The following is a 71,398-nucleotide window of genomic DNA, read 5'->3' on the forward strand; positions in this document are numbered from 1 at the left end:
GAGAAGTTCGATTTTCGAGGAGATCTTCCAGATCTGCTGTGGATTACTACTTCTATAAGCCGTAGTGCTGTCGGATCGTCTTCTGATCAAGTGAGTGTGTAGTTATTTCTTCTAATACAATAACACGAAGTATTTTATATAAAAATACGTGCTATGTGTAAATATTTGGTTGTGTTACGTGTGAATGAGTATTCACTCTCTTCTATCTTATAGATCTGCTTATTTCTTTATGAGATATGTGTTATGTGTGTGTGTGCCTCATCTGTTATGTGATATATGTGTTGATTCAAGCATGCTATACAGGTTTTCTTTGAACTATGTATACAAATGTATATTTTTATCTACTAATATGTTGGGTAGAACATGGGTAGATAGTTGGTGTGTAATAAACAGATGAGAGGCCTCGTTGTTGTTGTTGTTGTTGATCTAGTTATTCAGCGGAGTATGGATAACGACCACGGACTCTTTCTAGACAGTCCAGTGGAACGCTAGCAGGTTCATAACCTGTAGGTGTTGTGAACGATGTGTTCACCGGTGTACTCTATCCCCCTCATGGTTGCCTTTAGGATATCTATTGTTGAGGAAACCCCTTCGCAGTGATGTCCGTCCCGATGAAAATCCTAGATTAGGTCCCTTGAGATAGTTGTTTTAGGGACGTAAAGTGAGGATAACGGGAATGGGTAATCGGGATAGTGTTTGGTTGGTGAAATTAAATATAACTTATTTATTGTGGGTTGAAAACCCTATATGCTCACCAGGCTCCCAAGCCTGACCCACTCAGTTTTATTTGTATTACAGGAAGTGGCACAAGGGCGTAAGATGGATGGATCATCTTGTTGTTTTGTTTACAAGTCTGTATATGTATATATTTGTTGAATGACTTGTAATGTTTATCGTTTATGCTTTATGGTCTGTATCGGAACATGACATCCTGAGTTTTGATTATATAATGAAATGCATCTCTTGATGAAATGCTTTGATAAATATTATTTTATCATGTTTTGTTTTGGGAACAAATTCCGCAACTCTTTCAAATCAAAAGGATTTACTCTGAAAATATTTAAAAGCATAAATGAAAATCGGTCTTTTCTGGCCGAGATTTTGGGGATGTCACAGTTGGTATCAGAGCATTAGTTTAAGCGAACTAGGAATTTGTAGGATTTCTAGACTTAAACTTAGAATGCTAAGTGGAATTTTGAGATGTGTGTCTGTTGGATTTTAGACACGAGCACTAGTTTATTTTAGGAAAGTTGCCTAAAATGCTTTTATGTGCTAAATGATATATGTTGCCATATATGATATTATTTGTTCAGATCTACGGTTTGTTGCCAACCGGATCTGAAGGTTTATGTGTTTAGGATTCTAAGCGTATGCCTACGTTATTAGAACTAGCATGTAATCGTTTGGAGTAATAAGGTGAAATTATTCGGTGTAGATCAAAAATGGTGAGAACAAGGAGTGGCGTTGGAAACGCAGATGAAAACAGGAATCAACCGCCAGTGATTGAGCAAATGCCTGTTGTAGCAGCAGCACCAGAACCAATAACAATGGCTGCGGTGCAAGCCATGATTCGGGCTATGCTAGCCGAACAAAGGGAGGAGATGCGACAAATGTTGCACAATAATAGGGATGAACCTATCATACCTATTGAGGAACCGGAATTGATTCCCGAGCAATCGGAGGAAGGTAACAATAGTCGCATGGTGAGTCAAGTTGGGACTCAAGAGGAACGAAGGAACGATCCAGAAAGGAGAAACAACAAGGATGGGCGTATGTACAAGAATTTCTTGGGCGCCAAACCGCCAAGTCTTTCTGGGAGCCCAAAGCCTGTTGAGATAATGGATTGGATCTCCGAAATGGAGATGGTATTTGAAAGTTGCGACTGTAGCAACAAACAGAAGACCGTCTTTGCGGTTAGACAACTGAAGACTGGGGTCTTGAGTTGGTGGAAGTTGTTGGCAGATACTATGCCACGAGGAGAAGCTCTGAAAATGTCATGGGAGGAGTTCTTGGAACAGTTAAGGGTGCAGTATTGTTCGGAGATAGATCTGATTGATCTGAACAATGAGTTTCAAAACTTGAAGAAAGGGAAGATGAGCATAGATGACTATGCTACTGCATTTACTGAGAAGATGAAGTTGTTTCCGTACCTAGTGCCGACGGAACTCTCCAAGATTGAGAGGTTTGCTAACGGACTGCCTGCTGACTTTGGTCCGACAGTCAAAATGGCAACCACTCTGAAAACGGCTGTTCGTGCAGCTAAGAATGTGGAGGCCCAGCAGAAGGAAAAGGGTCTGGAAAGAATAGATGTTGGAGAAAAGAGGAAGTTCGATGGAACTTCAGGGTCCAACAAGAAAAACAAGTTCTCGAAGTCTGGTTCGAGGGGAGGTGGAGGTGAGGCGAAATGGTGCGACAAATGTAAGAAGAAGCATCATGGAAGATGTGAGGTGGCGAACACATGCTACAAGTGTGGAAAGCCAGGGCACTATGCCAATGAGTGTACCCTCACAAAGAAAGTTTGCTATGGTTGTGGTGAGGAGGGTCATATGTCGAGGGACTGCCCGAAGAAGAAGGAGGCAGCTAGACCCAACATTCCGCCAAAGCCAAAGGCGAGAGCATTCCAGATGACACTGGAAGCTGCTAAAGATGAAGCTGATGTCGCTTCAGGTACCTTTCTCGTTAACGAATTGCCTGCCCAAATTTTATTTGATTCTGGAGCCAACTACTCCTTTATATCGCATGAATTTGGTAGAAAGCTAGCTTTGCCTGTTGTTAGACTAGATAATGCGTTATTAGTCGAAGTTGCTAGTGGCAAGTTTGTACCTGTTAGCTATCGCATGAAAAACATCTTAATTGATCTAAATGGGAATAAGTTCCACGAGGAATTATTGCCTATCGAACTTAATGGTTTCGACATCGTATTGGGAATGGATTGGCTTAGCGTCAATGATGCCGAAATTTTATGCAAGAAGAAAATAGTCAAAGTAAACCCGCCTGGGAAAGATTCGTTTATGGTGTATGGAGATAAACGCAGAGTGAATTCTGGAATCATTTCATTGATGAAAGCCAGAAAATGTTTGACCAAGGGGTGTACATCGTTTTTAGCATTCGTGATTGATGCTAAGAAGGAAAAGAAGGTGATGCAGAATATTCCAGTGGTGTGTGATTATCCGGAAGTATTTCCCGAAGATCTTCCTGGATTACCGCCTGATCGACAAGTGGAATTCCGTATTGACTTGTTGCCAGGAACAACGCCAATTGCGAAAGCACCTTATCGATTAGCACCGACGGAGATGAAGGAGCTAATGATGCAACTTCAGGAGTTATTGGACAACGGTTTCATTAGACCTAGTTCATCGCCCTGGGGAGCTCCGGTGTTATTTGTAAAGAAGAAAGATGGAAGTATGAGAATGTGCATCGATTACAGAGAGCTGAACAAGGCAACAATAAAGAATAGATATCCGTTGCCGAGGATTGATGACCTGTTTGATCAATTGCAAGGTTCGAGCTATTTCTCGAAGATCGATCTTAGGTCAGGATATCATCAGCTAAAAGTAAGAGAGCAAGATATCGAGAAGACTGCATTCAGAACTAGATATGGACACTACGAGTTCTTGGTTATGTCGTTTGGACTAACCAATGCTCCAGCAGCGTTCATGGATTTGATGAATAGGGTTTGTAACCCGTTCCTTGATAAATCCGTGATAGTGTTCATAGACGACATTCTGATTTACTCGAAAAGCCAAGAGGAGTCAGAGATCTTCTGATGGAAGAAGCTCACAAGACCATGTACTCGATTCATCCGGGTAGCACTAAAATGTATAGGGACCTGAAACCCTACTACTGGTGGCCGACGATGAAGCTTGATGTTGCAAAGTATGTGGCCGAGTGTGTGACTTGTGCGAGAGTCAAGACACAACATCAGAAACCGTACGGGAGTTTAGAACCTTTGTCTGTGCCTATGGGTAAGTGGGAAGACATTGCTATGGATTTTGTCACTAAACTGCCCAGAACAAAGAATGGTCACGACATGATTTGGGTGGTCGTTGATCGATTCACTAAGAGTGCGCATTTCATAGCGGCCAGGGAGAAATGGTCTATGGAGAAACTTGCGAATTCTTACGTGAAGGAAATTGTGAGGCTTCACGGTGTTCCGTTAACGATTGTGTCGGATCGTGATAGCCGTTTCACATCGAGGTTTTGGAAAAGTCTACAAGAGGAATTGGGTACCAAGTTGTGTTTAAGTACAGCTTACCATCCGCAGACTGATGGTCAGAGCGAACGAACGATACAAACACTTGAAGATATGCTGAGAGCATGTACTCTGGAATTCCTAGGTAATTGGGATGAACATTTACCGTTGGTAGAATTTTCCTATAATAATAGTTTCCACTCGAGCATTAAGATGGCACCTTACCAAGCTTTGTATGGACAGAAGTGTCGTACGCCGTCTTGTTGGCTTGAGGCTGGGGAAAAGCAGTTTATGGGACCGGAGTTGGTTCACCAAACTGCTGAAAAGTTGAAAATAATTAGGGAAAGAATGTTAGCAGCTCAGGATCGTCAAAAGAGCTATGCTGACAAAAAGCGAAGACCGATAACTTTTGAGGTTGGGGATTCGGTTTTGCTTAAAGTCTCGCCGTGGAAGGGACTTATAAGATTTGGTAAAAGGGGAAAGTTGAGTCCAAGGTTTATTGGACCGTTTAAAGTTCTTCAGAGGATTGGGAACCAAGCTTACAAGCTCGAACTACCAGAAGAACTGAATGGAATTCATAACACTTTTCATGTGTGTTATTTGAGGAAGTTCACGGGAGAAGTTCCCGACATAATTCCAATTTCTGAATTGAGAATTGATGAGAACAAAAGGTTGATTGAAGAACCAGAGGCAATTGTTGACCGAAAGACTAAGAAATTGCGACGCAAGATGGTTGGGTTAGTGCTTGTCCGATGGAAACACACGAATGGGCCGAATCTCACCTGGGAGACGGAGAGTGACATGATGGGTCGCTATCCACATTTGTTTGTTGATGTGTGATTCCGGGGACGGAATCATTCTAAGGTGGAGAGAATTGTAACGCCTGTGTTTCCGGGCTTGCCATATTTAGCAATATAATAGTCTAGGTTAACCTTTGTAACCCGTTTTGAAATAATAAGAACGTATTATTTGAGTGTTATGTGTTTTGTGCTTAATTGCTTAATTATGTGGTCTGATTAATTAAGAATAAAAATAAGCGTCGAAATATAAGTTTAAAATAAACTTGATATCATTGGATAAAGTTGTAGTGGTCGAAACAAGGATTCCGAAGATATAAAGAATGCCGAAATCCGAGTGATAACGAAGAAGTTATGACCTGTCGAAGTTTTACGGCAAAACCGGCACGGCACCGGGAAGCGTAAATAGTGAATTTACGATAGAGCGAGATTTAGCCTTATCAATCTAAACAAAAGTTGTAGAATATGTTAAGATAAGAGCGTCAATAAAAAGAACGCCCAAATCTGACTTCGTATGAGGAAGTTATGATTTTTCTAAGATTCGGCTTAGCAGTGCACGACCCGAAACTCGAATTTTAGTTCGAGCGGTTTTTGGCTTACGTGACCTAAATGAGAGTTGAAGGTCTCATTAATAGGAACTCAACGGTAAAAATATGGACGAAAACGGAGTTCGTATGAAGGAGTTACGAATTCTTCGCGGTCATTTAACAGTCTAAACGCCTCCTACTGTTAAATTTGAGATCGGTCAAGATTTAGCCGACGGAGTCTAAACGAAAGTTGTAGATCTTGATTTTACCTACGCGTGGATATAAAGAACGTCAAAAACGGAGCTCGTATGCGAAAGTTATGATTTTTCTAAGTTCGAAGGCTAACACGCGATAGGGGTGACGTGGCACCACCCAGAGTTTGACACGTGGCACCACCAGAAAGCCGCCACATGGGCCAACTCGGCGAGTAGGTGTTCCCTACTCGGCGAGTATGGGCCAACTCGGCGAGTAGGTGTCCCCTACTCGGCGAGTACATCAGATATTTTCACTATAAATAGGATGCGAGGGTTCAGGGTTTATTTGCTCATTTCTTCTCGTCTTTGCGCCGAAGCTCTGCATTTTTACCCCCGAAGCTACCCCGAAGCCCCGGTATCATACTCTAGCCCCGAGGCAAGTCCCGAGATCCCGAGAAGCGCGGTTCCCGAGTTGAAGCTCTGCCCGCGAGAAGTTCGATTTTCGAGGAGATCTTCCAGATCTGCTGTGGATTACTACTTCTATAAGCCGTAGTGCTGTCGGATCGTCTTCTGATCAAGTGAGTGTGTAGTTATTTCTTCTAATACAATAACACGAAGTATTTTATATAAAAATACGTGCTATGTGTAAATATTTGGTTGTGTTACGTGTGAATGAGTATTCACTCTCTTCTATCTTATAGATCTGCTTATTTCTTTATGAGATATGTGTTATGTGTGTGTGTGCCTCATCTGTTATGTGATATATGTGTTGATTCAAGCATGCTATACAGGTTTTCTTTGAACTATGTATACAAATGTATATTTTTATCTACTAATATGTTGGGTAGAACATGGGTAGATAGTTGGTGTGTAATAAACAGATGAGAGGCCTCGTTGTTGTTGTTGTTGTTGATCTAGTTATTCAGCGGAGTATGGATAACGACCACGGACTCTTTCTAGACAGTCCAGTGGAACGCTAGCAGGTTCATAACCTGTAGGTGTTGTGAACGATGTGTTCACCGGTGTACTCTATCCCCCTCATGGTTGCCTTTAGGATATCTATTGTTGAGGAAACCCCTTCGCAGTGATGTCCGTCCCGATGAAAATCCTAGATTAGGTCCCTTGAGATAGTTGTTTTAGGGACGTAAAGTGAGGATAACGGGAATGGGTAATCGGGATAGTGTTTGGTTGGTGAAATTAAATATAACTTATTTATTGTGGGTTGAAAACCCTATATGCTCACCAGGCTCCCAAGCCTGACCCACTCAGTTTTATTTGTATTACAGGAAGTGGCACAAGGGCGTAAGATGGATGGATCATCTTGTTGTTTTGTTTACAAGTCTGTATATGTATATATTTGTTGAATGACTTGTAATGTTTATCGTTTATGCTTTATGGTCTGTATCGGAACATGACATCCTGAGTTTTGATTATATAATGAAATGCATCTCTTGATGAAATGCTTTGATAAATATTATTTTATCATGTTTTGTTTTGGGAACAAATTCCGCAACTCTTTCAAATCAAAAGGATTTACTCTGAAAATATTTAAAAGCATAAATGAAAATCGGTCTTTTCTGGCCGAGATTTTGGGGATGTCACAGACTAGGAGATCGAGCACACAAAGTTGCGTGTTGATCAAGTCCATCATAAGAGTAACAAAGATATTCGTCATGTTTTACTAAAAGTTTAGTAAATGTGATTCTACTTACAAGATTAAGTGTAATTATGAATTGATTGAAAAAGGTTTAAATCAATAGCAAAACAAATAAGAAGAATCATGTAGGCAAAAAGATAAAAGTTTTTCCATTCTAAGAAGAAGGGAGAGTAGCTTTTATGCTTTATGATAGGACTTAACGATTAAGAACCATATCTCAATTGATCCTCTAAGTGAGTCTTAGTACAATTGTATGTATAAGAAGAGGAATCAAGAATTGAAGAAATGGTTAAATCAAGAAGTCAATCACACTTCGTTCCAAAACAACTCTTAGAGTTAAGATTGTGACATTGAGTGGAAAAGTATTAAGAAGGTTTATAACATTCATCAAATGTGGAAAGTTGTGATGTCTTGGATAAGACAAAGACCAACTAGGACCAATTTATGAAGAGTTTTGATAAAAGCTACACTAATTATTGAATATTTGTTTGTCAAGAAATGTTTTGACAAGAGAATATTATATGTCAAGGAGCCAGTGGGAGTATTAAGGGTCTTGAAAGGTTTCAAGAACAAATCAAAATAAACCTTATCGATCATCACTAGCACACGAGTTGAGGTTTACAACCTATCGTGTTGACATTATTTTGTTTCTGTGCCGCTCCGATTAAGTTAATTATGCATGTGAGTTATATAAGTTCTCATTTGAATGCATAAAAGGCAAGGACCTTAATCAATGAAAGGTACATTGATAGGAAAGGGTGAGCTGCTTAACTACTTGGAAGACATGGTGGGCAACTGTGCTACCATAAGGCAAGAAATCAAGATTAAGAAAGTTCGATCCATATGAGTTTGAATTTGTCGTAAACTTTGGTTTTGACAAATTCAAATGGATAGGAACAAATACACCGTTTAAATCTAAGTGTCATAAGATTTCCTCCTTCATGAAAATGATTGTGAGGAAATGCTTTCACTAAGAAAGATTTTAAGAAGATAATGATTGTAAAATTGCATTCTCGAATTCGATTATGGTTACGGTATCCCTTTCCATAATTTGAAATTGTGAGGTTTGACAATTAGTCTTAATTGTTTAGACATGCATATGAACTATCTAAGGCAAAGGTGTATAAGTTCAAGAAGCCTTGACAAAAGATTATCAAAGCATTAAGTATTAGAAACATGGACTTAAGAAATTCAATAGGTATTGTTTTTCTGAAAGTTAAGATGTTTATGAATACATGTTGAAGCTAGTGGGAGCATAAGTGTTATGTTTTATAGTAATCATCATGATAGTGGGAGCATAAAAGTTATGATTGTATGATTATTATGGAAAGTATTGCAAGTTGGCAATATTAATTATAGAAAACAAGAGTTATACCTTGCAAAGTCATAAGGGTTGTAAAGTTGTTTTGCTATAATTAAGGGAGAGAATATTATTCTTCATTTCAAATCTAAAGGATTAGGTTGAGAAATGTTAATAAATTTAGTCAAGGGTACATAGTGTGTTCTTAAAATTTCGATTATGATTACGGCATTCCTCTTCACAATTCGAATTTTGAGAACATAGCAAATAAAACATTATGCGTCGTGTCCCATACGCTTCGAGTATAGGATCGATTGCAAATGCTTTAATATTTGACCATTCTAAAATTTTCCAAATGTCTAGCGCATTTAGAGGGAAAAGGGAATAGAATTGGTTTTGACTAAAATAATTAAACAACTATCAAAGGACAATCCAAAGTTCGACGATGATTGGTTGCTTGTGAGTAGTTGGAAGCATGGTATTGAATGGACCATATCGACATTATTATGAATAGAAAAGATTCTATTAAGAATGAGTTGTCATATGGAAAATATAGAAATGTTTCCATATTGGATGGACCATATCGACATCATTACGAATAGATGAGATTCTATTAAGAATGAGTTGTCATATGGAAAATATGGAAATGTATCCATATTGGGAATTGAATATTGAAAATCTATGACTAGATTAGAAACTTTTATGCAAAAGGATGTTCAAAGGAATGTACTTTGAGTGAGAGACATCATATCTAAGGAATTGTCTTGTAACAATCTCCGATAGAGGACTTTGTAATATCATTGGCTATAGTCTTTGTGACTTTGGTGCAGTGACATTACGAAAGTATCATTGCATAGAATGTTAGAATCTAGCATATTATATAAGTAGCAAGAATTTGATATTCTTTCACTTATGAAAAAGGATTTGGATTTGTGAAATGAGAATGATTGGAAATGTGTTCAATTTGATCTATTTCATAAAGTAAGAACCATAGGTAAACATTGTGTGCATGCTAAGAGCATGGGACAAGTGTAATAATTCAAGTAAGAATTTGATTACCCGAAACGACAAATAATGAGTAATCGATATGGTGATAAATAAAAGGTGTTTTATTTATGCTCAAAGGTTTGAGGCCATATGGGATTAGTATTATTCTTGTGTTTCACTTTGCATGTTTTGACTTCTAGAATAATTGAGTTTATTAAGAATAATCGAATTATTCAAATGGGCCACAGTCATTCATACGTTGGAAGTAGGTATGAATAAAGACTGTCGTGAATTGGTGTGTGGATTGTCTAAAAGAGTATTAGACATATGCAAATGTTTGCTGCAACGTTCATGAGTGCTTATGAATATGATTTGAGCATTGGATTAAACCCACGCTCACTTGGATCACTCCATGAATTGTATCACGAGTGATTGGTGAGACGATACCATCTTATATTCTTGAAACCGAGATGTGTGAGTTGTATCTTGCGAATCGGTTGCACATTGATAATATGTAAACGCACTAGTAACTTGGTGTTATAAAACATATTGTTGTGTGTGATTCGGTGAGTGAGTGCGAGCAAGCATTGTATCAAAGTTTATCCGTTCCTTTTATCCAAAGTAGGATAAAAGCGATATCTTTGGGCCCCTCGATGGTTTAGTGATGACAAACGTAAATGCTCGGCCGAGCTAGGGCTAATTTGATTTGTTCAATTGGTCAGTCGTCATAAATCGGGAATCGAGATATAGTACAAAGAGAATGATTTGAAATCATATCTCATATGATATCTAGAATGGAGGAATATATGATCCCTTATCTTAAGGACACGCGTATCTGATAAGATCAGAGTTGACAACGGCTTTGGAAAGCTACGATTGCAGATCAGGATCTAAAGTCATACGCATAATAGTTATTAGACTTATCCAAGTGGGAGACTGTTGGATTAGTGTCTAAGTCCATAACTATTTTGGTATTTACTTGACCCGATGGTGCATGGTCCTTTTGGGTTGCCTTCACCAAAGCAACTTGATTGGAGAAATAAATAGAGAGAGAGGTTATTATGATTTATTAATATGTTATAAGAATAATATATTAAAGGAGAAATCATATTTGTTTAATTAATATTGGTCAATAATTAATTAAGAATTAATTTTGTGATCAAATGTAATTAATTAAACTAGAGGGGCTGAATTGTAATTATGTGATAGTTACAAAAAATAAGGTAAGGATTATCTTAAGGATAGGTTGGACGAATTTTAGGTGTCAAGGACCTTAGAATTCGACTATGATAAGGATCCAAGGCTTATCTTATGGGTTGCTTGGTAAGCAAGCAACTAGATAAGGATAAGGACTGAAACCCTATCTCTACACCTATATAAACCCCCTTTGGCTCTTGATTTCATCTAGACCTTCCCAAGGCTTCTTAGGGACGAAATCTTATACCTCTCCTCTCTCTTTATACCTTCTCCATTTGCTCTTGGCGTTTGTAAGCCATTAGAGGAGTGACACTTGTGACTCTAAGCCTTCCAAAGTCAATTCAAGGAAGAATTGGGATTGTTATTGCAACATAACAATCAAGGTAACATCTTAAACATAATTATATGTTAATATCGATTCCCATATGCTAGAATTAGGGTTTATAGTCTTGGATAACTTGCATGTACAATAGAGAAACCTAGATCCAAGCATTAGGGTTTGTATGAGCACATAGGATGTTCTTAGGACCAAAACCCTTCAGTTTTATCCACGAGGATCATGTTAGTCAGAATGACCAGGTGGAAGACCAGCGAAGGTAGGCAGCTGGTGTTGGGAGAATTGGTGGGTTTTGGAAGCAGATCGCAGGCGGTGGACCATGGCAAACTTCGAGGACGAAGTTTAGTTTAAGTGGGGGAGAGTTGTAACACCCAAAGTTTTGAAGGCCAAGAAAGGAAAGAAACCCCTAACTTTAAGGGGGGACTCGGCGAGTCCAAGCGGGATCCGGGTCGAGGAGTAAGTGACCGACTCGGCGAGTCAGCCAAGGAGACTCGGCGAGTCAGGTCTGTTCGAGGAAAACCCTAAATCCGGGACTTTGGGCGCTATTAAAGCTCCTTATTCTCTCCATTAGGGTTCCTTAGAGCCTCCCTCATACAGAAAACAAACCCCAAGCCCCCATTGTTGTGCATTCAAGCTTCCAAGTCATTTTTTTGGGTGAATTGAAGGAAGAAGAAAGAGGGAAATCATTGAAGCCTCAAGGATTGGCTGGAGTTTGTGGAACCTCTCTGAGTTATTGAAGGTATTAAGTCGTTTCTTTCCTTTAGATCTTCTATGGTTGTGAGATTTGGGGCTTTTTAAGCCATGGATAGTCATCCATTTGAGTTAGAAACCGGATCTGGAGTTGCTACTTCAGATCCAAGCATATTATGGTCTTGAGAAGCATAAAGTTTCAGCCCTTGAGTTGATTATGGAGCCTCCTTGCCTTATACCCTAGTTTATGGTGTATTTTGCCTAGGTCTCCTTCTCTACACGTAAAGTTTGCAACTTTACGTGAGGAATAGGCCTGGGAAGGGTGGATCTACAGTTTGGAGTCCATGCATGACTCAAAAGTCCTCTGCATGTATAGAGATCTGAATGGACTCGGCGAGTCCTTTGAGTGGACTCAGCGAGTAGCATGAAGATGAGGAGGAACTCGACGAGTGGGATGAACAGCTCGTCAAGTCAGATGAAGTTGGGTAGGAACTCGGCGAGTTGGATGAACAACTCGGCGAGTCTGTTGAAGGTTGTCTTGGACTCGGCGAGTCTATTCTTGGACTCGGCGAGTCAGGTCGCGAAACCCCCAAACCCTTCGAGTTGAGACTCGAATCAGTGAGTCGAGTGGACACTCGGTGAGTTGGACAGGTCAGGACTCGGAAATCGGTAGACTCGGCGAGTCATGGACTGGCTCGGCGAGTCGAGACGCGAATGGAAGAACTCTGAACATATGAACTCGGCGAGTCAATAGGGTGACTCGGCGAGTAGGGTTGACCTGAAAGGTTGACTTTGACCAGGACTTTGACTTTGACCAGAGTTGACTTGGTTGTCTTTCGGGGGTCAGTTAGACTCAGTGTTGCATTGATTAGTGAGTTGTTGCCTAACCTTGGTCACTGAACTTGATCATTGAAAGATTTTTTCGAGTCAAACTAATAAAATAACTGCTTATCCTTCTTAAAAGGATCCATCTTCTTATGCTCCTTAATCAAGAAAAAGACTCTAAGGCTAAGAAAAGCTTAAACAATAAAAAAAAAAAAAAAAGAGGGGGGGGGGGGGGGGGGGGTGCATGACATAACAAATCATTCCGTGTGTATGACAAAGAAGTAGGAGATGTGAGGCAAAAAGGAGATGTGGCAGACAAAAGGAAGTGGCAAAGATGACACCACTCTTCCAAATGTATGTACGGAAAAACATGGTTTTATGAGCATGTGGGTATGCGTATGCGTATGAGTGTTGGTATAGGTGTATGTGTGGGGTAGGGTGGGTGTTGGTATTGGTATGAGTGTAGGTATGAGGGTGGGGGTAGGATGGGTATTTGTGGATATATGGGATGAGGGCGGGTGGGTGGTGTGGGGGTTGGGGTTAGGGTTGGGATGGGTAGGAGTGGGCATTGGCATGTAGGTGTCGATGTGGTTGTGGGTTAGTGTGTATGTGGGTTGGGTGGGATGTGGAAGAGATGATTATAATTTGTTTTATTTGTTGAATTATAACTTGAATAAATAGTAGTTGGAAGGGATTTTTTTTCATTTTAATAAAATCTAAAATCTTTCCTTCAAGCGCATAATTTAATGGAATTTAAAAAATTCAAATTCTTTTGATTTTGTCAACCAAACACAATTTTTACTGGAATTTACATTCCAATTCTTTCAAATTCCTTTAAAACCCATGAACCAAACGCGCCTTTAAATCCAACACAGTTCGAGCGGGCACCAAACCGAAACAAAGTGTTTGACTAATGCTGTTCACAAGCAGTAGGAAACAAGTTGTAGATTTTTTTACTTAACCTGTATGAATAGTTGAATACCAATGTACAAATTAGGCTTGCCTTAAACAATCTGTACTAAATTCAGGAAGAAATGAAACAAGAAACAAAATCTTGGGACATCAAGATTTTACTTCTTTTTTCCACCTCCTCCTTCCACCCTATAAATTTTACACAAAATCTCCAACAGTCCACATCAAGAAAATCTACAAAAGGTTCACATTCATCTATGGAAAGAATGATACAAAAAATGCAGCCATTTCCAACAGGGGTATTAAAAGTTCTCTTTAAACCAACTCCATTAATAAAGGGTCACCTGCTGCCATTATTCTGATGAGCTTTATAAATTCTTGCTCACTTGACACACTCCATGGATGAACAGCAGCTGCTTCAGGAGAATAATAACTCAAAGAAGTGTTTGAAGGTACTTCTTGCTTATACACCATTGTGCTAAACACAGAGTCAAAATTCTCAGTGGAATCCATTGCTAAAAAGAACATGGGAATAGCAACCTTCTGATGAATATCAAGATTTCCCACAAGATTTACAAGATCTTTGAAGTCATTGACTAGTCTTCGGGGAACATAAAACACCTCAGAGCTGCAAATTGTGAGGCTTGAATCATGGCTACTCATATGTTTCTTGTAACTAACTTGGAAATGAACAGGCATCGAGCTCACAACTTTCTTCACCATTTCTCCTTGTTTTCCATACCAATCTTGGTTACCATTGAATGAAACAGTGCTCCAAGATTTTGAAACCTAAAAAGGTGTAATAAAAGAGAAATGGAAGTAAGATACTATAATAAACAAATAAATAAAAGTATGCTTTGTTATGAAGAAACATGACACTTTAAAGTTTAAATCATACCTTGTCTGTTATCCAGAGCTTAGTCTTATCTGCTTGGAGTAAGTTCCAGTAATTAAGAACCGTATTATCCTGGAGAAACAAAAATCCTTCTGCACTTGAAAACCTATCAAACAATTTTGGAAGATGCCTGCGATAAAAAAAAGAAAATTTTAGAAAAAAGGAAATTTATTATTATCATATTTAATATGTTTATTATTTATGAAATTAAAGAAAGGGTGGTGGGCCAACCTGCCTGTAGGAAGTTTTAATTAAAGAAAAGGAATATGAACAGTCACATCAATAAGTTACAGAAAAGATGGTCCAACAAATGTTCAATTATCTATGAATGCATCAAGGCAACCACTTTGAATACAGTGGATGATTGAAATTGAGATCACACCTACCGATATCACCAATAATTGAATACTTGAAAACAAATTCTTTTTTATGATTTTTGTCATTCTACACAAAGTTATGATTTCTATTTTCCAATAAAAATGAAAATACAATTTGGTGAATGTTTTATTTTTTGAATAAAAATAAAAGATGAATAGTTAAGAAGAATTCGTACTTGTATTGGTGATCTAAGTGGCCTTGTTCAACAGCAAGTTGAGGGTTCTTGTTTTCTGACAAGATAACCACAGCCTTGAATATCCTTCCATACAGCAATCTCCATTCAAGTGCAGTTCTTTCAACAGGTCCATTACAGAACATAATAAGAACAACATTTCCAAAATTCTTTCTCCATTTAATCAGATTCCCTATTTCATAATTCACTGTTCCAGTTTCCTCAACTCCAAGATGAACAGATGGCAGCTTTTGAGGTACAAAATCCTTTCGATCTCCATGACCAATGGATGCTCTTGGCCTATGCAGTTCAAGTGTCATTAACCGTGGCTGCAAATACCCTACACCAATCAAATCTTGAATCCAAGCAGCTGTGAACTTTAAATCTTTTTCAGTCCAAAATCCTTCTTCAGCCATGGCGTAACTCAATTCCATTATCTTTTCAAACAATCTGTGTTTATCTGATTTCCAGGATACTAAGAACTTAATCAAACGACCCACGTTTACATGAAGATCTTTCTCTTCTGCAAATGGGTATGCTTCAATTCTATCGTATCTATGTACAGTTGGAGGGTAGACAACAACATACCCACCAATTTCCCATAATAGTCTCTGTGCCCAGTAACCTCTTAACACATCAGAAGCCATTGAACTTATGGAAACAGGGAGCATTAACCCCCAAAAGGCTGAATAATGGTGTAAAGTGTTGAAAGAATTCATGGGTACCATTGTTCCTTGAGGGAATGCGACCTTTGGGGCATGCTCATCGAATCGAATATCAAAAGGCTCAAGATTGGGTTTCCTAGTAAAGTAGAAAACTGAATCAACATCAGGTAAGCCATTGGAAATACCTTGTTGGATAAACTGCTTCCCACCAAAGACTTCAGTGTAATACTCTTCACGTTCAATTTCACCTACATTCTCTAATGGCAATCCCCTAGGCCAAACAGATCTTTGACCGAAATGAATGTAAGGATTGACAACAGTTCTATTCGGGTTTTCATGAGTGTATTGTAAGATAACCTCTTGTCTAGCACTCTCACCCACTAATTCGACATCAAAATGCTTACCAATGTCGTCATCAATCACTTCCCCTCTATCATCAGCATCAAATATCTTCTTTGCACCATGTTGGATCGCGAACAAATAGCCAACATTTTTTCTAACATATGAATCGTAAGGCAAAAAATCAACAATTCTAAACCCTAATTTAGCTTGATCTTCAAGTGACAAATAAATAGCACCTTTAAGATTCCAATCACTTGGAGTCTTGGAGTTTCCCACAGCCAGAACTTGCCATCCTTTGATCTTCAACAGCTTCTTAAACGAATCCGTGGGATAATCCGATACCGAAACAACAATCCATTGCTCTGATCTGAAGTTTGAGTAAGGGGTAGTCTTATCAGGGATGGGTGAAATTGAATTGTAATTGATTTGAGGGAAATGGATGGTTTCGAGTTGTTGAGTTTGTGACTGGAAGCAGAGGAGAGCGGCGGAGTCCCCGACGTTACGGAGGAAGAAGAGAGCAGCGACGGTTGAGATTAGGAGGCCAATTGTGACGATTTTGTAAAGATTTTCGGAGAACCATGTGGAGAAATCAAGGGATTTGGATGGAGAGAATCGATTTGGGCGAATGGTTGTTGGTAGTGAAGATGATTTGGGGTTTTGGGGTTTGGAGTCGCGCTCTTTCTGGACCAACATTGGATCAAATCCGACGCCCATACACTCGCCAAGTCGAATTGAAAGATGAGAGTTGAATTCAGAAGTGTCTCATTTATGATTTGGGAATCACACAGCAGTGTGTGTATATGAGCAAAAGAGGGAGGGAGGAAGGAGCAGGTGAGCTAGGCTAGTTGCAACCGACAGCTGATGTTTGATTTCTTTACTAAAATTCTTCAATGTAACTTCAAGTTAACGGCTGCTATTTTGGTGGATTTGGTGACAGTGGGGTCAAAATTACTAGCAATAACACGTGGAAACTCTAAATATCATAAAAAAAATCTTTTTGAATCTGAATCATTTTTGGTCCCAAATGATTTCATAAGGTTTTGGTTCCAAATGGATTTTGGTTATATATAGAAATAAATTTAAATAGTATTTCCATCGAAATAAAAGGTAACAGCCAAAAAGTTGGGTGGTTAACTTTATTTAAAAAAAAAAAACAAAAAACCTTTATTAAAACTAGAAAACCCTAAATTAATTTTATTAGACTGATCGGTACGGGCCCGTTAAGTGCGTTTTAGCCGATGTGGAGACACCTTAACAGTGTTGTAACGCCCCTCGACACCGCCCTCGACCCGTCTAACGATGATGATGATGATGATATTTTCGTCACTATGATGTACGAGTATTGCACGTGCTACTACAACCAAATCCAAATCATCTACTAACAAGACGTGCGATGTTAAACATAAATCGCGAAGAACACCAACATCTAGTTCGGGATTATTTTGTGGATAACTGTGTCTACCAGCCAAACGATTTCAAAAGAATGTTTCGTTTGCGAAAAAATGTGTTTGTACGGATAGTCAACACCTTGGAAAGCAGATATCGTTTTTTTTTTTCATTTTTTGTATTTTTTAAATGTAGGTTTTAGATAAAATAAATAAATTTTTTTACCTATTAAATATATGTTTAGGTATGATGTTTTTCAAATGAGATATGATCCTAGAGGTAGACGTTGATTCACATGGTTGCAGAAATGTGTTGCGGCAATTAAGTTGATGGCTATGAGGGAGTTGTCTGATTCTATTGACGATTATATGAGAATGTCTAATATAACTACAAAAGAAAGTTTGTATAGATTGGCAAGATGTGTTGTTGAAACATTTGGTGACATTTATTTGCAGAAACATTCGTTGAATGGTATGCAACAACTATATGCGATATTTAAGGATATACCTTGATATCATTGCCTTATCTTACTCTCCTTGATTATTGGATTCATTGATTCATCTATTCAATGCATTCCATATTTCCATGTATGCCTTCTAGATTGGTGCATATTCCTGGGTATATATCAAGTATTTATATGCCGACTTGTAACTCTAATACACAATAAGAATTGTTACATTTATATGGTATTAGAGCCCCCACTCTAACGAGTCCCTTTGAGTTCCATGTATGCCTTTTTCAGGTTAGTTTACTAAATTGGATTGGAGTTGAGTATGCTACTAGAACTCTTCAGGTCTGAATTTCCTTCTTTTTCCTGTTGATTTATATTTTGAACTTAAAAACCTACGATGCGATGAACGTTTCTACTAATATATCGACTAATTAGGAATTACTCATGTCTGATAATCCATGTCAAGTATCTAAAGTGTCCAATCCAATTTTGCACACCAAGTGTTTGATAGAATGCGTAGGGGTGTTATGAGTTCATTTTTCACCAAGATTTGACTAAATGACATGAAAGCAGGTTGATGGAAAGACAGTAAAGGCACAAATTTGGGACACGGCAGGGCAAGAAAGTTACAGAGCGATAACCAATGCATACTTCAGAGGTGCAGTTGGAGCTCTTCTGGTGTATGACATAACCAAGAGCCAAACCTTTGATAACATTCAAAGATGGTTGCATGAGTTAAGAGACCACGTAGACTCCAACATTGTGATAATGATGGCCGAAAACAAATCTGATCTGAATCATCTCTAAGCCACTAGCAGTGGCTGAACAAGATGACCAATCTCTCACTGAAAAAGAAGGGCTTTCATTTCTTGAAACATCAGCACTTGAAGCACATAATGTTGAGAAAGCATTTCAAACTGTTTTGACAGATATATTCATATCGTTAGCAAGAAAGCATTAGCAGCTTAAGAAGCATCAGGTCATACTCCTTTACCTGGTCAAGGAACCACCATTAATGTTATGTTACTGATTCATCTGGGAATAATAATACAAAGAGAGGTTGCTATTCAACTTGAGTTGAAACATATTTGACGAGGTAAAGCTAAAGATTTTTTTTTGTTTTCTTTTTGTAATCAAGAAACACCTTATTTTGACCTTGTAGAATACTATCAGATTGCCCAAGGGTAAAAAGGTAATCGGAATCATTTGAGTGGACTGGGAATATGTGATCTTGGCTTGCTTTCTGAAGTTGTGGTTTTTGATAATTGGCATCATTTAGTTTTTAATCTTTCTTTTATTCCTCCTAAAATCTTATTTTTTATAATTATTTTGTTTGTGATGAAATATTGCAGTGTCATCTTATATGCGGGCATTATTTGCTTCACTCCAATAAAGTTTTATGATATGGTTGTGCTTTTTTTTAATCATATGTATATGCTCATTTAATTGAAAAAGGAAGATAAAATGTTGGCTTCCAAGGTTAATTTAACTTAACCTACTGATAGGTGCATTTTATGCACCTATTTTGCATGTTTATTTCTGTCTTTTTATAACATTCTACTTCATAATTCTTGCATTTAGTTGATTATTAGGGTAGTTGCATATTTCGTTAAGAATGTCTGGTACTTCACTATTTTTGATTTATTTTGCAGGCATTATGGAGCATGGAACGTGGAGCTTGGACGCATGGATGCATGGAGCTTGGATTCTTGGAGCTTTGGAGCATGCAGAGAAGATGAACCGGTCATTCCATGGAGGAAAGCATGAAGACATAACCCGAGTCGTTGTTGCATTATCATCATAGCGAAGGATTACGTTTGAAACGCGGTTCTTGTCACTTTGACACGGGTCGTGTTTGTCATTTATCATCTCATATTTGAGCAACATGACGCATGGTGAAGTTGGACTGAAGATGGAGCCAACACTGAAGACTTTTTGGAATTTTAACAAAAAGCATGGGCCATGCCAAAAACACATGGTCAAGACAAATGGCCATGCCAAAAACACATGGGCAAAAGGCATGGTGTGACATCCCCAAAATATCGGCCAGAAAAGACCGATTTTCATTTATGCTTTTAAATATTTTCAGAGTAAATCCTTTTGATTTGAAAGAGTTGCGGAATTTGTTCCCAAAAACAAAACATGATAAAACAATGTTTACCGAAGCATTTCATAAAAGAAATGTATTTTCATTATAATCAAAACTCGGGGTGTCATGTTCCGATACAGACCAATAAGCATAAACGAATACATTACAAGTCATATAACAAATATAAACATATGCAGACTTGTAAACAAAACAACTTGATGGTTCATCCATCTCATGCCCTTCCGCCACTTCCTGTAATACAATTTAAAACTGAGTGGGTCAGGCTTGGGAGCCTGGTGAGCATATAGAGTTTTCAACCCACAATAAATATCATATTTAATTTTCACCAACCAACAATAACCCAATTACACATTCCCGTTATTCTCACTTTAATGTCCCTAAAACAACTAACATAAGGGACCTAGTCTAAGAATATTTCATCGGGGCGACAACACATGCTTCGGGGGTACCTCAGCAATATAAGTCAAATAAGGCAACCATGAGGGGGATGGAGTACAACGAATGAACACCCAAGTTCATTAACACCTACAGGTGGCGAACCTGCTAATGTTTCCACAAGACTATCTAGAAAAGTATGTGGTCGTCATCTAAACTCCGCTAGATGACTAGATCAAACAACAACGAGGCCTCTCATCTATTTACTACACACCAACTATCTACCCATGTTCTACCCAACATATTAGTAGATAAAAATATACATTTTTATACATAGTTAAAAACCTGTATAGCATGCTTTAATCAACACATATTTCACATAACAGATGAGGCACACACACACATAACACATATCTCATAGAGAATAAATCATATCTATGAGTTAGAAGAAAGTGAATACACATTCACACACATAACCACAAAATTATACACATAATACGTATTCCGTATAAAATACTTCATAATTATGCATTAGAAGAAAGTAACTACACACTCACTTGATCAGAAGATGATCAGACAACACTACGACTTGCAGAAGTAGTAATCCTCAGCAGATCTGGAAGATCTCTTCAAAAATCGAACTTCTCGTGGGCAGAGCTTCGGCTCGGGAACCGCATTTCTCGGGATCTTCGGGATCTCGGGACTTGCCTCGGGGCTCGGGAATATTACCGGGGCTTCGGGATATTTCTGGCACGCAAAACGATGCAAAACGGGAGAGAGAAGAGAGAAAATAGCAACCCTAAACGGCTGGCCCTTCAAATCTATTTATAGGGCAAATTTGGCCCTTGCCACGTCATGGCAACCTTTTTCCACGTCGTGGGCTTGGTCTTGCCACGTCGTGACACTGCTTGCCACGTCGTGGTCTCTGACAGTTTTGGGGTTTCGCGCCCCGAACTTCAGAAATTCATAACTTTCGCATACGAACTCCGTTTTCGACGTTCTTTATATCGCCGCGAAGGTGAGATTATGCTCTACAACTCTCTTTTAGACTCCATTGGCTAATTTTGACTTTATTTTTAATATATTATAAGTATATTACTTATATATTATCTTTAGTAGGCCGGGACAGGAAAACTCCGTTCGAAATTCATAACTCCTTCATCTGAACTCCGATTCCGTCCGTCTTTCCGTCGTTGCACTACTATCAATGAGATCTTCAATTCTCATTTAGATCACTAAGGATAGATATCTATCTACCTTAAATTCACTATTTACGTCGCGCTGGGTCGTGCCGGTTTTGTCGCGAAACTTCGACAGGTCATAACTTCTTCGTTATAACTCGGATTTCGGCATTCCTTATATCTCCGGAATCCTTGTTTCGACCACTACAACTTTATGAAAAGATATCGGGCTTATCTCACACTTTAATTTTGACGCTTATTTTTATTCTTAATTAATCAAACCACATAATTAAGCAATTAAGCACAAAACGCATAATACTCAAATAATATAATCTTATTATTTCAAAACGGGTTACAAAGGTTAACCTAGACTATTACATTGCTAAAAATGACAAGCCCGGAAACACAGGCGTTACACATGGCCATGCTAAAAACGCATGGCCTTATGGCAAGTCACGTGAACTTTAATAAAAGAGGAGGAGATGTCATTTTAAAGGACAGAACGGTTTTGGGAGCAGTTTGGGCGATCTAGGGCAATTTTGGGAGAATTCTTGGAGCTTTTGAGAAGACTTAATCATTGCAAACATTTTGGTTTCATTTTTGTAAGCATTAAACATTTCAATTCCATCACTTTTCTTGTTTGATTTGTTCTTAGCCATGTGTGGCTAAGAAACCCTAGTTTCTAGTTCTTGTTCAAAACATGTTGATTGCTTGACTTGAGGCATATGATTTGATGCTTGATTTGTGATTCTATTCTAGTGATTATGTTTTTGTTTAAACTAGAATCCTTGAATTTGATTTGTGTTTGATTGGCCACTTTCATGAATTGAATTTTTGTGCAGTTAATTAACTTTTAGGGCACCTAATCGTTCTATTAAGTTAATAATTGGTAACAAGCAATAATTTTTCTTATTGTAAAACATATATCACATGTTTTCACACTTCCGAGCGTATGAGAAGAAATGAACATTGTTGGGAAGCTTGTACAAAACTTAATGCAGTTTTTCAATACAATCTAAGAGCGTGTTTAGGTTGAATTAGTAAAGCTAGGTCTAATCAAAGAGCGTGTTTTGGTTAGATAATTTGGCAAGCGAGAGGTATTAGAGCGTGTTAATATCTTTCGGTACCAACATAGAATAGCAATCTTGAATTACATCAAGTCATAATCAAGTTGAACAACAACATTGAGAACTAGAACTAGAACCATTCAATCAATTTGTTTACAAATCTATTTCATTTTGTGCATGCTTTTAAAGTAGATTACTATTTAGTTATTTATTTTTGCAAACAAACCCCCCTTTTGTGACCAAAGTACCTTGTGCAAAAAGGTATAGACTTTTGTCCCGTGTCTCTGTGGTTCGACCCTGCTTGCCTTGTACTACTTTTTAGTGCATTAAAACAGTGTATTTGGAGTCTATTGTACCCCTTAATCTGTTGGGCTTGACGCGCCTAACAAATTGGCGCCGTTGCCGGGGACACGGTGTTACTAATTGTTTATGCCTAGATCTTTTCGTACAGGTACACCACTGCCAATTGACTCGGAGATAGAGAAGACTGCAAAGAAGTTAAGGAAGCAAGCCAAGCTTCGTAAGAGGCAATCGGTTTCCGGTACTTCTTCATCATCCAATCCCCCCGGTCATTAACATTTGGGAGGATATTACCCTCTCAAGTGTGTCCACATCCGAAACAGAAAGTCCGTCGCCTTCACCTCAACCATCCTCATCCAGAAATACCACCCCACCCTCTTCACCTACTCATTACAGCCCAAACACTACACCCACAGAAACTTCAACCACTACTCATACCATGGGAGACAACCATGGAGGGAATCCGCCTCCAAATCCACCACCCGAACAAACCCTTCGCCAATGGGCGAGGCAAGAGGTTACTCAACAACCTCTTTGCATCACCTATCCGGCAGCCACAAACCTTGAATTGAAATCCGGTCTCATTCACTTACTCCTAACCTTTAGAGGCTTAGAAACTGAAGATCCCCACAAGTTCCTCACGGAGTTCCATGTTGTGTGTGTTGGCATGAAACTGCACAATGTCACTGAAGACCAAATCAAGCTTAGGGCATTCCCCTTTGTAGTGCAAGACTCAGCAAAAGATTGACTTTATGACCTTCCACCGGGGACGGTCAACACATGGGTAGATCTTGCACGCCTCTTCTTAGACAAATACTTCCCAAAAATGAAAGCCTCAGCCCTAAGAAGAGAGATAATTGGGATCAAACAACACAAAAGATAAGCCTTTCATACATATTGGGAGAGGTCCAAAAAGCTTTGTGCCCGTTGCCCAAAGCATGGTATTAGTGAGTATCAAATCCTTCAATACTTCATTGAAGGCATGACTCCTTGGGAAAGAAGACTTCTTAATGCTTCAAGTGGAGGATCTTTGACTGACAAGACCCCAACGGAGATTCGGGATCTCATAAAAAACACGGCGGAGGATTCAAAGCATACTAGTCAAGATGAAGATTGGTACACAGATGCACCTCGAGGTGTAAAAGAGGTGCACACTCCTCAAATTGAAGCTCAACTATCTGAGTTGACTAAGGTGGTAATGATATTTGCTAAGGACAAAGGTGTGCAATCCACACCCTGTCCCTGTGGCATTTGCACTCAAGTGGGACACCCGACTGATATGTGTCCTCAATTGCAAAAAAGAAGAATATGAAGAAGCAAATGTTATAGGAGGCTATTCCAGGCATAATCAAAGAACTTATGATCAGCCTCGAGGCAATCAAGGGTGGAACAACAACCAAAACATGAGTTATCAACAAAGACCCCCACCCCATTACCAAGCAAGGCCTCCATTCCCACAACAAAGTTACCAACCGAGGCAACTACAACCTCCTCCTCAACAAGCCGGATCCTCAAGTATGTCCTTAGAAGACATAGTCAAAAGCCTTGCCACCAGCACCCAAAATTTTCAGCAAGAGACCAAGGCAAGCATCAAGAATCTTGAGCAACAAATGGCACAACTTGCTCAATCGGTGAGTAAAATGGAGAATCAAGGAAAGCTACCTCCTCAAACTGAAAAGAACCCAAAGCACAATGCTTGTGCAATTAGCTCGAGGAGTAGAAAGAAATATGACGGCCCGAAGATGCTCGAAGAAGAAGAAGAGGAGTTGGTGATAGAAGAACCACCAAAGAAGGATGAAAAGAAAGAAGAAATGGTAGAGAAAAAGAAGCCGGAAGAGAAAGAAGCAAAGATCACACCACCACCTTTTCCATCAAGATTGAGCAGCAACAAAAACGAGAGAGAAGATAGTGAAATCATGGCAATGTTTCGGAAAGTTGAAGTCAACATCCCTCTCTTAGATGCGATCAAACAGGTACCTAGATATGTTAAGTTCCTTAAGGAACTTTGCACATCTAAAAAGAAGCTGCGAGGTAATGAGACAGTGAAGGTAAGTGAAAATGTGTCTGCAGTTTTGCAGAAAAGGATGCCCCCAAAGTGCAAGGATCCAGGTGTTTTTACCGTTCCTTGCAAATTGGGAAACTTGTATGTCCCCCGTGCTATGTTAGATTTAGGAGCTTCAATTAATGTTTTACCATATTTTGTTTATAAATCTATTGGCATAGGCACTTTAACAAAAACAGGGGTAATCATCCAACTTGCAGATCGTTCTATAGTACACCCAAAAGGTGTATTAGAGGATGTTTTGGTGCAAGTTAATGAGCTTGTCTTTCCTGCAGATTTTTATGTGCTTGATATGGGAGATGATGACCATCCATCCTCGAGTTCCATACTTTTAGGTAGACCATTCTTGAAAACAGCAAGAACAAAAATTGATGTCTACAATGGTACATTGTCCATGGAATTCGATGGGGAGGTCATCAACTTCAATATCTATGAAGCAATGAGGTACCCAAGTGATGTTCATTGCATAAATTTTGTTGATATAATCCAACCTTTGACTGAAAAGTGTTTTGAGTTGACTAACCATGATTTGTTGGAGTTAGTTTTGAGCAGGAATTTTGATAGCAATTCAGTCAAAGAGATTGCAGAAAATTTCAAGTTAGATGAAGAGTTGCTGGAAATTATGGAGAGCATGGAAGAAAAGAAGAAAATAAGGTATGCTAATAGCAATGTGAAATTGCCCATTTCTGACACAAAACTTCTTCCTTCCGTTGTACAGGCACCTAAGCTAGAATTGAAGACTCTTCTAGATCATTTGAAGTATGCGTACCTTGGGGAAGAGAAGACTTTGCCTGTCATTATCTCCAATAAGCTGTCCATTGTAGAAGAAGATGAGTTGGTGACTTTGCTAAAAAAGTATAAGAAAGCTATTGGGTGGACAATTGCTGACATAAAAGGGTTGAGCCCTTCCTTGTGCATGCATAAGATCCTCATGGAGGAGGACTTCAAACCAACTCGAGAGGCACAGAGAAGACTGAATCCACCCATGATGGAGGTGGTAAAGAAAGAAATCATGAAGCTTTTGGATGCAGGTATGATTTACCCTATCTCAGATAGTAAATGGGTGAGCCCCGTTCAGGTAGTCCCGAAAAAAGCAGGGGTCACAGTTTTCAAGAATTCTGAGGGAGATTTGGTGCCAACTCGTGTGCAAAACGGGTGGAGGGTTTGTATTGACTATAGAAAGTTGAATGCCTCAACGAGAAAAGACCATTTTCCCTTGCCATTTATTGACCAAATGCTAGAAAGATTGGCGGGTAAATCTCATTACTGTTGCTTGGATGGTTTCTCGAGTTTTCATCAAATTTCGATAGCCCCGGAAGACCAAGAGAAAACCACCTTCACTTGTCCCTTTGGCACATTTGCTTATAGTCGTATGCCTTTTGGTCTATGCAATGCACCTGCAACATTTCAGAGATGCATGATGAGCATTTTTTCTGAATATGTTGAAAACATCATTGAAGTTTTCATGGATGACTTCACAGTCTATGGAAACTCCTTTGATGAATGTTTGAGCAATCTAACAAAAATTTTGCAAAGGTGCATTGACATAGATCTTGTGCTTAACTATGAAAAATGCCATTTCATGGTGGACAAAGGATTGATTCTAGGTCATATTGTGTCCCGAAAAGGCTTGGAAGTTGACAAAGCCAAGATAGATGTTATCAAAAGTCTTCCTTACCCGACAAATGTTCGGGAAGTTCGTTCATTTCTTGGCCATGCAGGTTTCTATCGGCGGTTCATTAAAGATTTTTCAAAGATTACAGTGCCGATGTGTCAACTACTCCCAAAAGATGTTGAATTTGAGTTCACTCAGCCATGTAAGGATGCCTTCGATCGTTTGAAGGATTTACTCACCTCTGCTCCAATCATCCAACCACCTAATTGGGATCTCCCGTTTGAGATCATGTGTGACACGAGCAACACGGCTGTATGGGCAGTATTGGGTCAAAAGGTGGGTCGAGCACACCATGTAATCTACTATGCATCAAAGACCCTTGATAGTGCACAATGCAACTACACCACAACAGAAAAAGAGTTGCTCGCTATTGTTTTTGCACTAGAGAAGTTCCGGCAATACCTCCTTGGAACTAAAGTGATCATATACTCGAACCATGAAGCCATAAAGCACTTACTTACCAAGAAAGATTCGAAGCCGAGGTTAATACGGTGGATGCTGCTTTTGCAAGAGTTTGATATTGAGATCAAAGATAAGAGCGGGAAAAAGAACCTAGTCGCCGACCATTTGAGCCGAATAGTTCAACCCGAAGATGCGATTCCCATCAATGACACATTCCCGGACGAGCATTTGTTTGCTATCCAAACACCACCTTGGTATGCGGATATATGCAACTTCATGGGCACGGGAAAGTTCCCACCCGAGCTCACGAGGTCACAGAGAGATAAGATCAAGAAATATGTGAGAAGGTACATTTGGGATGAACCGTACCTTTGGAAACATTGTGCAGATCAGGTAATAAGAAGATGTGTTGAAGAACATGAGGTACAATCTATTCTCAACTTTTGTCATAGTTATGCTTGTGGAGGGCATTTTGGTCCTCAAAGAACTGCCAGGAAAATTTTAGACTGTGGATTTTATTGGCCCCGACTTTTTCATGACTCTTACACTTTTTGTAAAAGTTGTGAGAGATGTCAAATGACCGGTTCTTTGAGTTCCCGAAACCAAATTCCCTTGACCCCCATCTTGGTTTGTGAAATATTTTGATATATGGGGTATTGACTTTATGGGTCCTTTTCCTTCATCCTTTGTGAATTTATACATCCTTTTGGCTGTTGACTATGTTTCCAAATGGGTAGAAGCAAAGGCAACAAGAACTGACGATGCAAAAGTTGTTGTAGATTTTGTCAAGGCTAACATTTTATGTAGGTTTGGAACTCCAAAAGCCTTGATCAGTGACAGGGGCACACACTTCTGCAACAAAACTCTTGGATCAGTTCTCAAGAAGTATGGAGTCCAACATCAGGTATCCATAGCTTATCACCCGCAAACAAATGGACAAGCTGAAGTGTCAAACAGAGAAATCAAGTCCATACTTGAGAAAACAGTGAACACAAACCGCAAAGATTGGAGTTTGAGATTAGAAGATGCTCTTTGGGCATACCGAACTGCATATAAAACTCCAATTGGGATGTCACCTTGTAGACTTGTGTTTGGCAAAGCTTGCCACCTCCCTGTTGAACTAGAAAACAAAGCTTTCTGGGCTGTCAAAAAGCTAAACATGAAGATTGATGAAGCGGGTGTTCATCGAAAGTTAGAGATCCAAGAGTTGGAGGAGATAAGAAATGAAGCATTCGAGAGTTCAGGCATCTACAAAGACAAGACCAAAGCATTCCATGATAAGTACCTCTCCCGTAAGACCTTTGAGATTGGTCAAAAGTTGAGATTAAGAGTAACAAAACTGGAAAAGTGTTCAAAGTTAATGGACACAGATTAAAGGTTTTCTATGAAGGTTTCCAAGAGAAAGACATGGAGGTTGATAGCTTGGAACGCCCGGACTACATTGAGTGAACCTAAAGGGCAAAGTCGAGCCAAAGACTTGAAACAAGGGCGGCTAACCGAGAGGCAACTCGGGAGTATTTCTTTCTATTTTCTTTATTTTGATTTATTTCATCCATTTTGCAAGTTTTTACGTATTTTCAAGGGTCCCTCACAATTAATTTTCCTATGTAATGCTCAAAGAAAATTTGGTTAAAAAAAAATTCAGTCTAAAGAAACCTAATCTTCTTGAATAAGCTGAAGTGGTAAATTAGTCGTGGCTTGAGATTAGAACTTGTTCGTTTTTCATTAAAAATCTTGAAGCAACCTAATCTCACACGAACACGTCTCCCGAAGCTACTCGTGCAAAACAAAAAATGATAAGGTTATCAACACCGAATCATGAAGACAGATATAGTTTAGCCCTTGGAACACACGATCGATCTTATGAGTTATTGCTCATTCATATCCAAACTCCAATTTCAAAGAGTCATAAAATGAATATAAAATTTCAGTGACTCGAATTCTCCAGCGCTCTAAAAAGTCTTTTCTACCTATTCCCTTCTAAATACCCTGCTTGGGGACATTGTTTCCGACTCTACTTACGGGTCTTTGCGCGTTTACATTAGTCCCCCTAAAAGAAAAATAAAAAAAATAAAATAAAAAAAATAATAATAAAAAAAAATAAAAAATAAAAAATAATAAAAAAAATAAATAAAAATATTATTAAGTTAATCTATGACCTTTGGGATTCGAACAAGTAAACCCCGAGGGGTATTTTACACCTAATCGCCTAAAGCAAAATTGTTTGGGACTGATTGGGTTGAAAGTTCGCTACACGGGTTCCATAGAAAGTCATGAACTTAATAATAACAAATAAAGCTAATCTGTGGCCTTTGAGGTTCGGGCAAGTAAACCCGAGGGATCTCTTTAAATCTAGCACACTAAGGTCATCTGATTTGGATGTGTTGGTTGGAAGCCCGTTACACGGATTTCAAAGGAAGCCATGAACTTTATTTGCAGAAAAATATAATTAGATAGTTTGTATATATTTATGCTTATAGTTTAATTGAATAATGTGTTTGAAAAATGTTTGGTTGTAAACATTGGGACTGACTGTAAACTACTTTGACTGGTGTAAGTGGTTTGAAACATGTAACTAATCTGGGTAAATATTAGGGAATTTTTAGAAAAGTTTTTTTAGAAAAAGATTGTTGTTAGTCAACAAATAGCTGGAGTCGGTCATTGTTATGTTTTGAAAAATGAAAATGAGCATATTTTGCATCACATGTTTTCACAAGAGTAAGACCATAATTTGTTCCATGTGCTAACCCAATACCTGTAAAAGTGAACACATATTGTAACTTTTAATTTTGTTGAGTTGCGTTAGGGAATGGCTAAAAACCTTGTTTTACATGTTATATATCTTTGCGAGGTTAATGTTAACTTATCTCAAGGCCCGACAGGTACACCTTCAACTGTATGACATAATGAGGTTAATTGGATTGAATATGTTCATTTTATTTTGTTTATTGCATTAATGTTTGAAAAAAAAATCATTTTGTACATATGTTATTTTCATTAGTTCTTCTTTTACTGCATGCATGCACTCTTAATTCCATTTAGTCATTTTCGTTCCTTCCATTCTTTTTATCTTAGTTTCTTTTTAGTCGCCTATCGTCTTCTCTAGGTTGATTCTCAGTTTTGTTCTTTCTTGAGGACAAGAAAGGTCTAAGCTTGGGGAGGTTTGATAGGTGCATTTTATGCACCTATTTTGCATGTTTATTTCCGTCTTTTTATAGCATTCTACTTCATAATTCTTGCATTTAGTTGATTATTAGGGTAGTTGCATATTTCATTAAGAATGTCTGGTACTTCACTATTTTTGATTTATTTTGCAGGCATTATGGAGCATGGAACGTGGAGCTTGGATGCATGGATGCATGGAGCTTGGATTCTTGGAGCTTTGGAGCATGCAGAGAAGATGAACCGGTCATTCCATGGAGGAAAGCATGAAGACATAACCCGAGTCGTTGTTGCATTATCATCATAGCGAAGGATTACGTTTGAAACGCGGTTCTTGTCACTTTGACACGGGTCGTGTTTGTCATTTATCATCTCATATTTGAGCAACATGACGCATGGTGAAGCTGGACTGAAGATGGAGCCAACACTGAAGACTTTTTGGAATTTTAACAAAAAGCATGGGCCATGCCAAAAACACATGGTCAAGACAAATGGCCATGCCAAAAACACATGGGCAAAAGGCATGGCCATGCTAAAAACGCATGGCCTTATGGCAAGTCACGCGAACTTTAATAAAAGAGGAGGAGACGTCATTTTGAAGGACAGAACGGTTTTGGGAGCAGTTTGGGCGATCTAGGGCAATTTTGGGAGAATTCTTGGAGCTTTTGAGAAGACTTAATCATTGCAAACATTTTGGTTTCATTTTTGTAAGCATTAAACATTTCAATTCCATCACTTTTCTTGTTTGATTTGTTCTTAGCCATGTGTGGCTAAGAAACCCTAGTTTCTAGTTCTTGTTCAAAACATGTTGATTGCTTGACTTGAGGCATATGATTTGATGCTTGATTTGTGATTCTATTCTGGTGATTATGTTTTTGTTTAAACTAGAATCCTTGAATTTGATTTGTGTTTGATTGGCCACTTTCATGAATTGAATTTTTGTGCAGTTAATTAACTTTTAGGGCACCTAATCGTTCTATTAAGTTAATAATTGGTAACAAGCAATAAGTTTTCTTATTGTAAAACATATATCACATGTTTTCACACTTCCGAGCGTATGAGAAGAAATGAACATTGTTGGGAAGCTTGTACAAAACTTAATGCGGTTTTTCAATACAATCTAAGAGCGTGTTTAGGTTGAATTAGTAAAGCTAGGTCTAATCAAAGAGCGTGTTTTGGTTAGATAATTTGGCAAGCGAGAGGTATTAGAGCGTGTTAATATCTTTCGGTACCAACATAGAATAGCAATCTTGAATTACATCAAGTCATAATCAAGTTGAACAACAACATTGAGAACTAGAACTAGAACCATTCAATCAATTTGTTTACAAATCTATTTCATTTTGTGCATGCTTTTAAAGTAGATTACTATTTAGTTATTTATTTTTGCAAACAAACCCCCCTTTTGTGACCAAAGTACCTTGTGCAAAAAGGTATAGACTTTTGTCCCGTGTCTCTGTGGTTCGACCCTGCTTGCCTTGTACTACTTTTTAGTGCATTAAAACAGTGTATTTGGAGTCTATTGTACCCCTTTATCTGTTGGGCTTGACACGCCTAACACATACCAACTTCCTATTAACCATTTCATGTGTCGGTTTCCTTGATTGTTTTATAGAATAAACTAATTTTTCGACGTTAAAATGCATAAGGTTCTTTGATTACTCCCAGTTATAACAATGTACTTTCTAAGTACAATGCTATAAATGACATCACTTGGTTGTTAATTTTTTTTATTTTTGTAAAAAAAAATATTTTTTAAAATTCTTTTGTTTGTGACAAAAATGTTGCACATAGACCATTTCTTAAAAGTTTCTCTTACATTGTAGCGGTGAATTATTTTTTTTTTATTTTTTATTTTTTATTATTTTTTTTTTGTGTATGTGATGAAAATGTTCTACGATGATTAAATTATTTTTACAAAGTAAAGCTACATAGCTTGGGCCTTGAGTTTTTCTTTGTTGCTGTTGAGTTTCATTCTCTGTGCCTATTCATTAATATCGAAATTGCCTTATAAACCTTCCATCTTTAAAAATGGACAAAACTGACATTATTTATGCTTAGCTAATACTATTAAAATTGCCTTTTGATATGTGTGTAAGCACAAATAAGCCTTTTGAAACAAACTAGTTTCATTTTTTTTAAACAGGGACAACTGAGTTTCATTTTCAAATAGTCATGATTTTCAAGTTCTCACGAGTAAACACAAGGAACATTCAGATATTGAAGCTTATAACTACCATTTGCAAGAAGAATAGTGTGTATGTATGTGATTGTGTTCATGTCTCCTTAGTATTTAGTATGTATTTTAATCAAACCGATACGGTTGCATCATTTTTTTTTTTGCTAATTTTAATTAATTATACCAATGTGGGTTTATGTCAATAGATTTGTGGTTCTCTTTTTCTCCACATTCAAGACCTAGCATATAATTCTATCAATTAAATTTATAATTTAATTTTATAGGTTCTTGCCCTAAGGTGGAAATGGATGCCATAATTGTTATTTTGCACATGAGAGTTTGCTTTGACACTTACTTACCATATGTTTTTTTTTTTTTTTTTTTTTTTTTTTTGTGTGTGTGTGTGTGTGTGTGGGGTAGGTGTTTATAGGAGTTTCTTTGTCTTTTTTTTTTTTATTAATAAAGAGCTATTTGTAGTTATATTGATATGTGTTAGTGCTTTTAGTAAAGCATGAGTAATAGATAAGTATGATGAAGTTTTTTATATAATCAGAAATAATAATGCACTACATTTATATTTAATTTTTTAGTTTTCATAAAATCATGCATTCAACATTAGACAAATGATATTATGTTGCTATTTCTTTAACTTTTATTTCTAAATCTAAGTTATGTTAATTTATCACCCGTGTAACACACCGGTTTTAACCTAGTATATATATATATATATATATATATATATATATATATATATATATATATATATATATATATTATGTTAGATGGCCCACCACCAACATTTTGCAAGGCTCACCGCAGATGCAAGAAATTGATGACTTGGCTTTTATTACATGGCCACACCGATGTGAGTGCTTGTAGAATGAGATCCCGTATCCTCTCAAATGAAACAATAAGTACATATATATTTATGATCATTTACATCTTATGGTTAAGAATAGACACCACACAAGTTTGGTTGTCCCTTAAGTTTGTATCTATCATACTACCAATTTAGTAAGTAAAAAGACCTATTTTTGTTATTATGGCAATTATGGTATACAACATAATTATGCCCTATGTATGTAATTTATTACATAATTAGTCTATAGGCCACTACCAAGTACTAGCGAGATTTAATCCAACATAAATAACACAGAATAAGAAATATCTGTTGAATGATAAGCTTTTATATTGCAATACAATCACAGAAAGGAAATATGCAAGTATGCAACTCGTCATAAACCGACTACCAAATATATGGAAACTATTCATATAACAAATTAAAAAGATCGGATATCGTAATTTTGTGACTGTCAGCGTTCGTCTCAAGCAAACCATAAGCCGCCGTCGCCTAATCCGCGCCGCCTATGCTCTAAAATTTGCATGTGCTATCGTCTCAGCAGATCATCGTCGTTCCCGTTGACCGTTTTTGACCCCTATGAACTGTTGTTGCTGTAGAGTCGGACAAATATGTCTCTAAAATGTAGGATAAGAAGACGATGTCGTTTAGCTGCTGTAGGAAAGCAACGATTATTTCCCGAAATGTAATTAAAACGAGGGAACTTTCTCCCCTGATTCTTCTTCAAACGCGTTCTTGATTGCTCATACACCACCGCTGGGAAGGCATTTTCTGATCACAATTCAAATCATAAAGTTCATCAAGAATTCAACTTCTTCCGCATCATCAATGGATCCTGCAGACCTAGTAGGAGCTGGGCTAGGGGACGCTGTTTCTAAATTATCAGATGCCATCATACACGTAATAAAGAAAACCTCGCAGTTTAAACCCAATCTCATTCAATTACAAAACACCATAACAAGAAACAAGCCCATCTTCGATGAAATCGAAAAACTAATTGAAGTATTGGATCGACCGAAAAAGGAAAAGGAGATGTTCATCGCTCAAATGGAAGGCGCTGAAGCTCTCGTTCTCAAATGCGAGCGTATCAAATGGAATTTCTACAAGAAATACACTCACGCGTTGAAGCTGGATGACCTAAATGCATCGTTGCTTAGATTTTGTCAGATTGATCTTCAGTTGCTGAATACTAGGGGTATACTGGATCTGCTGGTGGCGAAAAATGTGCAAATGAGAATGATGAAAGGGGATGCAGGTCGTTGGTCGTCTCGCGCTCCATTGCTGAAAGACGTTGTTATTGGATTTGACGATCGAGTTAGGGATTTGAAGGCGATGGTCCTCAAAGATTCTGCTGGTGGTGATGAATGTTCAGTTGTAGTTGTTTCCGCTGCCGGAGGTTCAGGGAAGACTACTTTGGTAACAATGCTCTGCCACGATCCCGCTATTCAAGGTATTCAAATCTTTTCCATTCTTTTTATCAAATCTTTCCATTATTTACGAATGTATTCTCATTTGAACAGAAAAATTTGGTAGAAACATCTACTTTGCTACCATCTCGGAGACCCCCAACTTGAAGATGGCTGTACAAAATTTACTTCAGTCGAACCAAGCAGGCCAGAAGCTTGATTTTATCAATGATGATGACGCAATCAACCAATGGGGGCGCTTTTTGGGTGAAAATAAATCTGAAACACTATTGGTACTCGATGATGTATGGTCTGATTCCATTATCAAGCGCTTCAAGTTCAAGTTCCGTGGATACAAGATTCTTGCTACATCTAGGTTCACCTTTAAACAATTCAACACATATCACTTGCAACTTTTGAGCCACCAAGATGCAACTGCTCTGTTTCGTCACTCTGCATTTTCAGAATGTGAAAGTGATGATGCTGATATACCAGATGATCTTGTTGACAAGGTAGAACGAAACCTCTTTTCAGTTGGAATCAACTTTTCTTTTCCCATTATATAACATAGTTTTAGCCTTTTTTTTTTGTTGCTTTGTGTAGTTGGTGAAGTGTTGCAAGCAACATCCACTGGCCCTTAGTGTGATCGGTGGTTTGTTAAAAGGGACAGACATTACAAGCTGGCTTGGCATGTTGAAAAATCTGTCTGATGGAAAGCAAACTGTTTTGGATTTGGAAGAGTCTATACCACTTTGTCTAGCACGAAGTTTAGATGTATTCAAAGAAGAATCAGTAATCAAGCAATGTTACTTGGACTTGGGGTTATTTCCTGAAGATCAGAGGATAGCGGCTACAATGCTTATGGACATGTGGGTCCATCTATACAATGATGATGAAGAGGGATTAGCCACAATGAACCACCTCTTTGAACTCTCCTACAAAAACCTTGCAACTCTGTTGCCAATAAGGTACTTGTCTTCTGATTTCAATACCACCCTTATGCACAAACAAAGAATCATTTCGTCATACACTTTTTATTTGATTGCAGGAAACATTCGCCTGTGATTAGCAACTATTGTGAGGACAAAGCTCTTGTGCAACACGATTTGATGAGAACACTAGCTATTCGTTTAAGCAACCAAGAACCAATAGAGCATAGAAAGAGATTAATCATACATGCAAATGGACAAGATCTTCCCAAATTACCAAAGACTGTCGATGCCCATCTATTCTCCATTTCCACAGGTTTGTTTCCCCAATTTTAAAAGAAGGAATCTATTCATAAATGTGTTTTTAAAAAATGGTAAACCGCATCATCTGAGCAGCTCATGTGAGAGGTCAATCACTGAACTTTGAAAAATCCACCCAATCACAACATTTTACTTTCAATATTTTTCTTATTTGGACGTTATCCACCCAATTATAGTAGCGAAAACAATGTTGTAATTGGGTAGATTTCTCAAAAAAATGTTCTATCGGCAAGAAAGCAATTAGGATGCTTTAATAAACAAGTCAATAGACTTACAAAGCTATTTCTTGCATTTAACTGTAATCGTAAGAAATAGCAACATGCTTTCATTTATTTGTGAACTATAACATCCTACTTTCATTGCTTTCTATTACTTATTAGTGCAGTATACTTTCATTTTTTTCTTATCAAGACATTTTACTTTGAAAAATCTACCTAATTGTATCATTGTACTTTCAATATTTTTCTTATCTAGACTTTACATTTATAAAATTTTACCAATTGTTTTGTATTCGATGGTATTGCTATAATTTGTGTAGATTTTTCATAATACCATGATATAATAGGAAGAAATGAAAGTAAGATGTCACGATAAACAGTCCAAGAAAGTACGTTGCCTTTTCCTGCATTTAACCCTTCTTTTAATCCTACTATCCATGCTTGATGACAGATGAAAGATTCTCTTTGAAATGGAACGACATTCAAGCCCCCAAAGTGGAAGTTTTGGTGTTGAACTTCATGTCAAAGACATATCCCTTGCCACAGTTTATGCAAAGCATGGAGAGCTTAAAGATTATAATTTTCACAAACTACGGCTATCACTTCTCAGAGCTTCAAAACTTTCCCTCACCACAATATTTATCCGGTCTAACCACCATTAGATTAGAACACGTTTCAATATCTTCAATCAGTACATCAATTCTGGAGTTACCACACTTGCAGAAGCTATCCTTGATCATGTGCAAAATCGGGAACAGTTTCACCGAATACACACCCAACAAATTACAAAGCCTTTTGGAGATCGACATCGAATCTTGTGATGATTTAATCACATTTCCCACCATGTTATGCAATCTAGTCAATCTTAGAAAACTCAACATTACTAATTGCCTCGAATTGAGTTCGCTTTCTGAAGAATTTGGAAAAAACTTATCAAATTTGGAAGTTTTGCGGCTTGCGTCATGCTCAAATCTCGTAACGTTACCCAAATGGATTGGAAACATGCAGAAGTTAAGTGTGATTGATCTGACAGACTGTTTAAATCTGCTAGAGTTGCCAGGGGAAATAGGTGAATTGGGTAGTCTGAGAATGATTCATATGAGAGGATGCACAGGGCTGCGTGAGCTGCCATTGTCAGTCAAGGGTTTATGCCCTCTGGAAGTTGTTTGTGATGAAGAAATTTCGTTGCTATGGAGCCATCTCACGTGTGTCAAAGTAAAGTTGGTAGAAGAAGATAGATTCAGTACCTTTTTGAATATCACTCAAGATTATATCTAAGTTATCATTGAAGGATTAATACGAAGAATGTTATGTACTTAAAACCATGTATGAATTACAAAACATAGTGTGATTATGCTCATGTATAATTGTATAGTTTGGTGTAAAACTTGTTTGTTGTGTATATAATATAAATTTCTTTTATGATGGAACTTTTATGAAGTGTACTCTTTTGATTTGGAATTATAAAATGGTGTATAATAGGTGAACTTAGAAAATTGGAGCAATTAGACCTTGCAACTATTTCTTCGCATAACAAATAAACCGAAAATTGGAGTCCATGCTTTGACCTTATGATGTCGGATTTTATGCACGACGACAACCAATTCAACCACCCAAATGCACGGCGGAGAATCTGCAATGTCTGCGAAAGGCCGGCGACCGTGTGTCTATGTGACTCAATTCCGGCTGAACCATTCTCCACGAGCACGCAAATCATAATCCTGCAACATCCACACGAACGGCGCCACCCACTCGCTACAGTGCCGGTGCTTAACAAATGCCTCCGCAGCTGCCAAACCCTAATTGGCCGTCGATTACGACGGGGTGGGTCGGCTCTTCTTGACTCTCTCCATGATGCTGCCACCGAAGAAAACCCTAAACAATGTCTACATGTGGCTTTTCTCTTTCCTGGTATGATTCTGACTTTGCTAGATACTTTGTTTATATTCTGCTAATGGTGTTCTTGTTAATATAATTCATGAAAAAGATGCTCTGGAAATGAATTTGTCTGGGTATCACCAACAATGAGGAATTCAACCTTTTCATTGCGGATTACTTTGATTCGACAAAACACACTCCAATGTTGAAAATCGATAAACAATAAAACTCAATTCCATTAGATAATTCATGGTAATCAAATTCAGGACACCTTGTGAGGGCTTCTGGAATTCAAGTGAATGTAGTCTTGTCCTGCATTGTTTTACAGGTACAGACTGCTGAGTGCTGACCTGTTTCACTTTATAGGTACGGATCTTACTCCTTCGATGGAGATTAACCAGTGGAAGTCTTCATTTGGGGATGATGATTCAAACAAATTTGTTCTGATTGCTTTTGATGGGACATGGAAGCACGCAAAGGAGATGGTATGCTCTAGCTTTCCATTTTTGTCAAAGTTTGCAACTCAAGTATGTTTGAATTATGATGTTAATGTTGATGGCGGAACAATATACAACTCTGAGTTAATACTCAGGAAGGAACCTTTTGGTGGTTGCATGAGTACAATGGAGGCGGTTGCACGGTGTTTACGAGTTCTTGAACCAAATGGGGTAGATATTGAGTCTAAGTTGATTAGTGTTTTGAGAACAATGGTCAGTTTTCAGGCTTCCTTCTTAAAACCCTTAAAGCCAAGGCCCAAGTTGTTGAAAACACGTAAAGATGATGAGAAAAAGATAAGTTGAGAAATTAACTGTTGGGGTGATTATATTTGTATTGTCATATCCATTATTATCTATTGACATAATGTTCAATCTCTCCATTGATATCGCAATTCATCAACTCTTGTGTCATGAAAATTCTATGGATTTTGCATTCCGAATCATGCTAAAGTAAGGCGAGAAATAGAAACACGCGAGCTGATTTTTTACTCCTTTTGACCTAATTAAAAGTTTGATTTTCAAGAAACACGTTAAATTGTAAACAGTGAGCCAATATTTGACATATCAAGATTCCCAGTGACAGAGTTCAAGAGTTTTGCTCACCCACAGACGACTGCAAGTTTCTCAGAAGCATCAATAACAGTATTTGTTGGCATAAAATGACCACAGCAATGGCATTCTATTTTTTTTGGCTTTTTAAGTATGGTAATGTAATGTTAGAAACTGCTTCAATGATTCTACAACTTCGTTTGTGATTTGATAAATTGAAATTATAATCATGTTATCATGTCTGATGCCTGCCTCTCTCTGCCTGCACCTGTTTCATTTTTGCTTCCATGGGTGTTCTTACTCAAACACAAAGCAAACAGAAGCACTATCAATTTCTAAGGCAAATGGTATTACTCAGTCATATAAGATAGATTATGATGGGACCTTCACTCTATCTGTTGTTTCACAATGTGAAACTTATTGAATTTACATTAAATTTTGGTGAATCAGAATCTTGAAACTATAGAATACAATGAGAGTAGTCCCCATGAACGATCAAAATGTTTACAGTTTTGGGGAAAAGGAAACAGATGACAAGGTTATAAATATCAATCACATAACTATAAATTACCGATCAACGCCCTCAATCTTATCTTCGACCTCTGAGTACAACTGCTTTAGCTTCTCAATATTATCCTCCGTAGTGTCCCAGTAGCCTCTCCCATTGGCCTCCAAGAAGGTCTGCACCAACTTCCTGAAGGAGTTAGGGTTTGTGTTCATGAGCCTGTTCAACATCTCCTCATCTTGAATGAAGGTGGTGTTAGCCTCTTCATACACCCAGTTATCCACCTGCCCAGAAGTCGCACTCCACCCCACCGTGTTGGTGAGCCGCTTCTCAATCTCACGAACACCCTCATAACCACTCGACAGCATCCCTTCGTACCATTTCGGGTTCAACAGCTTTGTCCTTGCGTCCAAACGGACCGTCTCTGAGAGGGTCCGCACCTGAGCGTTAGCCGTGGTGGTGTCTGCAATGTACGCGTTTGGTTTCTTCCCGTCCTTCCGTAGGCTCCCAACAAGGTTGGTGGGGTCGGAGTCAAAGTAATGACTGACATCTGTCAGAGATATCTCAGATGAGTCCAGGTTTTGGAATGTTGCTTCGGCCGTACTCAATGCCATCTCAAACACTTTTCGTTTCTCTTCCATTCCAGCACCAGGAGTGTCGCTGTCAAATGCAAACGACTTTCTGCTCAAATACATGTCTTGAAGCTGCTTCTCATCATTCCATGATGAGTTCTCAACTGCAAGATTTACATTTGATGAGTAGGATCCGGATGCATTTGAGAAGATACGAGTCGCAGCTTCTCTCACATCCACCCCAAGAGCCTCCGCCTGTTCCAGTGCGTGTTTCCGTACATAGTTTTGGTCCAGCGGCTCATCCAGCTCAGCCACCATCTTCACCGCCCTGTCCAGCAGGTTCATCTGTAACAATAAATACTGTCAGAGAAAAACCTGGAAAATTGAAAAAAAGCATTTAACAAAGAAATCGATTCGGTACCTGATTGATGAACAGATCCCTGAAGACTCCCGAGCAGTTGACAACGACATCAATTCTTGGCCTTCCGAGCTCTTCAAGACTCACAGGCTCCACCCGGTTGACTCGTCCCAGTGAGTCTGCAACGGGTCTACAACCGATCATCCATAGCACCTGACCAAGAGACTCCCCGTAAGTCTTGATGTTGTCTGTTCCCCACAACACCAATGCAACCGTCTCCGGATACTTTCCTCCGTTGTCCGCCTTCTGCCTCTCCAGCAGCCTGTCCACCACCACCATTGCACTCTGCATGGCTGCTGTTGTCGGGATTGCTTGTGGGTCCAACGCATGGATGTTCTTTCCCGTGGGTAAAACTTTCGGGTTCCGAATCGGGTCGCCTCCTGGACCCGGCTCCACATACCTCCCTTCCAAAGCCTGTTTCAAGCTGCCTAATTCGTTGTCAGCCACAATGAGTTTCAAACAATCTCCCAAGAACTGGAACAAAACCCTGAGCTTGTCCCTGTCGGCTCTGTAGAATTTGGTTTCAGACAAAAACTGAATCCAAGGCTCATTCAGACCAAACCCAAGGAATGTACTTAATTTACCAGACACATCAACCACCTGACCCTTGCTGTTGGTGCTCCGCTGCACAAAAGCATCAACAGCCCCACGTGACACCTCTGTGATCTGCTTCAACAACTCCACATCTTTCAAGATTCCTTTATCACTGCTTCTGTAAATATCTTCTATCTCTCTGCCAACCGTCTCCGCCAGTATCGATGGAAGAGAGGAGATCCCTTCTTCCGGTCGGTCCAAGGCGGCAATGTTGACCAGAGTGGCAACAGCCTCCATGGCTGTCGGAGGCTCACCGATCACATGAAGCCCACATGGCAACAGTCTCGACTCGATCTCCATGATCTTGGAGTACACCTTTCCAACAACAAGATCGCGTTCCTTGCTTGAAATCTCCACACCTTCTTCAGGAAGATCAACATCTTTGTCAAGATTGCATTGCTTGGCTGTACTGATGATGGAGCTCACGATCTGCTGACCACGACCCGTGTCTTTGAGAGACTGATACGATGCAATCAACTCACTCAGCTGCTTCAGACCCTTGTAAAGACCAGCATTCTCAGCAGGTGGAGTCAGGTAGCTTATGGTGTTGGCATAGCTTCTTCTCTTGGCAATGGTGGCTTCTGAAGGATTGTTAGCTGCATAATAGTAGACATTCGGGATGTTCCCTATAAGACTGTCGGGAAAACAAGCATCACTCATCCCGACCTGTTTCCCAGGCATGAACTCTAAGGATCCGTGGGTTCCAAAATGAAGAACAGCATCGGCTTTGAAGATCTTCTCAACATAAGTGTAATAAGCTGCAAATCCGTGATGTGGGCTTGCTGATTTTGAGAAAAGCAGCCTCATGGGATCACCCTCGTACCCAAAAGTGGGCTGGACCCCGATGAATATGTTTCCGTATGCTTTCCCATAAACCAAGAGATTCTCCCCATCAGAGTTCAAGTTCCCTGGAGGCTTTCCCCAGTTCTCTTCCAAGGCAGTGGCATAAGGAGTCAACTGCTGATACTCTCTCACTCCCATTTTGTATGCAACATTCAGATTTGGACTGCTGAACTGAGCCTCTTTGTCATGAAGAATCTCTTCAATCAACTCTTGAGAAGTCTCTGGAAGGCCTTCCACATTGTAACCATCTTTTTTCAGGTCTTGAAGCACCGAGAAAATGGACGCAAACACATTCAGGTATGCAGCAGATCCCACATTGCCTTTGTCTGGTGGGAAGCTGAACACCGTGATCGCCACCCTCTTCTCAGTCTGCATTCAAGTTTTACATCAAAATATATTCAAAATTCACTCGAATTCATTCATAGTTTATCCTCACTTCTCTGCTTATATCTATAAAAAAAAGCAGCATAAGGCATATGTGATGTGAGAGAGAGAAAAAGTAAGTACCTTTGTTTTCCTCTTCAGTTCTGCCCATCTGACTGCTCTGGTGCAGAGCTGCTCCACCCTCTTGTGAAGGGCATGGGATTTACCGGTTCTTGGGTCTCGTCCTGAGAAAACAATCGGCTCCATTCCTCCATCAAGTTCTGGAAGCGCAACCTGCAAAGCCACCTGAATCGGGTGAAGACCCAAAGTGCTGTTCAGCCATTCCTCAGTCGTCTGGAACACAAGAGGCAACGCCACAATGTACGGCACATCCAGCTTCATCAGCACCTCGATTGCCCTTGGATGATCTTGCTTTGCGGGCCCTCCCACCAATGCAAACCCAGTCAGCGACACCACCGAGTTCACAAACGGCTTTTTTGTGATCGGGTCAATCAGATACTTCTCGATGGGACCCGAGAAGTCAAGCCCACCCGCGAAAAGAGGAATCACCTTTGCACCTTTCGCTTCCAGTTCCATGATGACAGCCACATAATGGCTGTCGTCTCCTGTCACGATATGACTCCTTTGCAAAACCAATCCAACCACAGGAGCATTCGGGTTCTTTAGCTTCTCATTTGTATCCCTTCTTGTATCATACCAATTCAAATACTCCTTCACATCTTCATACATACATGGAGCCAATGGATGCCAGATTCCGCTGTCCAAGAACATTACCGGATCCGAATACCCAATCTTCATCCCTTTCAATGCCGGAACGTAAGACCCTGAAATCATCTTCACAAAATTCACCAAATTATCAGGGGACCCACCAAGCCAAAACTGCAGACTCAGGATATAAAGCCTCGCGTCCTGAGCTTTATCACTCGGCAGATACTTCAACACCTTTGGCAACGTCCTCACCAGCTTCAACATCTGATCAGAAAACCCGGCCGATGACTTCTTCTTGTTCTTGAAAAGCTGGAAGAACGGGCTTTTTGATTGCCCCAGTTGAGACATACTGAACGATCCCAATTTGTTCAGCCTCATAACCTCCGGCATCGAAGGGAACACCAGCACCGCATCCATCCTGTCCCTCTGTTTCTCCACCGCATCCTTCACTTTCAACGCCAATTCCTCCACAAAAATCAACGACCCGATGAAGATGTTTGCATCTTCAAGGTCTAAACAGAAGCTCTTGTAGTTATTTTCGTCTCTAAGCTCTTCCACCAGGTACCCCACCACCTCATACGAAGCAAACTTGTTGCTGCTGTTCAGAGTCCTGACTGCAGCTGAAAGTGACGACTGGTACTGGGCTTCCAACACCACATACACGATTTTAACTGTCGGGAGGCCTTGCTTGTTTTCAGGTACGATCCGACGAACTTCCTGTGTCGTTTGGGTGAAAAGGCCGTTCCCGACAACAGCACATTTCACACCCAAACTGTGTGGTGTTCTCGAATTGGGTAAATGCGGTGAAGATTTTTTTGGTAGAAACGAGTGGAGAAAGTAGTGTTTTTGAGAGATTGAAGATAATTGATCGGCTTTGGTTGTGGGTAATGTAAATGGTGTTGAAATCAAAGATGATGCCATTTATATACAGCAAACCGCTCTGTAAATTGAAGAAAAAGAAAAAATAAAAAGGGATAAATAAAGAAGGGTTGAGTTTAGTGTGTGTGAACTTAGCTCTGTATGTTGAGCTTATGAAGCTCGATAACAACAATGGCAGACGGTTTCTTGTTGTCTCCGTGCCCTTCTCTCTGTTTTTCTTGAGATTTCTGAATTATATATTCGAGTGAAGTGAAAAAATCGGAGTTGCATACTTGCCGGGTTAATGGTTTTGGAAGAAGACACGTAGGGAAAGGTACGTGGTGCATGAGGTTGAGCTTCGTTTAGAGAGTATGTGTGTTTTTTTAGTGTGTGAGAGAGAAAATGGGGTAGAAATGAAATCAGGGTCTATCTGAGAAGGGGGTATGATGATGATATTTGGTGGGTTTTGATTGGTTGTTTGGGATTTTCAAAATCAATACGAGGAGGACGTGGATTTTAGGGAGTGTGGATGACAAGCGAGAAAGTAAAGTAACAACTCATATTATATTTATTTCATATTAAAATAATATTTATTTCATATTAAAAATTCATAAATCATAAATGATTTAGATTAAAATTCTCCAAACCAATCTGTTTAGTTAGATGTCTGTGACATGTCTACTCATCTAATTAAGTCAGTCAATTTTTTATAAAAATAACTTGATCAATTATAATAAAGAAAATGGTACCAGTATACAATTATACAATAAAGTTTATAGCTACTAAAATAGTAAAATGTACTTTAAGTAATTCAAATTATTTTTAAAAAATATCTTGGTTGTGTGAGTTTTGATGGGGCCATGTATCATACGTTTGCACCAGTGGTTTGGTTCCGAAGGCTGAAGGCCCATCGGTTGCCTCTTTTTTAAAGATTTTCTTTTTTTATTTTATTATATTATTATTATTATTTTTTTTTTTTTGGGGGGGGGGGGGGGGGGGGGGGGGTAAAATTGGTTTATTAAGGGAGGTTGTAAATCATAATCATAATAAAAGGATTTATTGTTTCAACTATAGTTATTAGATTTGACTCTTTCTTGCAAGGTTTTAAGAACCGGTGTACTGACTGGTTTTATGCTTCTATGCCGGAAAGAACCGGCTGGTTTTTGATATTTTCAAGTTGAATTGGTTGTAATGAATTGGTCAAATATTGTTTAAACCGATGAATTGAGGACCTGACTAATTTTTGGGCTAAACTATGAAGTACGAGCTTCACAACTTGCAACAAATATAGCCCATTACAATTTCGATTGAATGTAACACATTGTAGGTCGATTTCTTATGTCTCGTTATCTCCATGATAATACATAGTATTCTATAATCACGTCTCTCTTTTTTAATACATTACAACCTACGATCCGTACATGATTTTTTAATTAAGTCTATTGACAAAATCATTACATAAGTCCTATATTGTTTACTTCCACAATATATTATTTCAATTAATTTTGGCCATTGTCATCGTACAATGAGTGAGATGACAAACGGGCAACAAGCTGTGCCGCTAAGCTTTTTTGAATGGTAAAACTAATTCTTTTAAAGACTACATCCGAAGATCTAGGAGATATAACATTGCTATGCATGATTCGTTGTACTCTTTTAAGAAGCTCTACCGCATCCGATGCGAGGAAACCAAACATATCAAATTCAAATGGTATGAACACGTGTTGATTTTTCATGTACGATCTCTCATGTTTGGTGACTTTGCTTGTGGCTGCTTTTAAAGCAGCATATCCCGCTGTGAAACCCCCAGTCCTCAGGCCCACGAGAGGGGATACCCCTGTAAGATCGACACATGCGTGTTTCCCTCCGACCTATCCAAAAATCAAAATGTCAGCCGGTCTGAGGGTTGAAGGAAACCTTACCCCACTATTTAAGTTTATTTTATATATATGGAACTTCAAAATTTTGTTTGGTTTGTTAATTTTAGTGTTAGTTTTAGTTTTTGTTATATTGGATTGTAATTTTTCTGTTATGATCACCTTATGTTTTGTTATTCTAATTTTGAAATTTTTTTATGATTTTATAATACAATTCAAGATGAAATCTAGAGACAAACAACCAATGGAAACACAATCTCGTTCAATCAAATGTAAGAACAAAGACGATAAAACATGAGAACATATAACTATAGTGAGGAAGATAAAGGAAACAAGAGTTATATATGTAATTTTTGTCACAAAAAATTTTGTGGTGGCCGTACAAGCAAAACTAAGAAGCATCTTGCCGATGTTATTGGTGACATAACACCTTGTACTAAAATATCTCCAGAAGTTCGTTTCACAATGCAAAGTATTTTGAAAGAAACAACACAAAGGGAAAAACATAAAACTAGTGGTGGCGACATAAACAATATGACTATCATGTATGACGATGAAGAGATGGAGGAAACACAAAATTGAAATGTCAAAACACGACCGTAGCGGAGTGTTGGATCGTTGGAAACTTGAGGACCGCTCGGGAAGCACGAAAAGCTCAGATTTCGAGAAAGAGAGTTTTGGAAAGTGTACAGATTAGGTATGCCGAATCTTTCTATTTATAGAATGTTTGAGAGTAAGAATCATGCATCGTGCCGCACGTCCCATGCGTGTGGCTCCATCAGGGAGCTGCCACATGTCGTCCCTACATTGCACCATGTCACTCGTATCCTGACAGATATGGACGTCATAAATGCGTGCTGCATGTGACGCGCAGTGGTGCGTGTGCCTACATTGCATCATGTCACTTGTATCCTGCTGCATGTGACGCGCAGTGGTTCGTGTGCGATGAGAATTCAAATTTCTAAATTCCATGACTCCTGCGTATGAGCTCCATTTTCGACGATTCTTATATCCATGTGTAGGTATCAACGTGTACAACTTTCCTTTTGGTAGTTTTGACTAATTCCAACTTTCATTTTTAGCATATATTTTCTAACTTTGATGATTTTGTAAAAATTATAACTCTCATACGGGTTTTGTTTTCGACATTCTCGGTCTCAAAATTCCTACTTTGAGAAGTACTATGTTTTTCTTTTTGGTGACTTTTGCTAGAAGTCAACCGTTATCTTCGTAATTTTCGACGTTTTAACTTTTTATGTGCGATTGATTCCAATATATAGTAAAAACTATATCTCCTCCATGATAGGTCGGATTTTTATGAAATTTATATTTTTGGAATCACGTTGAGGCGTACATTCTGAATATGTTAACCTGCTCATAAGACGACATGATTTTTCACGAACTTATTTTTGAGCCTATTCGTCGTAATAATCGCGTTTGGTTAGGACGAAATCGAATATATATATATATATATATATATATATATGTAGGTTCTATATATATATATATATATATATATATATATATATATATATATATATATATATATATATATATATAGAACCTATATATATATATACACACACAATACTGGAATACTACATTATTGTCATATTACACTTTATTGTCTACGTTGATTTCTAACGGCGATCAGTGACGCTTTTGTCTCGGTTGTCACAATAATGTCAATCATGAAATTCAGATGAACTCATTCTCAAGTTATTATTTTGCTAATGTACTTCTTTTACGATGGATGGTAGATGCATATTAATAGTGTGATGTTTTAACAAAGTAATGTGTGTATTAGGAATATATGTCTGAGTTTGTGTGCAATGTTGTTGTATGACTCCGTTAACATCCGAAATGTCAATCCGGAATATCAGTATGGAATGTGTGCATTGGATTGCGTGACATTTAGTGTTCATGACCCATTATAGTTAAGAGTGACATTAAAGTTACTTATACAACTTCAGAATAGCAACAAATTAACCCATGTCATGGACTTTCAGAATTAGTGAGCACGCTCGTTCGGTCTTGGATAATCATTGGTGATGATATTGTTGTCACCGATCTCCCATATTTGATGTATGGATCACTTTGGGCCCGCTTCAAAAATATGTTTCACTATAAGTTATCTTGTAGAGAGCATCGAATAGAAGAAGTTAAGAGTAAGTTTAAAGACATAACATCAAATGTGAAGACGTTTAACAAACATAATTAATTGCTATTAAAAATAAATATTCGGTTACACAAGGATTAAAACAACCATCAATGGGTATGGTATTTCCAGTTCAGATGGAAAGGGAACAAGATGCATATTTGCGTCTGGTAAGTACATAAAAATACATCAGTCTAATAATATATCTGAACTATATGGAAAAATCTGTAATGTTTGAATAACGTGATGCTGTAATAGCATGACCACATGATATGCTAAGACTGCACCATTTCCTAGATAAACATGTGTAGTTGTTTAGATATACAACACAAGTTTTTCTAAAATCAAAAACTTGAAAAATGTCGGCCGTGATATTTGTTGACAGCCACTGAACAAACTTGTGCATCCTCCTCCGAAGCACCATCTCGACATACGGGGTAAGTACGTTAGTCAATCTCCCTGAAAAATAAACATTATAATTTATGTTAATTTTACAACTAAATAATAATTTAGTATTTATATATCATTTTACCTCCCGTGACTACGTTGAATAAAAATCCATTGAATGTAGTCACATATTACCTCAATAAGCGTTAATTATCATTACATTGTGTTTATTAACTAATAACACCAGAAGGAATTATGGAATATCAATGTTGAGTACATTCCAACAGATGTTGGGAAATAGAGTATTTTTCATTTCACATGAACTATGTTGGTAAGCGCCTCACATGCAATAAGGGATAACTAACAAAATGTTTCTTGAAAAACAGACATAGTATATGATTTGCATGTATGCCAGAAGAAAGGTTCAAATGTTATGTTTTGACCATCTCTTGTATGCACATACAATGCCACACTCATACAACAATAGTCGTTATAAGAATTAGGGAATACCTGACCTAGGGTTGAAGTTATGGCATCGTCTATATTGGTTATGAATGATATTTCCTTAGCATCCATGAAAGCTTCCTTCAACCTCACGAGGAACATCGTATAAGAGTCGACATTATTTGCCACACCAAGAAAGAATGCTATAGGCAAGATCTGGATGTTTCTGTTTATAACAATCACTATGAACATTGTGTAGGTAGTCTCCTCTTAAAGGGACATTACCTGTAAATATGGCAAACAACAAACAATCTATGAATGTATGAAGCTGTATTTTTTGTAGGAAAATAAAACAATAAGTTGTAAAAAGATTATACATTTTAACTATACAATTAAAATTTGGAGCAAAGTCATTTTACCACACATCCAATAGCCACAAAACAGAGTTGGAAACGATTCATGACATTAGTTTTGATGTTCGTGTAACTATGATGGTTCGTCCACTGAAGGTTGTGCATGTAAACATGCAAGTTTGTAAAGTTTTCTTCGCGGTCGTTGTCTAACAGTTATAATAGAGAATTATGGATTTTGGCTGTAAGTGAATAATTAAATGGAATATCACGTGTTATATAGCAAAGTAAAACCTAATTTTTGTGTTCCCGAAATGTCATATCTGCATGTACAGTTTTAACTACCGTGTACTCTAAAATTGACTATGTTAGATTCCAAAATCCAAACTTTGCCTACCATCAAATACTCTTAAATAAAGAATATTTCTCTATAATGCTCTATTCTAAAGAAAATGATCATTTTTCCAAAATTTATAAAAGTTTATTATTATTAATAAATTACTTATTTATAACGGTTAGTTACTCATTTATAACATTTATAAAAGTTAGTTACTTAATTTCCTTGTTAATATTATTTGTAATTATGTCAAATTTATAATATATTTAGCTTATTTCCATTTAAACAAAAGTAAGAAAAAAAACCGGACGAAACCTAACTTTGTGAACCGGAGACGAACTCAAAGCTATCCTGGTCCCACCTACAACCCTACGGTTGTGTCCCAACTCCCAACTTCTATTTTGAATTTGACGCCAAGAAAAGAATTGCCAATTGCCAATTGCCAAATGCACTTTCAACTTTCAAGGACAAAAAATTAAAGAAAGAAATAATGGGGACAGAAAAAGGGAAAATCGAAACGAAAAGGAAGCGTTCGCAGGTGCCCTTGTCACCGGATCTCTGCAAAGAACTTCGCCTTTTTTGATTTTTTCCTTCTCTACGGGCCTGCATGCCTCGTTCATGCTCACCTTCCTATAATCTCCTTTTCAACTACAACTTTGAATTTTCATTCATATATCAAGATCATAGAAGAAACCCCGTCTGGAAAAGATTTGAAAACAACCTGTAAACACCAATTATTGAGCTCTTTGAGTACCCCCATTCCTCTTTCTCTCTCTTTTTCCATCAATTATCTACTTTACCCTAATGTTTCCTCTTTCAAAACTCAGCACATTGTGATCGTTTTGGCGTGAGAAATTATTTGGGTGTTACCCAGGTACGTTTCCTTCTCATCGATTGATTGTGTCACTTGTTTATATGTCGTCAAATATTTTGATGCAATTCCCAGATTTCGATTTGAATTTGATCATCTTTTTCCAAAAAGTTAGGAGATTGCTTGTTTTGCATATATGTATGTTAGATGATGCTGCTTGTTTTGATCTTATCACAACATTGGCTCTTATTAAGATTTTTGATCATTGGTTGAATATGCTAAAGGTGATAAATATAGAAAACTTGTCAATGAGCTCTCTTTTCAGGAAAACCGACTCCTACACATACAACTGACTTACTGATTGAAATCGCAGGGACTTGAAACCTTGGATGATCTTCTTCTCTATCCTCGTTGAAACAAGTTATAACACAGGATTTCTGCACCATGTCTATCAGAGTTCTGGAGCCTGCATTTCAGGGAGTTGGTCAGAAAGTGTATCCTTATTGAATTTCTAAATTTTATAATATATAAAATTGTTCACATATGGATATTGTTACTTTACCTCCATTGTAAACAGTTGTGTAGATTTTTTTTCCTTAATTCCTTGTAGAGGGATTGAAATATGGAAAATTGAGAACTCACAACCAGTACTTTTACCAAATTCTGACCATGGTAGATTCTCCTCTGGTGATTCATACATTATCTTGAAGGTGCTTATAACCTCCAAAAATTTATCTTTTTTCTCCTGTCCTTTTATCTCAAGTGGTATAATTCTATTTCAACAATTTGTTTATTTGCAGACTGCTGGAAAGGCAGGTGCATACACTTACAATATACATTTCTGGTTGGGAAAAGATGCTAATCAGGTATTTCATTCTACGTTTTTTTGTAAATTTTTTGTTTGTATATCTGTAACAAATAGTCAAATTCATGATGTAAATTAGGATGAAGCTGGAGCAGCAGCTGTAAAAGCTGTTGAGCTTGATTCAGTTCTTGGCAATCGTGCAGTAGAGTATCGAGAACTTCAAGGTCATGAATCTAATAGGTTTTTGTCATACTTTAAACCATGTTTAATTCCACCTGAGGGAGGTTTTGGATCTGAAGTCAAAACACCCGAAGAAGAAGAAGAAAAAGAAAAAGAAGAAGAAGAAGAAGATGGAGAAGAAAAAGAAGAAAAAGAAGAAAAAGAAAAGCCTGAACCACGGTTGTACACATGTAAAGGAAAACGAGTTGTCAGATTGAAACAGGTGCATATATAATTCAAACATATTTTAGATCAATTGTTTATTCATCTTTTGAAACATCTTTCTGCTCTTTATTCAGGTCCCTTTTACGCGCTCCACCCTGAATCATGATGAAATATTCATATTGGACACTAAAGATAAAATCTTTATGTTCAATGGGGCCAACACGAATGTTCAAGAAAGGTTCAAAGCATTAGATGTTGTTCAGAATATGAAGGAAAGATATCATGAGGGAAACTGCAATGTTGCAATTGTTGGTAGGGCACTTGTTAGCCAAGTTCTATCCCTTCCTTGTTCATTACCTTTTTTTCAATATTTATGATTGGATGATCTATCAATTGACAGAATGTATACATTCAATTATCCATCCATCATTATTCTTGTTAACTTATTATTATTATATTCTGTTTTTCATTCTCTTAATATGTTGCAGATGAGGGAAAGCTACAATCAGAGGGGCCATCAGCTGAATTTTGGGCCCTCTTTGGTGGATTTGCTCCTATAGGCGGCAAGAAAGTATCAAGTGATGATGATATAATTCCAGAAAAAACTCCCCCCAAACTTTACTGGTATAATTCCACTCTTTCAGTTGTAATGTTTAATCGTAACATGTAACACGGACTAGTTACCCTTTTGGTCAATTAGGGTACATTAAATTAATCTATGAATCTTGAAACTGTTCCAACTATTTTGAATGCAGCATTGTTAGAGGTCAATTTCAGGAAATAGAAGGCGAACTTTCAAAATCATCATTACATAATGACAGATGTTATCTTTTATACTGTGGCACCGATTTATTCATTTGGGTTGGTCGAACAACACCATTGCCAGATAAAAAATCTGTCATGCATGCTGCTGAGGTTCCTCCCTCTTATACCTTTTACTATCTTTTATCTTTTATCTTGTGTATCTGTTAGTTGTTATTGATTCTCCCCTATATAATATAACCACCATCTGTAGGAGTTTATTCTCAAAGAAAATCTGCCAAAGTCAACTCCTGTAACCCGTATTGGTCAAGGTCATGAGACAAGTTCATTTAAATCCAACTTTGCTTCTTGGTCAGTAGCTTCAGCAGCTTCTGCTCCTGAGGAAACTAGAGGAAAAGTAGCAGGTAGATTATTTCTATATCTTATATATATTTTTGTTACATGGGACATGGCTGTTTGAGTTTTCTAGGGCTATTTTTGACTTTTTCTAAAACTTACCCTAAGTTCTACTCTTGTTCTAATTACTAGCTCTGCTGAAGCAACAAGGTGCTTTTGTCAAAGGTCAGACAAAAACGGCTCCTGTAGAGGAGGATGTTCCACCTTTGCTTGGAGAAAATGGAAAAATTGAGGTTTCAGATCATAAACTTGTTGCTACATTTAGATTTAATGTAGAAAGATAAAATAATTGTGGGCTCTTTAGGTATGGCGTATTGATGGTGAAGAAAAGACGGAATTACCCAAGGAGGATATTGGCAAATTTTACAGTGGAGATTGCTATATTTGTCTTTACTCCTACCATTCTGATGAAAAGAAAGAAGATCACTACCTGTGCTGTTGGATTGGGAAGGATAGCATCCAGGTAAACTAAAACCATATTATTTCTTTTCTTTTTTTTTTTTAAGAAAAAAAAATCTTTAATTGTGTATTTGGGATGAAGACTTGTTATGTTGTCTGATCTCAGGAGGACCAAAAAACGGCTGTTCAACAAACTACTTCAATGTTCAACTCTATGAAATGCAAACCTGTTCAGGTACCATAAATATAATAGCTTTTTTTACTTGTTGCGCTGCTGATTATATATAAATTTAGTTTTGAAATATTAGTATCTTATCGTAGGGTCGAATGCATCAAGGAAAAGAAGCACCACAATTTGTTGCTATCTTTCAGCCTATGGTTGTTCTCAAGGTACTCTCTTCCACTTGTAGTAGTTGTAAAAGATATAGCTCTAGAAGAAGGCTGTTAACAATGGTAAATATTTGGTTTTACTTTTACTAGGGTGGATTGAGCTCTGGTTATAAAAACTACATTGCAGAGAAAGGACTGCATGATGAGACCTACAGTCCAGATACTGCTGCACTGATTGAAATATCAGGAACTTCAGTTCATAATAATAAAGCTCAACAAGTAGAGAGGGTATGCTCTAGGAATATGATCCACTTTCTATTATTTTTGTGTATCATGTGATTGTTGAAGGGATTTAATTCAACTAAGACTTGACAATGTGCATACATAATCTCATTCAGGTTGCAACATCTTTAAATTCATATAGCTGCTTTATCCTACAATCCAGCACAACGGTTTCTACCTGGTATGGAAACCAGAGTACACCAGAACAGCAGCAATTAGCAGCAAAAGTTGTTGAACTTTTGAAGGTATGCTTTTTAAATTATCGATCTTACATCTTTATTTACTTTTATACCCCTTTCCAATCCTTGATAGTTAATTCAACTCCTTTTTTTTCTTCTTATATCTTTAGTCTGGAGTGCCTGTAAAATTCTCTAGAGAAGGAAAAGAAAGCTTAGCTTTCTGGCTTGCACTTGGTGGAAAACAAAGCTACTCAAGTAGCAAAGTAACACAGGAAATCATCCGTGAACCTCACTTGTTTGAAGTAATAAGCAATAAAGGTTTCAAAACCATAAACCATCATCTATCTTTCACATGTCCATTTTTGCTGATTATATCCACCAACTGTTTTTATCATCTTATTTTCCTCTATTATAGGAAAGTTAGAGATTGAAGAAGTTCACAGCTTTGAACAAGATGACTTGTTTCCAGAGGATGTCTTGATATTAGATACACATGCTGAGGTCATCGTTTGGGTTGGTCATTTAGCACAGTCAACGGAAAAACAAAACGCTTTTGAAACTGGCGAGGTACATATCATAATAATAATAATTATACAAATGCAAAATTATACGTTGTATTGGTTGGTATGTTTTTTTTAATAAGTTGATTTCAGAAATATGTAGAGCTGGCTGCATCTATGGATTCCTTGTCCCCATCTGTCATATTATACAGAGTAACAGAGGGAAACGAACCTTGCTTCTTCACAACATATTTCTCATGGGATCCTGCAAAAACTACTGTATGTATACATATGTATTAATAATTAATAATTAATAATTAATTTGTATCTCATTTTTCTCTTTCTCAATGGAACCAGGCTCACGGAAATGCATTCCACAAGAAGGCTGTGCAACTCTTCGGCTCAGGCTGTGTAGCAGAGGTATTTCTTGTATAAAAAGTTTTTTTTTTTTTTTTAAGTGTCCCCTATCATATTATTTTATTACAACAGAGCCAAGATGTTAAGCCCCCGGGAAATAAACTTAGTGGGGCCACCCAAAGAGCATCAGCCATGGCAGCTTTAACCTCTGCTTTTTCAAAATCAACTACTGCTCCTAAAACTCCTCAACATGGACCACCTCCAAGAATGCTAGCTCGTGGGTCCCAGAGAGCGGCGGCAATAGCCGCCTTATCCAACGTCCTCACCGCTGAAAAGAAGGGACCACCATCGGACCACCATTCCCCTCCTCATAGGCACAAAAAATTTTCATCATTAGAATCTGCCTCTGCCCCTGTCTCTTCCTCTACCTCACCTGTTAATTTTGACCAAGGTAATCAATCACTAATCATATTCATATATACATTATTATATTAACATTCTCCTATAAAATATAATGGTGACAAAGAATCCATGCTTCTATACAGCTCCATTCAGGAGTGGGAATGTAACTCCAGTGAGGAGTGAAAATGTAACTCCAGTGAAGGGTGAAGAAGCCTCTGATGTTTTTGGCAATAATGAGGTTGCAGATGAGACATCTGAGCCGAATGCAGAGACCAATGAAGAGGAACCTTCAAATAAAGAAACAACAGATGAGAATGAAAATGGCGGTGAAGACATTCAAAGTACATATAGTTATGAACGACTCATAGCAAAATCAACCAACCCTGTTATTGGGATTGATTACAAGAAGAGAGAGGTAATCTTGGTTGTAGATATGATTTAAGAAAAGTATTATTTAAATGATGATCCGATATTTGTTGTTGGGTATGATGTTTCAGATGTATCTCTCCCCGGAAGAATTTGAGGAAATATTTAAGATGTCAAAAGAGGCATTCTATCAGTTACCAAGATGGAAGCAAGATCAGGTTAAGAAGAAAGTTGATCTCTTTTAGACATTCAAGTCTTTCAAAAATAAATGGTACCCTTTTTTACCATATCTATTCTTTTGATTCTTTGCTGGTGTAGTTTTTTTCAGGACTACCCGATGAGTTCATTCTTTTGATTTGCTTGCTATGTTTCTCAGTTTGATTTATGTTTGAGACCCTTTCACATTGTTTTGTATAGATATAATGCATCCTTATTTGAATTCTAATATTGAGCTTAGAAAGCATGGTGTTTGATGTTCTTACATCGTTATGTGGTTGTGGTGTAACAATTATCAATCGAAACCCGAAATTAACTAGTTTACTTATAACATTTTCTCTTTTAATTCCAATTAATTTGGTAACAACGTTATTCGGGTCTTGCTCCATTACCTCATAGAACAGAAAATGATGCTCTTTTGTTGGGGATCCTACGGTGGATTCATACAATTACCTTAGCAATCCAAACATATACCAAAGAGATATCAAACATTCGGTCTCATAAACAAGTTTAAAACCCAACAACGAAACGGATAATCAGAATGCAGAAACACGATAACAATGTATAAAAATGAAAACACAACATAACAAGATTAAACAAATGTAAATAGCAAGCAAATAAACTTACTAGACAAACATTTAACATGGTTTTACAATCATGGTGATTATGTACATCTATGTGGAGAAACGAACAACTTATATTATTAATCAATAATGAAACAGGGGTTATAAATCGCTTAAAAATAACCAAAATGAAGAGAGACAAACTAGCTATAAAATGACTAAATTTTTGTATCTAAAGAAGAAAACTCATCAGGAGAAAATGGCTATTTGGTCGCTACTTCATGTGGTCATACCAAATGGCCATTTTTAGTAAAAAAGTCGTCACTTCAAGTGGCAACCATGTGGCGAATCTAGCATGATCCACAAAACTCAAATTATGGCTACTTGAAGGAGCCAACAGTTGGTTAGGGTGGCAAACTTGAGCTGCCGAAAATTCTTTCATTGCTTTCCCAAATTCTTGAACGGTTTATACAAAGCATTGCGTATCTCCCAAAAACAACACTCCACCTTGATATCATTGCAGACACAACTTCGAAACAAATAACCCAAATTTCTGGAGACGCTCAAACGGTTATGTAAAGATAACAAAGTGCATCATAAACTATAAACAATACAAACATACATACAACCCAAAAGAATCAATAAATCCAAACTAACCTCTAAAAGCCGAAAAAGTATATGTCCAAAACTCAAATACCACAAATGTTACCATGAGCTTCGACATGGCCATCACCGGAAAAACAACTTGCACTATATTTCAAAATGGCTGAAGCCAAATAAATGACATACCTTATGAAACTAAATTGATCAAATCTCAAACCAAACCTGAATACACAACGAAACATCTCTCCCTCAAATGTATTTCGGCCCAAATGGACGATCTCCAAACTATTCTTAAGAATCACCTCAGATGAACCTTCTTCAATGATTGCAAACCTTTTCAACCTACAAAGCAAATAGAAAAGATTTCCAAGATGTAGACATGTTTTTGTTCTAGAACTAGAACTGAGTAACAAACACCAACAATGCTGAATTACACATGTCAAGTATAATCCACTACCATCCAAATCAAACACAACCCAAACATCACCAAGAAGTATGCATCGAGCATAATGAATCTGTCCCTTCAAATCCACCAAAGAATCTCTCCTTTAAAGATGAACAAAGAACCAAAATCAAGCCACTTATTAAGTACTTATAATATAAATCAAGTCCTAAACCTACTTTATAAGTTAATCTAATTCATTTTAATCATTAAGTAACATTAATGAGTTACTAAGGAATCTATGATGGTGATTTGGGTTAAACTGGGCTTAATTGAATTTTTTACATGGGCAAAACCGGCACATGGCCTGTGTGAAATATGCATTGGCATACAGATGACCCGTGTGACACAAGCCATGCCAGTTTGTGAGTTTTTTCTCAATTGGGTAATATACTTTGGTGTATTTGCTCACAAAATTCTATAAGCCCTCATATTGACTTCAAAGGATGAAATAAGTTCTAGTAACTAAGTTTACAGCTCAACTACATATTATTTCGTTAAGAGTCTCATTATTTCAAAGTTTGAATGAGCTTAATGGAAGTCGTCAAACTTCCAAATTAACCTTTAAGTTTCATTTAACCTAAACATCATCTAAATTGATTCTAATTATCATAATCGACTCAAATAACATCATAAACTTGTTATTGACTTTTTAGAAGAAAAAAACTTAATTACACACGAAAATATATCTCAAGTGTGATGATCTAGTGATTTGAACAACAAAACTTAGAGGTAGTGTTTGGTATGCATTAATCAAACAGGTCATGGAATGGAACATTACAGTGGAATAAAAAAAATCTTGTTTGGTTGGCATAAGAAATGAAATGAAGTATTCATCACAGAATGTGATCCCTTCATGGATGACTTGCATTTCATGGAAGATGTGTTTTTTTTTTCTTTCTTTCTTGGAATGGAAGGATATACAATTATAGTTATAAATTACTTTTATTCATATAGTTTTCAATTTTATTAATCTTAGAAAAATTTAAACTTCAATATATATATATATATATATATATATATATATATATATATATATATATATATATATATATATATATATATATATATATATATATATAGAGTGAGGTTCAATAGAGAACCATAATTACCCAAGGAACCAAGGAACCAATCTTTTTTTCAACTTTTAGAACTTATTTTTTATCAAAAAAAAAAAAAAAAAAACTAAAAATACAGAAATTCATAACTTTTTATCCTTTTTCCAATGATATAAAATTCAATTTTTTTTAACGTCAAATTCACAATGTGAATCTTTGAAAATTCACAACGTGAATCCGGATTCACACGGTGAATTCGAAAAATATTTTTCACAATCACAATGTTAATATATGAATTTAGATATTTTTAGATTTTTTTTTGATAAAGAATAAGCTCTAGAAATTGAAAAAAAGATTTGGTTCTTTGAAGAACTAATAATTATGATTCTCTATTGAACTTTTCCATATATATATATATATATATATATATATATATAACACTTTTTATTTATAATTGTATTTTAAATTTTCATTGCATCTAGTCCTTTTTTAATATTTGTTTAGATCATACATATTTTTAAACTACTTGTAAGTTGTAAGTATGTATTTTAAATTAAATAAAATATGTTTATATGTAATTTGTATAACCATATACCTTTCTTTAATCAATTTTTATTATTATAAAATAATATTGTTTTCTTTATTTATCAACTTTACATTACTTAGGTTTATATTTATTGATGAAAAATAGCATGTTTGAATGACAATTCATCATTTTGATCCAACCAAATATGACAATATAATGTAATGGTCTATTTTATTATCTTGCATATTTCATTATGTTATCTATTTCATTCCTTAGTCATTACATTCCATAATACCAAAAGTGATGATTCTGACTTTTCTTCTTGTGGATATATGCCTTCCAAAATTGATAATTTCTGCTTAGTTCAAGGGCAGAGTGTCTTTCCAGCAATGCACGTCTAATTTGGTCGTTTTGGGTCTAAAAAGGACACCGAGTCTAAAATGGGTGTATCAGGTCTAAAAAGGACACCATGTCTAAAATGGGTGTTTCAGGTCTAAAAAAGACTTGTTCTTGAAATGCAATTGCTCCATTATTGAAGGGCCAAATTTGAAAATTTTGGAAAAGCTTTATTTCTTTGTAGCTTAAAGTGAATGCAAGTTTCCTGGAAGAGATAGATCATAAAATTAATTAAGAGAGTTCTTCTTCCCTCCCTTTTAGAGCTTCATTTCTAGGGTTTCACCCCTTAATCACCAAATCACCATTTTAGCTAATTATAATCTCTTTGATCAAACTTTGTAAATTCTGAAATATTTTAGTGGATTGGGCCTCGGCTTCCTCCGTCCGTGGTTTTTTCCCGATTTGGGTTTTCCATGTAAATCTCTGTATCTCTATGATTTACTGTTTTGCTAGGTATTTTCATTGTATGTGGTTGATTATTGTTTGATATATTGGTCCTATTCCGCTTGAACTAATACTGTTCTTGTGATTCAGATTTCTAATTTGGCACGAAAGCAATGATCCCCACTGAAGTGGTGATCCCCACAACGAGATACCTACTCCAAAACCAAGAGGACAACAATAGGATCTTGGCCCAGGATCTCGACACCATAGATGAACTTAGTGTCACTCCCCAAAACCGGAACGGCGGAAACGTTCTGGGGTGGATGACGTCATGTCAAGTATCACAACACATGCATTATAGTAATCAAAGTACAACAAAACATTGCATTAATAGAATAATTTTACATGGTTACATTACAAGGTATCAAAGTAATACAAGTAAATATAAGTAAGTACGGCCTGACACTAAGCTATCTTCATCAATAGCTCCGAGGTGTACCTGTCTAATGCTAACCTGAGAATACAAGGTATGAACTCACCTGGTGTAAGTAGGTCCGACGAAGGTGCCGTTTGGGCGTTCGGTGTCACGTGAGGACTTGAACACACATAATGACCTATTTAACATATGATAACATATGTTCACATACAATTAGCATATATAATACTAATTAAACACATATACGCGCTCACAGGAGCGGAAAACACTATGGTTAAGTGTTTGGGTGTCCCGGGTAGCGTTTAAGGGTGTGTATGGCTAAGGAATGGAGCTTGCTATCCGAGAGTAAACCCTTATCACCTAGTTTACGGCCCAGGGACATCTCACCATGAGTTTACGGCCGTAAACTCATGGTGATGGATTCTAGGGTGTTTTAGGGCTTCTACTTGCTCATTGAATTATTCTAAGTACTTTTCCCAAAAGGCATGAGTGGTTTTAAGGCTTCTAAGGGCTTTATATTGGAGTTTACGGCCTAGGAACAACTCCTAAGGGAGTTTACGGCCGTAAACTCTCATCCTTAGAGTTTTGTGAAGTTTAAAGTCCCTAATACCGCAATTTATAATGAAGTGTGATGCTATTTTGGGGGATTAAAACTATCATTTGGATGTGTTTTGGGGAGTTTACGGCCTAGACACTTGCTTGGGCCGTAAACTCCTTTTAGTCCCTCCATTTCTTGTGTTTAAGCCCTTAAATCCTTCCTAGCATTTTATAGAAATAGTCTAAGGCCATTTGGGGGACAAAAACCAACATTTTGGCTTGGTTAGGGGAGTTTACGGCCTTGACACATGTCTGGGCCGTAAACTCCTATTAATCCTCCAATTCTTAATGTTTAAGTGATCTAAACCCAAGAGAATAAGCCCCTAATTTATGTGTTAAGCCCTAGGGTGGTTTGGGAGTGTTTTGGAGGCATTTTGACATAGTTTAGAGGTGTTTACGGCCTAAGCAAGTGCTTGGGCCGTAAACTCTCTTTTAAGCCTCAAAATGATTGTTTTAAATGTGCAAACACTCCTAGGCTAATTCCTCTATTTATTTCCAAGCCATTGGGGACAAGTTTGGGTCATTTTGGCCTTAAATAGGGTGTTTACGGCCTAAGGAGGATCTTAGGCCGTGAACTCCTTTTCCATTGCTTCTAAGTCCGAATTTTGGGCCATAAACATGAATCAATATGTTTAGAATAGGCTAGGGTAAGCGGACTTACAATTTGGAAGCGTTTGGTTGTGGATTCGGGGCGAAAACGGGTCTAGAGAGAGAGTATAGAGAGAGAGGGTGGAAAAGTTCCAAATGGAGTTTACTCCCCTTTATATATGGGTGAGAGTTGGAGCTTAGTGGAATTCTACCCAATACTGCCGTTATACGGGGCTTTTGGTCGCACCCGATTTAGTGGTCGTAATAATAAACCTTAACATTTTCCAAATAAATGGAAATGTGTGTCCTGTGTTTTTATTTCCTTTTATCACGACTTAACGGCATTTTAAATGTAAACAATTGGAATGTTTATTAAATTGACGCCCTCTAATTAACGAAACTTTTATACAGTGGAATATTCTGTTAACGGTAACGGGGAAATGTAACGAGGCAACTTGGGTTGTCACACTTAGGGATCTTGCCAAGATCCGTATTGCTGCTCATCAACAAAGGATTACCATAGTATATAATAAAAACATAAGGAATAGGAGATTCCATGTAGAAGACTTGGTACTAAGAAAAACTTTCCAAAATACCAAGGATCCTAGTGCAAGTAAACTAGCTCATAAATGGGAAGGACCATACCTCATAGATGCTGAAGCAGGTAAGGGGGCATATTGGTTAGCCAGCTTAGATGGAGATATATTGCCAAGATCCTGGAATGCGATACATCTCAAAGCTTATTTTATATAAGTAAGGTCAGTCGTTTCTTGATACACTCAAGGTATGCATGCTTTTTATCCTTTATCCTCTATTTTTCATTATTTATTTTCTTCAAATATTGTTACTAACTTAAGAATCAGAGGGGTGTCAGTTAGGCTAACGCCCACCCTTAGCTAACGTTTGCTGCATGCAGAGACTAAAGCATCCCGATGTTCCAGGATCTTGAACTCTAAGGATCCTGACATTCAAGGATCTGGGTGCTTAAGGATCCTAACACTTAAGGATCCCGACTTCCAAGAATCTTGAACAGGTGAACTTTCAAGGATTCTGATGTCCAAGGGACAATTAAGAGCCCCTTAACTAAAAACATCCGATAATTCACTATACGAATCTCCTAAGAATAGAGACTGATCATCTCTCTAGCGAATAAGGGCACTTAATCCCCTCTAAGGTTTAAAGAGTTAATTACCTCTTTCACATGAGTTAAGGTTTATACACCTCGCTTGGACGTATGATATCTAACTATGGAATGAGAATAAGGGGATCATTCACGCTTCAGTAACTTGGTAACCCTCTTGTTTGTGAACATAAGTTAAGATCCTGAAGTTTGACCTAAGATTAATAACATTTACATGTTATCTCAAGTTGGGATCTTCCCCATAATATACCTAAGGTTAATAACATTTACATGTTATTTCAAGTTGGGATCTTCCCCAGAATATTCCTAAGCTCTATAACATTTACATGTTATCATAAGTTGGGATCATCCCCAGAATATTCATAAGCTCTATAACATTTACATGTTATCTTAAGTTGGGATCATCCCCAGAAAACTCCTATGGTTTATAACATGTTGGGATTTTTCCCAGAAAATATATAAAGTTTATAACATTTTCATGATATCATACGGCTTGGAATTTTTCCCAGTAATTCAAACAGGATTCATAGCAATGACTTTCCTCAAGCTAAAGTTAAGGATCCTTCTTGAAATTTGACAAAATAAGTTAAGATCCTTCCTAACGAGCTTCTAAAATAAAAACCTCTTCAAGCATCAAGGTCATACGAAGACAAGGAGTTCACAAATTCAAAATTTTCCTAAGATCACCAGGTTTCATCTATCCTTATTCTTGAAACACTTTAAGTAAAGTTTGAGGATCCAAAACTTTTAGGATTCTAAACAAAGATTATTTGGCTACCAGAACTTAATTCTTTGAGTTCAGAAGGATTACTTATAATTTGCTAAGAGATTTTTTTAATATTATTTGTAGGAACTAAATTCTTTAGGATCCTAGTGATCTAAGAATCCCAGTATCACAAAACAGTTATCCAAGATGATCAAAGGAAAGATATGAAAAGAAAATACTGCCACTGCATTCAAAAAAGGGGGTTGTGCACCAAACCACCAAAAATTAATTGTTTCACATCATTAACTAAAACCAAAAGCTACCCAAACAAATTTTTTCAGGCCTAGAGCTTAGCTCGGTCATCATCGACCGCTTTCTTCTCCTTCTCCTCCTCTGAAGGCTTAGACCCAGGATCCTTAATAGCAGTGCCAAGCTTGCCGGTTATTTTGGCTAATGCCTCGCTCCATCCAACTACATTCCAGGATCCTGAGTTCTCAAGATCCTCCGCCATCTTGATCTTGGCCTCCCAGAAAGCCACTGCAACACTCGCCTTTGCATCGACAATAACTTCCTTGGTTTCCAGGATACGTTCCTCTTCCTTCTTGGCCTTCTATTTGATCAGAAGCTTGACCCTACTAAGGAGATCTTCATGGGTCGCCTTCCACTCCTCTCGTTCCTTCAGAACTCGCTCAACTTCCTCAGCCCGAACCCTTAGATTAATCACTGATTGGGAAACATGAGAAAAAACCTAAAATAAGTACGGTGTTAATAGAAACAAATAGAAATTAGAAACTAATTTCATAAAAACACTTACTTCTTGGGAAAAGGAAAGCAACTTCTGAAGTGACTCTTCGACTCCTAGATTCTCCAAGTTGAGATCCATGGCTTCTAAGGTCATTCTCTTATGGGAACTTGGGGCCTTCACGGTGAGATCAATGAGAGGTTTCTTAGGAGGAAGAGGTAAGACAAATTTCTCCCTTTTGACTGCAATCAGACCGCTAGACACATCATCTTCAAGGTCAGATAAAGCAAATTGAGCCTTGGGACGAAAAGCCTGGGATCCTACACGCCATACAACATCATTATCAATATGTGATTCTCATTCAGGATCCTCATCGACTCGAAATTACCACAGAAAATATAAGGATTTTACAAGTTGCCATTGATGCAGTGGTAGATGAGCCTTCTTGAAGACCGGGACAATCGAGCTTGAAGGACCTATCAGCCGCGGGAACAATGAAGAGCTTCTCTATCTTTTCTTCAGCATCCTTGGTAAGTGGAATAAGTTCTTCGAACCTAAAAGTTGCAAAAAAACAGATAAGATGAAACATCCCAAAAATATGGTCCAAAAATTTTGTTTTTAAAATATAAATAAAACCATCATCGTCATCCATTATGTAAAATCATAAGGCGTGTATCTCAAAAATATCATGAACAACTATCAATATATCAAAAACATGTGACAAATCATCAGAGTAAATCATCCCAGGCTAAAAGTTGTGGTGTGTGCCATGTAGTGATCCCGAGCCCTTCCCCTTACTAGCGGAAATACGTGAAACCAAAACTAAAAACTATAAGCACGGAGCTTAGTAAGTCTCTCAAAACTACCACATACCATACACTTAATCACATAATAACATACATTGCGCCTTGCCCACTACATCGGGCCCCGCCTGACATCGGACGAGTCCGAAATTGGCCCCCGCCAGGCATTGGACCGAAGTCCGGCATCGGGCCCCGCCCGACATCGGAGCGAAGCCCGGAACATATAAACATAAACATGCAAGAATCACAAATACATCTAGCATACAAACATTCCTCGAGCTTGCCCCGGCATCGGACTGAAGTCCAAAAACATATAATCTACATCGGGCTAACCCCGACATTGGACCAAAGTCCGGCATATGCTAATATACATAAACGGCTACTTCTGCTTCTCCCCAGCTAATATCATCACAATAACACTTAATCAATATCCAAAATCTTTCATAAGGTAAAATGACTACTTTACCCCTGGTCAAAGTCAACATTCTAAGTTGACTCAACTCGCCGAGTTGACCCATCAACTTGCTGAGTTGACCTATCAACTCGCTGAGTTCTATAAATCAGAAATTCTAAAATCACGATCCAACTTGTTGAGTTATCCCCCTGACTCACTGAGTTCCTCTGCTACTCGTAGTCGCGATAAAACGAGTCAACTCGTCGATTCCCTCCTCAGACTCATCGAGTTCTACTTCGTACAGAATCGGGACAAAACGACTCAACTCGTCGATTTCCTATATGGACTCGACGTGTTCCTCAGTCTGTTTGGGCTTTCTTAAGGGATTAAGACCCTACTCTTCAGATCCGAGCCTCTTATCTCTCATGCATACTGAAAAAGTCCTTTTAAGGGTAAAGTTTCCAGCTTTACCGGTTAAGACTTCTATTTCATGGGTTTAGCTCAAACCTTAAACCTTTAGGACCTAGATCTTGGTCCACAAGCCATCCATACTCCAAACTAAGGCCTATCCAGTGAGATCCGGACTGTAAATACTCCATGAACACGTAAAGTTCATAAGTTTCTTCCCATGCATGGTCTTTTGAAGCTTAAAAGGCTAAAATGTCAACTTATAGCTTGCATGGGGCTTCCATAGCCATAAAGTTTGCACCTTTTTGCCATGTGAGCCCCTTAAGGTCATAGATCTGAAGGTATACCCACTTGGGACGTCCATGTCCCAAAGATTATGTTTCTTGGACCAAAACCACCATAAAATGATAAGAAGGAGATCTAACAAGCTACTAAGCAAGGTTGAGACTTTCTTACCAGAAAATAAAGAGGATGAGATGTTGTTTCTGGATCTACTAGCTTCCTTCAGAATCCTCAAGCCTCTCCTCTTCTTCACAAGCTTCAAGTACACAAAGTTCACTAAAAATGGCTCATAAACTCACAAAAGGCTCTAGGGTTTTTTGGATTAGGGTTTGGACTTGGAGGCTGGAAATAAGGCTAACAAGTGGGGATTAAGATGCTTAAATAGGGTGCAAAACCCCGAAATTAGGGTTTCATCCTAGCAGCCCTACTCGTCGAGTCGAGGATCTCAACTCGTCGAATAGGCGACTTAAAATCCCGCGGCTAATCTCCTTTCTACTCGACGGGTCTGGGGCTACCAACTCGTCGAGTAGCTCTATAAAAGTGAATAAATTATAATTAAATGCGTACCAGGAACCAGACGTTATAATTCTCCCCCACTTGTCTTAGACTTCTTCCTCGAAGTCTGCTGCGTCTGGAAACAACTCTGGGTAGTGCTCCCTCACATCCTCCTCGGCCTTCCAAGTCCACTCTGAACCCTTGCGGTGTGACCACTGCACCTTCACCAGCTCGACCCTCTTGTTCCTTAGCCCCTTCGTCTTCTTGTCAAGAATAGCTACTAGTCTCTCAATGTAATTCAGGTTGTCATCAACCTGAATATCCTCTAGAGGCACAACCGGCGAGTCATCCACTAAGCACTTCCACAGCTGAGTAACATGGAAAGTGCTGGTGGATCTGGCTGGGCTCTGCTGGAAGATCCAAACGTTAGTAAGCAACCTAGCCTACTCGAGCCAACACCCTGAATGGACCGATGTATCTGGGGCCCATCTTGCCACATTTCCTGAACCGGATGACACTTTTCCAAGGTGACACCTTCAAGAGGACCATGTCGCCCACTTGAAACTCCACGTCTGAACAACGTTTGTGGGCATAGCTTTTCTGTCGACTCTGAACAGTTTGGAGCCTGCTCCGTACCTGCTGGATCCTCTCAGTGGTCTTGAGTACTACCTCAATACTCCCTATGACTCTATGACCGACCTTGCCCCAACAGATTGGGGTCCTACACTTCCTCCCGTAGAGCATCTTGTAGGGAGGTCGATCTATGCTGGCATGGTAATTGTTGTTATACGAAAATTACGCCAACAGAAGATACGTATGCCAACTTCTGCCAAAATCCAAAACACATGCACGTAGCATGTCCTTGAGAGTCTAAATCTCCCTCTCGCTCTGCCCATCCGTCTGAGGGTGGAAAGCGATGCTGAAGTGGAGACGAGTACCCATCTCGTCATGAATCCGCTTCCAAAATCTGGAAGTGAAATGGACATCTCAGTCTGACACCACCGAGAAAGGCACTCCATGTCATGCCACTATCTTACACACATAGATCTCAGGCAGCTTCTCAGTGGATATACTCTCCTGGATCGGGATGAAGTGCGCGCTCTTGGTCAACTGACCCACGATGACCCATATCGAATCTACTCCACGTGTGGTCCTGGGAAGCTTCGTGATGAAGTCCATAGTGATATCCTCCTATTTCCACACGGGAATGTCTAACAACTGCATCTTTCATTGTGGTCGCTGGTGCTCGACCTTGACCTTTTTGCAGGTTAAACACTGCTCCATATACCATGCCACACCCCGCTTTATGCATGGCCACTAGTAATCCGGGCGCAGATCCCGATACATCTTCATCGCCCCGGGATGGATAGAGAACCTCGAGTTGTGGGCCTCATCCATTAGAACCTGTCGTACTCCGCCCTAGTACGAAACCTAGACCCTTCCATGCAAGGTCAATAACCAATGACTGTCATAATCAAAGGAGGCCACCTGGCCTTTGATTCGCTCACACTTCCGGCGCTCCTCCTTCAGGCCCTCGACCCGTGCCTCCTAGATCTGCTCTAGCAATGGGGTAATCACTGTCATCCTCATACGTATGTCTCGAATTGGGGCCGCTACTGCCTTGTGGTTCAGGGCATCAGCCACCACATTGGCCTTGCCCAGGTGATAAAGGATCTCACAGTCGTAGTCCTTTTCCACATCTAACCACCGATGATGCCTCATGTTCAGATTCGACCGATCCATGAGGTACCTCAAACTCTTGTGGTCTATGTAAATGGTACAACGGACCCCATAGAGGTAATGCCGCCAAATCTTGAGGGCGAAAATTATTGGATTAGTGTCTAAGTCCATAACTATAATTGGTATGTACTTAACCCGAGAGTAGCATGGTCCATTTGGGTTGCATGGCACCGGAACAAACTGAAGGATGGATAATTGAGAAGAGGTTATTTATGGTTTATTAATATATTATAAGTTCTAATATATTAATATGAAATCATATTTTTAATTAGTATTGATCAAGAATTGATTTGGAATTAATTTTGTGATAAAAAAAGACTAATTAAATATAAGGGGTTGATTTGGTAAATCATTCATTCTTATAACATGGGCTTATGATCCATAGTTCTTCTTGTTGGGCTAAACCCATGTTGTAACCCATGGATACTCCATGGAGGTTTTAACCCATGGAGCATGAGGGATATGGAAAGTCATTAGGGTTTACATGATGTAACCCTTGTTTGCCACACTATATAAGAACCCTTCTAGCTCATGAAATTGGCACTTAAGTGAGCACTAAGGAGTGGCTAGTGGAAACACAAGAGGACAAGCTGATTTTATGAAGTAGAAGTGACCTCTTCTCAAGTTCCTCCATTTGTTGGTGGTGTTGTGTGATTCCATTTGAGGTGAAACTCTTGGGGCACTAAGCTCTTAAAGCTCCAAACAACAAGCTACAAGAAAAGGTATGTCATCTAACTTGTTTTATTACCCACATATCAATGTTTTGTATGCTAGTTAGGGTAATACTTTGGAAAGTTCAAGTTTGCATGTATAATAGAGAAAAAATAGACCCAAGGTATTTAGGGTTGCATGTACACCATAGGAGTGTTAGAAAGCTAAAAACCTGTCAAAGACCCTAACCCCTAGCTCTAAATCATGCGTCAGATAGTTAGCCTCGTGAGGCTTCAACTTCCTCAAAGCGTATGCTATCACATGACCCCACTGCATCAGTATCGCACTCATGCCCGTGATTGAAGCGTCATAGTAAACCACGAATCATCGACTCCCTTCGGCAAAGTCAAAACCGGTGCCTCGCATAACTGCTGTCTGAGACTCTCGAAGGCTGCTTGCTGCTCAAGCCCCCAACAGAATGTCACTGACTTCTTGGTCAGTCGGGTTAAAGGAACATCGATCTTGGAGAAATCCTAGATGAATCTCCGGTAATAACCCACTAGTCCAAGAAAACTATGAATCTCAGTTGGAGACCTCAGAACCTCCCACTGCATCACGGCCTCTATCTTGGCCGGATCGACCATAATACCCTTTTGGTTGTCAAGGTGCCCCAGAAACTGCACCTCGCGCAACCAAAACTCACACTTGGAGAACTTTGCAAAAAGTCTCTCCCTCCTCAGTGTCTCCAACACCTCCCTCAGGTGCTCGTCATGCTGCTCCTGAGTCTTGGAGTAAACCAATATGTCATCAATGAAGACTATCACAGATTGGTCCAGCATCAGCCTGCACACGCAGTTCATGAGGTCCATGAATGCGGCTGGTGCATTGGTCAGCCCAAACAGCATCATCACAAACTCATAGTGACCATAGCGGGTCCTAAAAGCTGTCTTATGCACATCCTCATCTCTGACTTGCATTTGGTGATAACCTGATCGAAGATTAATCTTGGAGAACCAAGATGTGCCCTGTAGCTGGTCACACAGATCATCAATTCTCGAGAGGGGATGACGGTTCTTCACCATCACCTTATTTAGCTCCCGGTAGTCTATACACAAGCGATGTGACCCTTCCTTTTTCTTCACAAACAGGATTGGGGCTCCCGAAGGCGAACTGATCGGCCTGATAAATCCTTTGTCTAGCAGCTCCTCCAGCTGCGTAGACAACTCCTGCATCTCAGGAGGAGCCAACCGATATGGTGCCTTGGCTATTGGAGCACCAGGGACTAGGTCAATCCTGAACTCAAACTGTCTCTTTGGAGGTATCCTAGGCAAATCCTCTAGGAATACGTCCGGGTACTCTCGCACGATCGGTACATCATCCACTGTCGCCTTACCCTTATCTCGGGTATCCATAATATAAGCGACATAACCCGTGCAACCTTGCTGAAGGTAGCACCTCGCCCTGAATCACTAACCCTCCCCCACTGGGAGTCCGAACCCTTACTAGCTGCTGCTCATAGTCAACCACTGCCCCATTAGGACTGAACCAGTCTATACCAACTATAACCTTATTTCCTCGAAGGGGAATAGGGACTAGATCCACATAAAACTGCTCATCAAACAACTGCAATGTAAATCCTCGGTGAACCCTCGCAACCCTGAAGGTCCTATCATCGGCTATCTCCACGTCAAGTGGGCAATCCAGCTCCCTCGGAGCCCCTACAAATCGCTTGCTGAGCACGAGCGATACAAAAGATCGGGTAGCCCCCGAATCAAATAATACCAGAGAAGGTATACCGTTCACAAGGAACTATCCTATAATAAAACATAGAAACATAAGTAAAGAGATAAGGAGAAGATACATACCCGTCACCACGTCGGGAGCTGCTCGTGCCTCCTTTGTTGTCAACTGAAAGGCCCTGCTCCTAGCCACATGCACCTCTGCCCAACCCTGACAGCCGTCTGTAATCCTCAACGTAGCAGGAGCGGGTGCTGCCACCTACCCTGCCGCTGCTAAACTCGGGCACTAGGACCGCTTGTGTCCCTTCTGATTGCACTGAAAGCAAATCAGATCTGATACTTTCACGGTGATGGTAGTAGCTTTACAATCTCTACTTACGCGACAAGTTCGGCCGCACTTGAAGCAGCCTGAAATCCCTGCCTTGCACGTCCCCTTGTGCAACTTGCCGCATTTGCGACAACGGCTACGGCTCTGTTGGCTCCTAGGTCTGTGGTCTGATACCTTGGGCTTCTTGCCCGAGCTCCCTGACTAAACCCCCTTGGGTTTCCTCTTTATCTCCATCTCTAAATCTAACTCTCTCACTCTAGACCTAACAATCATATTCTCCAGCGTCTTGTAGCTGGATCGTGTAACACCGTAAATTTCAAAACAATTTTTTGCATTTTATAAAAACATAATTCATTTAATATTCATAAAAACATCAATGTTTGAAACTCAATCCATGACATATAAAAATCCCAAGATCTCATAACATAAAAATCCCGTGTGTGTACTGATCAAGCCGGCGCCTTCCCACGGTCATCACTAGTACCTGAAACAAATAACACCAAACACTGTAAGCACAAAGCTTAGCGAGTTCCCCAAAATACCACACATAGCACATATTAGCCACTCGAGGCTATAACTCTATGGGTCCCTGGACCCTACTTTGTGAACCCTCTGGTTCTAACTCTGTGAACCTTCCGGTTCCAACTCTATAAGCATGCACAACATAAGTCACATAGA

General features: G+C 38.4%; 5 protein-coding genes and 1 pseudogene across 7 annotated transcripts; 4 read left to right on the top strand and 2 right to left on the bottom strand.

Annotated features, from left to right (window-relative positions):
• Positions 1-13,633: 13,633 nt before the first annotated feature.
• LOC111879411 (probable glycosyltransferase STELLO2) lies at positions 13,634-17,018 on the bottom strand. The gene is made up of 3 exons (XM_023875870.3): positions 15,064-17,018; positions 14,514-14,640; positions 13,634-14,404 (listed from the first exon to the last, which is right to left on the bottom strand). Exons 1-3 carry the CDS (start codon positions 16,779-16,781, stop codon positions 13,931-13,933), a joined length of 2,319 nt encoding a protein of 772 aa, XP_023731638.1. The 5' UTR covers positions 16,782-17,018; the 3' UTR covers positions 13,634-13,930.
• Positions 17,019-17,782: 764 nt separating this feature from the next.
• On the top strand, positions 17,783-18,910 carry LOC122196061 (ras-related protein Rab2BV-like; annotated as a pseudogene).
• Positions 18,911-33,609: 14,699 nt separating this feature from the next.
• LOC111879488 (probable disease resistance protein At5g66900) lies at positions 33,610-37,580 on the top strand. Its single transcript, XM_023875957.3, has 5 exons — positions 33,610-34,726; positions 34,797-35,194; positions 35,286-35,650; positions 35,731-35,927; positions 36,602-37,580. The coding sequence occupies exons 1-5, from the start codon at positions 34,105-34,107 to the stop codon at positions 37,426-37,428; spliced, it is 2,409 nt and encodes an 802-aa protein (XP_023731725.1). The 5' UTR covers positions 33,610-34,104; the 3' UTR covers positions 37,429-37,580.
• Positions 37,581-37,604: 24 nt separating this feature from the next.
• Positions 37,605-38,903, top strand: LOC111879489 (uncharacterized). Of its 2 annotated transcripts, XM_023875960.3 has the most exons (3): positions 37,605-38,061; positions 38,395-38,513; positions 38,621-38,903. In XM_023875960.3, the coding sequence occupies exons 1-3, from the start codon at positions 37,722-37,724 to the stop codon at positions 38,684-38,686; spliced, it is 525 nt and encodes a 174-aa protein (XP_023731728.1). In that variant the 5' UTR covers positions 37,605-37,721; the 3' UTR covers positions 38,687-38,903. The 2 variants fall into 2 exon arrangements, with proteins under 2 accessions (XP_023731728.1, XP_023731727.1); XM_023875959.3 differs by having other exon boundaries at positions 38,395-38,903.
• Positions 38,904-39,437: 534 nt separating this feature from the next.
• LOC111879487 (magnesium-chelatase subunit ChlH, chloroplastic) lies at positions 39,438-44,317 on the bottom strand. Its single transcript, XM_023875955.3, has 3 exons — positions 42,514-44,317; positions 40,573-42,375; positions 39,438-40,496 (listed from the first exon to the last, which is right to left on the bottom strand). Exons 1-3 carry the CDS (start codon positions 44,017-44,019, stop codon positions 39,642-39,644), a joined length of 4,164 nt encoding a protein of 1,387 aa, XP_023731723.1. The 5' UTR covers positions 44,020-44,317; the 3' UTR covers positions 39,438-39,641.
• Positions 44,318-49,938: 5,621 nt separating this feature from the next.
• On the top strand, positions 49,939-55,963 carry LOC111879447 (villin-3-like). Of its 2 annotated transcripts, XM_052767430.1 has the most exons (24): positions 49,939-50,232; positions 50,337-50,383; positions 50,694-50,814; positions 50,931-51,030; positions 51,121-51,186; positions 51,265-51,567; positions 51,644-51,821; positions 51,998-52,133; positions 52,265-52,424; positions 52,525-52,675; positions 52,800-52,900; positions 52,972-53,130; positions 53,233-53,301; positions 53,388-53,456; positions 53,547-53,684; positions 53,795-53,923; positions 54,028-54,175; positions 54,273-54,424; positions 54,511-54,636; positions 54,715-54,777; positions 54,847-55,165; positions 55,260-55,531; positions 55,614-55,700; positions 55,801-55,963. In XM_052767430.1, exons 3-24 carry the CDS (start codon positions 50,765-50,767, stop codon positions 55,861-55,863), a joined length of 3,039 nt encoding a protein of 1,012 aa, XP_052623390.1. In that variant the 5' UTR covers positions 49,939-50,232; positions 50,337-50,383; positions 50,694-50,764; the 3' UTR covers positions 55,864-55,963. The 2 variants fall into 2 exon arrangements, with proteins under 2 accessions (XP_052623390.1, XP_052623389.1); XM_052767429.1 differs by lacking the exons at positions 49,939-50,232; positions 50,337-50,383 and adding an exon at positions 50,449-50,604.
• Positions 55,964-71,398: the final 15,435 nt, after the last annotated feature.

This window comes from Lactuca sativa, chromosome 9 (genome assembly GCF_002870075.4).
Source record: "Lactuca sativa cultivar Salinas chromosome 9, Lsat_Salinas_v11, whole genome shotgun sequence".
NCBI lineage: Eukaryota > Viridiplantae > Streptophyta > Magnoliopsida > Asterales > Asteraceae > Lactuca > Lactuca sativa.

Excerpts from the sequence above, each read along its gene's own strand:
- LOC111879411 (XM_023875870.3), bottom strand. The coding sequence starts at position 16,781 with ATGGGCGTCGGATTTGATCCAATGTTGGTCCAGAAAGAGCGCGACTCC. Across the intron at positions 14,641-15,063 it reads CACTTAGATCACCAATACAA|GCATCTTCCAAAATTGTTTG; the intron begins GTACGAATTCTT and ends TTTTTATCGCAG. Across the intron at positions 14,405-14,513 it reads AGCTCTGGATAACAGACAAG|GTTTCAAAATCTTGGAGCAC; the intron begins GTATGATTTAAA and ends ACACCTTTTTAG.
- LOC111879488 (XM_023875957.3), top strand. The coding sequence starts at position 34,105 with ATGGATCCTGCAGACCTAGTAGGAGCTGGGCTAGGGGACGCTGTTTCT. Across the intron at positions 34,727-34,796 it reads CCACGATCCCGCTATTCAAG|AAAAATTTGGTAGAAACATC; the intron begins GTATTCAAATCT and ends TCATTTGAACAG. Across the intron at positions 35,651-35,730 it reads GCAACTCTGTTGCCAATAAG|GAAACATTCGCCTGTGATTA; the intron begins GTACTTGTCTTC and ends ATTTGATTGCAG.
- LOC111879489 (XM_023875959.3), top strand. The coding sequence starts at position 37,722 with ATGATGTCGGATTTTATGCACGACGACAACCAATTCAACCACCCAAAT. Across the intron at positions 38,062-38,394 it reads TGTGGCTTTTCTCTTTCCTG|GTACGGATCTTACTCCTTCG; the intron begins GTATGATTCTGA and ends TTCACTTTATAG.
- LOC111879487 (XM_023875955.3), bottom strand. The coding sequence starts at position 44,019 with ATGGCATCATCTTTGATTTCAACACCATTTACATTACCCACAACCAAA. Across the intron at positions 42,376-42,513 it reads AACTGAAGAGGAAAACAAAG|ACTGAGAAGAGGGTGGCGAT; the intron begins GTACTTACTTTT and ends ACTTGAATGCAG. Across the intron at positions 40,497-40,572 it reads GGGATCTGTTCATCAATCAG|ATGAACCTGCTGGACAGGGC; the intron begins GTACCGAATCGA and ends TTATTGTTACAG.
- LOC111879447 (XM_052767430.1), top strand. The coding sequence starts at position 50,765 with ATGTCTATCAGAGTTCTGGAGCCTGCATTTCAGGGAGTTGGTCAGAAA. Across the intron at positions 53,131-53,232 it reads TTGGGAAGGATAGCATCCAG|GAGGACCAAAAAACGGCTGT; the intron begins GTAAACTAAAAC and ends GTCTGATCTCAG. Across the intron at positions 54,637-54,714 it reads GGGATCCTGCAAAAACTACT|GCTCACGGAAATGCATTCCA; the intron begins GTATGTATACAT and ends CAATGGAACCAG.